This window comes from Arachis hypogaea, chromosome 15 (assembly GCF_003086295.3).
Source record: "Arachis hypogaea cultivar Tifrunner chromosome 15, arahy.Tifrunner.gnm2.J5K5, whole genome shotgun sequence".
In the NCBI taxonomy this organism is placed as follows: domain Eukaryota; kingdom Viridiplantae; phylum Streptophyta; class Magnoliopsida; order Fabales; family Fabaceae; genus Arachis; species Arachis hypogaea.
Genome location: NC_092050.1, coordinates 32,945,764 through 33,017,852, shown reverse-complemented (window position 1 = coordinate 33,017,852; position 72,089 = coordinate 32,945,764). Strand labels below are relative to the sequence as shown.

Here is a 72,089-nt window from a genome sequence, read left to right as displayed (position 1 = left end):
AAGATATAGGGAGAAGACTCACAGTGAGTGGGGAGGAGTTGAAGCATTATGATCAACCTCTACCTTAGCAAGGATCACCCGTCAAGCTAGTGACGTTAAAGAATCACTTGTTGGGAGGCAACCTAACCGTCGGTAACCATTTATTTTATTTAATTTTGTTTTGTTTTAATTTTTTTTTGTTTTATTTGAATAAGATTTTACATCACTTAATTGCTTTCTCTAAATAATCATGATTATTCATAATTTGATCACCACTGTTTTTCTTTATTACTTGAGGACAAGCAACCACTCTAAGTTTGGTGTTGGAGGCTATGCTTTACATAGCTTAAAAGATGATGAAAAGGGAAGTAACTCTATCTTTGAGCTTTTATTTCTTATATCTTGCTTCTATTTTTGATAATCATGATTCAATCTTCCTCATTTTACCTCACTTTTGAAATTGCTTGCACCCAATATCTTTAAGCATGCAACAAAGAGCTTTTGAATGGAAAAGTTGAGGAAAAGTTTTAAAATTTAGGGTAAGTAAAGATTAAGAGAAGTTAAGGTTATGATAGTATACTACAAGAAAATGAAATATTTGTAACAAAAATTTTGTATCAAATTTAAAATTGTTACAAAAAAATAATTTTTTGTAATAATAATTGGCGATTATTACAGAAGAATAATGTTTTGTAACAACATTATAAGTTGTTACAAATCATGTTAGTTTTTGTAACGAACGGTTGTTTTGTTACAAAATATTATAATATTTTGTGACAAAAAATAAAGAAGTTACAAAAATTTGTAATATTTTGTAACAAAATACTTTTTTGTTTCAAAAACTCCAATTGTTTTGTAACAAAATTTCTTTTTGTTTCAAAAACTCTAATTGTTTTGTAACAAAAAATAAATTTGTCACAAAATTCAATATTGTTTGTAACAAGTTATTTGTTTGTCACAAAATGTAAGTATATTTTATAACAAATTTTTTTTTTCAAAATATTAAACACTTTGAAAGTAAAAAAAAAATTTGTTTATATAATTTTTTTAAAATAATTTTATTTTTTTTCAAAAATTAAATTTTTTTTACATTTTATTTGTATTCATTAATTTTTAAAAATTGTAAATATTATTTTATATTTTTTTAAAAAAATAATATATAATTTTTATTCATAATCAGATTTTTAATATTAACTAAAAATTACTTTGTGAAAGCATAAAAAAATTTAATTAAATTATATTTATAAACTCCAATAATCAAATATAAAAGAAAAAAACTAAGTTACCAAGTTGCAAGAATATAAAAAGTAATAGGGTGAATCAGTAAGAAAACCCTAAGTGCTCAACCTCTAACTCGCGCCTCACTACTCATCTCTGCGTCGTCTACTCCACCAAGCATAATGGAGCTACTGCGGCAAGATGAAACACCAGCGTAGCCTCCGGTAGTGAACCGTCCGCTTCGTCTTCATCTCCTCTCCTCTTCTACCATCGTTTATTCCGTCGTCGTGTCGTGTGCGTTGGAGTCGTGGTCTTCGGTGGTCTTCGTCCCGTCTTGTGCGCTGTAGCTGTGTGGTGTGGTCGTCGTCGTCGTGGTCTTCGTGGTGGTGGTCGTCGGCGCCATTTGTGGTCACCATTCCGTCATCTCTGCTCCTCTGCGTCCTGCGCATCGTTCTCTGCCTCTGCTGGTCTGATTCGACTTTCCTTCCTCTGCTGCTGGTCTGGTCTGGTCTGGTTTGATTGCTTCTCTGCTGAAGGTAAGTGCAATTTATTTAAGTATTGTTAACTGTATTGTTAGTCGATAATCTACTGATGTTAGCTCAAATAAACATGATAGCATTTTTGGAATGCTTAATGCCCTGTAGTTACTTTTTCATGATAGCATTTTTAGAATGCTTAATGATAATATTCAAATATGAGAGCATTTTGGATTGGTACTGCATAGATTATGTTTTGGATGATGGATTAATTGAATAGATTATGAGGTGTTTGTGGATTTCTTTGGTTTATGGCTGAATGCTTATTTGTGTGTGTGATTATTTGCTTTTATGTTAAAGAAATGAAGATTAAGAGATTGAAGCTTCATTAGGATTCTGTAATTGTGTGCTTGACTCAATGAATGGAATATAATTTAGATAAAATAGTATAACTTTTTTATTGTTCTATTTTTGGTGTCATGCAAAAATATGTATACATTATTAAACAAGCAACAAACTGCAAGAGAAACATAATTGTAAGTAGCCTTCCCTTTGTTAATTATAGTTATATGAAAGTTGTTATCTGATTTTGAAAGTACCCTGCTAATGATTTTATGGCTTCTTCATATGGTAGTAGAATCTAGTCTTTTCACACCAAATGATATTGGCTAAGAAATTTTTAATTAGTGATTGCTATTCAAGTTACTTTTGTTGTTTCAAATCTAAATTCTAATACGAGTTTCAAATCTATTTTATTGTTTTGGAATAGTTTGATGATCATATATATTTTAGTATTGGAAAAACTACCAAAAGTACCCATGAAGTTTACGAACGCTGACAAAAGTACCCATAAACTAAGGAAATTAACGCTGTACCCATGAAAGATGGGTTCCGTATGACAAAAGTATCCAAATCTTAATTTTTTGTTGATTTTTTAATAAAATTCCTAAACTACCCTACACTCAACTTTAACTCACTTTTTCAACCTTTCATAACTCAATTTGCACCAACTCTTGCCATGGAGTCCAAAACTACTCGTACAACAAACCAGACCGAAATCAATGGTAGTGGTGGTGGTGGTAGAGGATCGAACCTCAACCGATTCACTCATAAGTTTATAATCTATACCCAAACCAAATTAATCAAACACCAAAAAATACTCAAAACATAAAAATTTTCAAATCCATTCATCCAATTTCAATTCACTTTAGCAAAACTAGAAATAGAAAAAGCCATCAACCATAAAAAATCAACAAATCCATCCATTCAATTTGAAATTTATTTCAGCAAAAATCAAAAGTAGAAGTAGCCATCAACTGGATCTTCTGTAAATCAATCTTAGTCTTCATAAAAAATAGAAGCAGATTAAAAAAAAGAACAGTATCATTTTAGTAGTAACTAAATCAATTTCTGAAAAGAAGAAAAATAAAATAAAAATATTTTAAAAAAAGAAATACCTTTTTCTTCGCTGGCCGACTGTAACATCGTCAATGGCAGAACCTCCATCCACAGTGCTGCCTCCCTTTTTCACTGATTTTTCTTTACCGAACCCGCTTTCTGCATGCAAGAGTACCACGACCCCTCTCTCTTCTCAGGTGTGCGACGACGGTGTTCTCCTCGGCTGGGTCAGACGTGCCACGACGACGTTCTCCTCGGCTGCAACAGGCGTGCCACGGCAGTATTCTCCTCAGATTGGGTCACAGGTGTGCGATGAAGGTGTTGTAGTCACCTTAATAGTGAGAGGGAGAAGCAGTGAGAGGGGAAGAGATTGGCAGTAATGGAGTAGGTGGGTGGCGGACGGCAATGAGGAGGTAGGAGGAGAGTTTCTATGACTCTGTGAGGATTTTTGAGGGATAAGTGAGGAGAGAGGAAGAAGAGAAAAGAGGGAGTGACGGTAGAATAGGGTTAGGGTGGGGTAGTTTAGGAATTTTATTAAAAAATTAACAAAAAAATTAGGATTTGGATACTTTTGTCATACGGAACCCATCTTTCATGGGTACATCGTTAATTTCCTTAGTTTATGGGTACTTTTGTCAGCGTTCGTAAACTTCATGGGTACTTTTGGTAGTTTTTCCTTTAGTATTTCAACTTATTTTGTGATGTTACTACTATTTTGGTTTAGTTAATTTCTATTTATACTTTTTTGTGTGCAAATAAATACCACTGCATGATGACCTTTGAGAATGATAAAAGTTAAGAAATAAAACTAGCTAGGAAAGGGCTAAGAAATCAAAAGCTAGTTGCAACTTTAGAAAACTTTTTTTCTTTAAACTGATTGAATGATGCTGTGTTTGATTTATTAAATGATGATGATGCTGAAAATTCTGTTTGTTAGAGTGCAGAATTTGTTGAAAGGCTAAAAGCCAAGTTTCATGATTGAATTAATTGATGATACATGCTAATGATTACTTGAGATGATGTTGGACTATTTGTTATATATGATGCAGTAAATTGATGAAAATATATGTGAATTGTTTGAGTGATTTGTGGCTGGATTGTGTTGAGTAATGCAGAAATTGTTGATTTCATATGAGTATGCTTAAATGTGAAAACGGACCAAAAATGGTGATTTATTAATCCTGAGTACTTGGGGCTAATTTAATCTTTCCAACAAGTCACAATAGGTAAAAGAAAGTTGGAATGCAAGGTTAGAGTGAGTGAAAAGCTAGGAATCAATTTTTTACCTCTCAAAACATGTTGCAGAATTATGCAGTTTCGGACAGCACTTTGTGAACAAAACTGGGAGCAATCTAGCAACTAAAAATAGATGAAATTATTTTTCTATAAAACTTTGATATGTCTAGATTGTTTCTCTAAAATTTCAGAAATTTTTGATGTGTGGTTTGGGAGATATAATTTTTAGAAAATGGTCATTTTCTGCAGAAATATTGTTGTCCGAATTCTGAAACAGCAACTTCAAAACCACATATCTCAATACTCTGAAACTCTTTGGAGGTGAAACTAAAGAGGGATGAAATATTAGAATGTCTAGTATTTTATGTCCAAATTTCAGGATAATTCGAATTTTGTAGAGAAAGTTGTGCTTTTTGGAAGCAGAGCTGTTCACTGTTGTGACAGCATCCTTTCCTTAAAATAAAATCATATTTCAAGAGGCATAACTTTTTCTAGAGAAGTGAAAATTCTCTGAGACTTGAATTGGGTGAAATATGGGTAATTCTAGTTCAATCACACCAAAATTTAGGAGAATCCAACAAAAGATGGATTTTATATGATTTTTTTAAATTGGTTACTGCTTGCTGTTTTTCTGAAGTGTACTAAATCAGTAGCCGATTTTTAAAAAATCATATAAAGGTAAATTAGGTGGCAAAAGAGATATCTGAATTAGTGTGGCTTAGTTGTTAAGAAAGTTCAAGATAGTGTGGCTTAGCTGTCAAGTTGTTATTCAGTTTTATTTTTCCATTCTTGCTATACTTCTCTATTTCCAAATTATTTCCAAAAGTCAAGTATATTTGTTATGAGAACTTTAGTGGAAATTGTGCTTTGTAGTAATTTTTAGACAATTGATACTTATGTAAATTTAATGAATTGAATTATGATTAATTAGGCCGAGTTTATATATTGAATTGTCAATTTTTGATAATTTGCATTTTTGATTAGCTAGTTTTAAACTTTGAGAATAGATTCTTAAAGAATTAGTTAATTTTAACTTGTAAGTTCTAATTTTATTTTTACTCTGATGAAGATAGTGTTATATGTGGTTTTTTAATTTTGGTTTTCATTGCTCATATTTGCAGGGGTACAAAATTGATGCCAACATGCTAGACTTTATATTGACTGAAATATGCTAGAAGAGTCAAGAATTATAAATTCGATATGATACAATTTTATGTTAGGAAAAAGTTGTGTTTAGTTGAATTTGTAGAACTTATTTTATTGTAAAAGAATCTTAATGACATGTAAGATATTCTAATTATCTATATGATTATATATTATATAAATGTTAAGTTAGCGTGTTTAGAAAATTAATTGATATATCAATTATTTAATTAAATTTTTAAAATGAATTTTCTATTTTTGTAACTAAGAATAAAAAATGTTACAAAAGTAAGTAGTATTTTGTAACAAAATATTATGACACAAGTTTAAATTGTTACGAAAAACATTTTGAAGATCAAAATTTGTTATCATTTTTGTAATGACTTTTGGTTTTTTGTATCAGAAAAATTTGTTACAAAATATTACTTTGAATTGTAACAGTTCCATTTTTTGTTACAAAAACTTTTTGTAACGGGACATACTGCAACAGCCCCTTTTTTTATTACAAAATTCTTTTGTTTCAAAATTTCGATTTTTTGTAACAATTTTTTTTGTTACAAATATTGCTTTTTCTTGTAGTGATATGATTGTGTCATGAGGTTACATGTTTGTGAAAACTTGCATGGGGAGCTCTAAGACATGAAATAAAGTTTAGAGAAGTATTATGAAGGTTCTCAAAAAATCTATAAAACCAAAAAGCTGCAAGAAAAGAAAAAAAAAAAGAAAAACAAAAAACAAGGCCTAAAGCTCTAAGCGCCAATGCCTAGGAAGGTCAAAAGGAACCAAAGCTCAAAGAGTTGTTTTCTAGGGGTGGCAATATGTACCCTACCCGCGGGTACCCAACCCGACCCCACCCGGTCAGTAGGGTTTCCAACCCGATCCGCAGCGGGTAGGGTAGGGTGCGGGTAGGGTTTTCGTGTGGGTCGGGTATGGTGCGGGTTGAGCTTCAACCCTACCCGACCAACCCGCACCCTATATATGTATATGTTATATACTTATATAAAAATATATTTTAAGTGGATATTGAACTAAAGACTTCTCACTAAATACAAAAGATCCTTAGTCATTAAAAGAAGATCATTAATTGATAATTTAATAAACTTTTTTTACATAAAAGTAAGTTCTATTTTAAATTATCATCAAGTTATATAATAACGTTGTATTTTTTTTGTAACCCGCAGGTAGGGTCGAGTACCCGCGGGTTAAGAGCGGGTAGGGTTAGGTTTGAGATATTCTCAACTCGCAGGTAGGGTAGGGTTGAGTTTATATAAAACTCTCAACCCCCGGATAGGGTTAGAGTTGACTCCAAACCCTACCCTACCCATTGCCACCCCTATTGTTTTCATAGTTAAGTGCTTGTAGTGTGACTGTGTCGAAAAAATATTGAGACAGAACATTTAGAGTCAAAGCCAAGTGCAAATAAAAGAGAAGTCAAAAATTTTTTTAGCACAACTAGTTAGGAAGAAAAAAAGAAGCACGGACTCAAAGAGTTTCCCAGTTAAGTGCTTATAGTATTTCTTTATCGAGTAAAGTTTGAGACAAAATATTTAGAGTCACGGCTAGGTTCAAGGTACAAAGCACCCAAGAAAAGAAAAGGAGAAGTTGTCTTCAAGGTGAAAATATATAAGGAGACCTCCATAGTATCATCCGAATGAAATTTCTAAACTCTAAGACTTTCAATTGTAAGCCTAGTAAGCATTGAAATCCATACATACTCACACAATTCGGTGTTCACCCACTGTCACTTGATTATTTTACTCACTAAAATGTCAAGCAATTCTTCAACCCACTCCAACTTAGAGGACTCCTTTGTGCATAGTTTTTTTCTTGCTTGGGGACAAGCAAAATTTAAGTTTGGTGTTGTGATGCATGAGCACCATTAGTTATTTTTAGTTATTATTTCTTTGAATAAAGTTAGTAATCTCCTTGTTTTTATTAAGATTCTCATGGTTGTAACCTATGTTTCTTGGAGTTTCTTTCTTTGAACAAAGTTAGTGATTTTTTATTTTAATTGAGATTTGTATGCTTTAATCAATGTTTTTGTGGAGCTTCCTTGTGTTTTGATTTGTTTAAGGAATTGTTGAAAGATTTTAGACAAGAACTATGTTACCATTGGATTCATCTAATAGTAAATCTCACGGTAAACTTGATTTTTTCATTTTTTTTTATTTTTTTTTATGAGCCTAATAGAACCTGATAGTCAACAATTAATAGTCAAATCTCAATTAGTGAAAATCAAGTAATAATTTATCTAAAAATGGTGATCTATATTTAATGTGAAATATCAAGTAGATATAATAAAAACTCAAAGAAATAAAATATTGTCAACCAAATCAAAACAAAAATGTAATGACTACGGATTCTGATAATCGTCGTTGTCGTTATCCCCCTAGTCAGAATACATCTACCGTTCGTCATGTGTACCTAAAAAAAGAATATAGTTATATCATAATCAAATTTAAAGTTTAATGAAGAAATACATAAGATAGAACTAAGCTAGCGTGCATTGTAATTATATAATCTTACTAATTAAAGTTTAAACATATAACAAGCTAGTTAAACTATACTTAGGTTAATCTTATTCGAATTTATTATCTTCTTTCTCTGGTTTATCTTCCTCTTCCGAAGTAATTTCCTGATCATCAAACTCGTCTTCTTCTTCTTCGTCTCCATCCACTCCTTCTTCTTCTTCAATATTGTCGTCCTTTACTGGTAGCATCTTGTCATCTACCCTAATTTCAATAATGTCATCATTCATATATAACAGCCGACCAAAGGGTGATCAAATCACCAGTATCAACCACACCATCTTCGAATGAGTTGGGTTATCAATTTGGTAAGATTTTTAACCCTTTGTCCCATCAAACTTGATGCGACCTCTTGACTTAATCTTAACCACAACCACTTAACTAGACTTGTATGACCCCAGATAAGACAAACAATATACTTGTCGGTTATTTTTAGGTAAAATAAAAGAATCGTAATATTTATATTTTCTGGGTACATTTGCTTCAGTGATATTGTAATCCTTGTGCTTTCGTATTTCTAGTCGCGGACTTGGATCATACCATTCACATTTAAACACACACACTATACGTAGTGTGACAAAAATACTCTAATTGAATTATATTATGCAACACATCATACCAATTAGAATGACCACTACCTTCATTCCCACGAATCCAGACTCCCATGTTATCTGTTCTCTTTTTCACTGACTATTATAGAGAATGAAACCTATATCCATTAACACTATAGTTCGGGAAGTTGTGCTCTTATTTTTGGGTCCCAACTAAGTTTTAGTTCCCATTCTATTGTGTTAGATTTACTCAGACATATTCTCTGAACCAGTGTGAAAAATTATTGAGTAATATATGAGGATTTATTTTTTGGAATAACCTAGGATGCAGTAGCAAAAATAAGAAAATTTTAGATTACTTAAGTTTTGGTTAGATGAAGAAATTATCTTACTAATTAAAATATAGATGAAAACTTAAAAAACTCAGGTTACGTAGGGTGAATCCTTGCCACAGTTAAGCAATATATACAGATGTACAGCATCGATTTTCTTCTACTCTAACTAATATTTACTATTTGCGCTCATTGAAACTCCTTCCAGAACAAATTTTGGATAGGTTGGTCCACCTGACGAGGATTCTCCTCTCTCATCGTTCTTTCCAACTCTTTTTCTCCATGACTCAACATTAGGCTCAAAATAGAAGGAGTAAAATGCGAATGTTACTCTCGATCCGAGCTCTATTCTTCATGGTTCAGCTGAATGAACCAATCAACCTCTCAAAAGGGTACATCCACCTAAATTGGATATATTCATATACTCTTACTTCATATGGCAGGTAGATTGCTAAGTGTTCCATCACATCAAAAAATCATAGAAGGAATATCCTCTCTAACTTATAAAGTATAATGAAATCGTTCTTCTCCATGATAGTGAGATCATCAATCCTAAATTTTGTAGCACATAACTTCCTAAAGAACTCACTTATTTCTGTGAGTGATGTTCAAATGTCCGTATGAATTTCTCTGATAAATACTTGACAATCATAACTCTTCAACCCAGCAAGTTTATCCTGTGATATGTTTACACACCTACCCAAGTTAAAAGTGTAACCATTAGAAAACCTCAATCTCCTAATTCACCTAAAAATATTTTGTCTTTGATCCTCCGTTAGAGCGAATACAGCCTTTGATTTAGGCCACCAGCCATTGTCAAGTCTCTTTAAGTTTAGATCTGATCACTTGCAAATATTCACCAAGTCTAACATTGCCTTATCGTTATCCTTGGTTCACTCATCGTCTATTACCGTGTGCATGACATTATCAAACATACTTTTTTCAATATGTATCACGTCGAGACAATGATGAACTAGGTTGTCTTTTTAGTAAGGCAACTCCTAAAATATACTTTGTTCTGTCGAATTATGCTCCCTACCATATGCCAAAAAAGTTGTCCATTATCGTTCTCTCTCTACTTGATACCTCGATGCATTGCAAAATTTACAAGCACTGAGATCTACGTCCCCTTGTAATACAGTATATAACCATTCAAACAATAATTAATTTTCAGCAAATTTAGACCTAATTTCTAAGCTAGCTTCTTTGCCTCATAATGGCTCCGGGAGATGCCAGTAGTCCTAGTTGGCACTAATTCATTACAAATGGTGGCCCACTTATCAAAAGACTATTGGATATGATTTGACATAGACATAATATTCATCATTTTAATACAGGCAGACAATTTTGAGTGAATGCACCCGTCAAACAACAGTTTCATGGCAGATTCTATAGATTATAAAATCTCTTTGTCTCCAGATTAGCCTTTTGTTTAACATCTTCCATATCATTTACACCGATTGCATCAAACACCATCTCATTGTATCTCTCTTGGTTGCCCTCCCAGTTCACCTCTTCTATGTTCAGTTCTTTAACCACCCGAACCCTCCTTGATTGACCCTCAGACCTATTGGAATTCAGTGCAGACTGATAGAATCGTGCTCATTAACTTCTCCGTATTCTATCCACACTCAATACCCATCCTTAAACCCATTATGGTAAAGGTGAAGGGTTATTTCCAAAGGTCCTAACCACTTAGTCAGCCAACACTTATAACACGAACACTTAGATACCCCTTGAGACCTAAACAGTTTCATCTTGAAGACATACACAACAAACTCGTTACCCCCTCAAAGAATTCAGGTTTTTACCCCCTCTCCCCGTTGCCATTATCCTTATAATATATCCACAAATGGTGACTTAGAATCATTTTGCAAAAAAGAACCTAGAATTCAACCAACAACATAACTTATTAAATTTTTCAAAAATTTTGATAGAGTTTTTTCCATAGTTAGAATTCTGAACCAAATATAATTTTTATTTTCTCACAAACCAAACATGTTTTTAAACAATTTTAACAAAAATTTGGTATAATTTTTCTTTAGTTCAGAGACATCCACTAAAAAAAATTATCAATTTTCACAAAAAAAAAAAACAATTGTAGGAATAAATAAAACAAACATACATTTAATAAAATATCAAATCCTAGCCTTTTAGTGTGTAACCCCTTATTACTCCATAATTTCCAGTAAACAAGGGTTTTAAGAAGGCACCACTAGGGAACCTTCTCTCACTTCCATCCTAAAACTCTATCTTAAAAAAAATAAGTCCAACATAAAATTTAAAGTTAGAAATTAGAAACCAACGTGTACTACACGAACAACCCACGTATATATCTCAGCACGAACAACCCACGATTAAAGCTAAATAAAGTTCAAACAAAAAAAATCCTAAAATAAAAATAAAGTTAATAAAGTGTAAAAATTATTAAATAAATAAAAATAATAAAGAAATGTACGCATATTTTCTCAAATGTAATTAAGTAAATATTAAATATTAATATTTTAATTTAATATTGAGTTCTTAATATGTAAAGTAGTTATCGTCTGCACAACATATAAGGTAATCTTAAGAAAAAAAACTCAATTTTATATTTAAAAAAAAAATTTACAAATTTTGTCATGTTCTTTCATTTCTAAATCATCCATCCAAAAGTAAAAAATTTAAAAATTAAAATCTAACAAAAAAATGCATTAATAAACTAGGTCAGCAAACAACTTAAAGTAACTAAAATTCAAAAAGTATTTTTTTGATAAAAAAAATTAAACTCTAATCCACTCATCTCTACTAAAATAGAATTTTCATCTCTTTTGCACTACCCAAAAAGAGAATTCAGTTATATATTATTATTCATAAGATTTTTAAATTTTTAAAATTAACAAGTATATATATATATATATATATATATATATATATATATATATATATATAATATAGCAAAAAATTAGAGTTTCAATACCTTCTTGGCGTGGTAGCAACTACGATGGCACAGCGATAGCGGCGGTGATACGGTATCCAAATTGAATCGGGTTCAAAAACAGGATTAGAATTTTTTTTATTAAGAAAGAAATAAAAAAGGGGAGCAACGGCAAAGAGAAACGAGGGAGTTGTGCAACCTACCTAGATGAGGGAAGAGACACGCAGTTTCAACGACAGAGGGAGCAATGGTAACAGCGATATAAACGATGGTGGAGACAGAGAAAGCAGTTTTGTTTCAGGTAATGAGACATGATCTACATGAGTTCACAAAGTTTTTGGAGAATATTGCAAATGGCCAGCGCTGGTAGAGGGTGGCCAGAGGCGCTGCTAGAAGTAGAGAGAGAAGAGAGTGGTGGAGGAAGAATAGAATTTCCGAAATAGAGGAGGAGAGCGACACGTTTTGAATTTATGGCACCGTTACTGTTGGATTTATCGGCCGGTGGTAATGTATTCGACAACATCAAAACACAGCGCTCTACTAAAGTTGATTATCAGGGAGTTTATTCGCTGGTAAATCCGCCCCTTGTTTTGGCTCTTACTATTTTATTTTTCCCACCCAAAATTACTGCCAATTTTACCATCGAAAAAATAATTAAATCCGCCAATAATCTTTTGACCTAATATATTTTATTCTTTTATCGCTGGTAAATTCGATGGTAAAAACCACCATCAATGGCAGAACCGAAAATTCAATATCAGGAACCAAAATTTTAATTTATAATTACTCTTAATTTTTTAAAATATTTACAATATTTTTAACTTTAAATTTTTGTGTGGTTTAGTTATTTTGTTTGTTTTTATAATTTTGTTAAATTTTTAATTAAATTTTTATAATTTAAAAATTTATAATTAAATATTTATATTAGATAAAAATTATAAATTAGATTTCTTCAAAGTACTTTTTGTTAAAAAATATATTTTGGTATTTGATGTAAAATATATTAAAAAAATATTCTAAAAATAAATATTCTAGTATTTTGTATTTTTTTAAAAAATAATTAATCAAAATTTAATTACAATTTTTCATTTAACATAAAAATCCAATCGTAAATTTTTAAACTATTTGAATTTTATTAAAATTTTAGTAATTTAATTTGTTGATTAAATAATTTAAATATTAATTATATTTTAATATAATTAATATAATTATAAAAATTATTGTCATATTATATATATTTTGTTTTTATTGTCAAAATTTTATGGATTTATTAGGTCTAAATTCTTTTTTTTTTTTTGGCTTATGACAATGCCATTATGTATTATTAAGGTATGGTATTTTTTTTACTAAAAATAGAAAATTTTAAATTTATAATTTTTAAATAAATATAAAAAATTATGTCATTTGAGTTACAGTTCATTCACTTAAAATATGACAGTTAACCTCTATGGCTGTTTTGATAGTTGATAACTTTTTTTTAATATAATTACAGTAAAGTGTTCTATAGTTTATAACATAGAAAATATTTCAAGTACATCGAGGAGTACCGATGCACCAGTTGTTTTAACCGTTGATTTCAATTAATATATATTATATATATTTTTTATAATTCAGATCAACGGTTAAAACAATTGGAGTACCGGTACTCCCGGTACACCTGAAATATTTCCTATAACATAAGAGCTAGTAAAAGAATGTTATATATTATTCTATTATTATTTTTAAATTCATATAAGATCCTAACGTGGTCGTGGAGGAAAAAAATTCGCTTATATAACAATACTATATAGAATGGTTTGTTCAAACATTAGAATTGCCAACTCACTGAGTGCCTAGTGGCTAGAGTCATGTATTCTATCCAAAATGGTCTCGGTTCGAAGCAAGGCAGAAGGAGGAGAAGAGAGAAGAAGAGGAAAATGAGGTATTCTAAAATACCTTTTTTATATTGAGCTTTTTGTTGTTCTCGTTCTATTTTTTCTTTTCATGGTGAAGAGCATAGCTACCTAATTATTATTAAAAATATCATTTATATATTAAAATTTATCGATAAAATTAATTATTAAATTTATTTTTATTATATATTTTATATTTTTATAATTTTAATAGTTGATTTTGATGTATACTTAATATAGTTAAATTATTATTTACTTCTTTTTTTTGGGTAGTTAATTATTATTTACTTCTTATTAACAAGATATAGATATAGAACAATTTATTTTGTTGATTTAAATATTAAAAGATGTTATTTAATATTTTTCCAACTATGCATATATCGAAAGGGTTATAAAGGCTCAATTTGGTTTTAGATTTTTCATCCAATAATCAATTTTGAAATTTTTACCTAATAATTAATTTGGGTCATTTCCTGAAATAAAGGTCAACTTAGTAAGCAAAATGCTTTCATATATATAATGGAGATAAATGGTATCGGACTTATGGGTATTCAAACTATAAGAGTTCCGATGAACAGTCACTCATATATACATAGTTACCATTATAACAATTTATTAGCTAATTTAGATAATATTAAAGATGTTGAACTCACTCATAAAAAAAAGTAAAAAAAAAAAGGGAGGATGTTGAGCTCAATTTTATAGATGTAAATGATTTAATTTAATCAATTAAAAGGCCAAAATAAATAATATATTTTTAGTAGGGCCGAAAGATACTATGAAAAATCTATTAAATTGCCACAATTAAAGCTAACTACACGCCTAGCTACTTGTTAACTAGATTGGCAATAAAAGAAAAATTGAGTTATTGTTATAAAATTCAAGGATCAAATTCAATATGTTTAAATTAAAAACTCAAAAATCTATAATTCACCGTTTTGTATTCGTTGAAAAATAAGTCTGACACTATGAAGCACAGATATTTAGTTAAATGTGTCGGATACATTTTAGATACGACACTCATCGATAGTTATCCGATATGCCTGTTTGTTATGTCCAATTGCGTCATAATAAAAATAAAAATTCTTCTTCTGGATACGATTAAACAACTTAAATACTATTACGTATCAGCGTGTTTAATTTTATTTTTAACATATATTCTTAAAATAAATTTAGATATAGTATATATTATTTATTAAAATAAAAATATTTTAAATATTTAATATAATTAAAATAAGACATTAAAAAGTATTAATAAATTAATTTATATTTTGGTATCAATAAAATATTAAAACATCATTATGATTTATCTAAAAAAATTTTATATTTTATATGTATATGTGTCCCATATCTTATAAAATTTTAAAATTCACGTATCAGCGTGTCCCGTATCAAATTGTGTCCAATGTTCATATTAGTGTTGGTATATCATAGGTAATAAATTCATTTGCTTTTAGTGGAGTTGATATTTAAATTTTCTTAAATTTATCTCATTTTAAATTAATTTTTAAATTTTAATTATCTCAAATTAAACTTTGAATTTTATTTTACAACTCACATTCATTTTTGAAATAATTTTCTTTAATATTATGTTACATAAACAGTCAATTTCACGTACTAGAACAATATTTGACCATGTAAAATAAAATAATAACGTGACTGCTAACAATATGTAGTATATTGACATAAATAATAATGTTATATATCATATTTACAATTTATTTATGTGTTATTATGTGCCACTTGTTATAATATAATTTGTTCACATATTACCAATATATATATTATTTTAAATGATTTAGATTAGCCGTTAAATTTTTATTCATGACTAATTTTAACATCTAAAATTAAAAAACATAAATCAAATTATTCCATACAATAATTTTTCTCATTTTTTAATTTTATAAATTTAAAATTATTAATATCTTTTAAATTTTTTAATTTTTTATCTATTTTTAAGTAAGTTAAACAAAATTCTTGTTACATAATAAGAAAAAGTATTTAAATAAACTTATGATACAACAAATTATTTTATAAAAACAATAAATACATAACTTCTATATTTATTGGACAATTCTCATTTCTCATATGTAAATCTAGTACTACTTCTTTAATAAAATATACTACGTAATCATCAATTAAATCCAGCAAAACTTAAAATATAAAATTAGGCGTTGATGATGAAATATGATTAAGCATTTCTTTATTTTATTTGTTTTGTTTGATGATAAATTTAAAAGAGAGAGAATAAAAAAAAGTAAAAAATTATTAATATCTATATAAAAGATCAATTTAATTTATTTACTTTATATATTTTTCAAACAAATCATTTTATGATAATTTTCATAAGAGTGGATCTTGTCAATAATTAATTAGTGTTAATTGTAATAGACATAATTTAGACCAAAATAACAAAAAAGTTGCATTTTAGTCAATCATATATTTATCTTATTGAAATAGAATAATTAAATATTATAAAATTTATTAATATTTATGATCTAAAGTTCTAAACTAAAAATTTGAAAACATTCATAAGAAGTTTTGTGTTTATGCGAAATGCAAAAACTAAAAAAAAAAATTTATGGATTCAAATAATATTAATAATTTTGAATTTTGAAATAAAATTGAAAAAATTATTTTAGAAATTAATTTGATTTATGTTTTTTAATTTTAAAGGTTAAAATGAGTTATGAGTAAAAATTCAGGAATTAATTTAAATTATTTAAAATGATAATATATTAATAACAAGTAGACAAATCATGTTGTAACATGTGACACATAACTAATACATGGACAAAAATCATGGTATATGACACATAACACTACTATTTATGTCATGTCACATGTCTCTAACAAGCGGTCATTACTTCATTTCACATGATCAAATGTTATTTTAGGGTCCAAATTAAGACAATTAAAATTTCAAAGGTCAATTTAATTAAAGTTCAAAACAAATTTCATAAACTAATTTGAGTAGTCACAAAAAAAAAAACTAATTTGAGTACTAAAATATAAATTTTTTAAATTTAAATAAAATATAAAAAAATAAAGTTCAAAGATTCAAGAACACAAAATTAAAAAAAATTTTAATTATTTTTAAAAATTCATTAAAAACGTCATTTAATTTATTAACATCTAATAAATCGTGGTTACTACACCTTTTTATTTCTAGAAAATTCCCCTATATAATCCTTTAAGGAGGCAAATAATTCTAACTTAGGATCTTTATTTTAGTAATACTCTTGAGTTATTGATGAAAATATTAGCTCATATACTTATAAATTTATAAATAAATACTTTGAAAATTTAAAAATGACAAATAATATTTTAACCAAAATAATACTTGCTCAACTCTTTTTTATACACTTAAGTGTACACTTTAGAAGAAAGCTTTCCTTTTATTTATTTCTTTCTTTTTTGTCCAATAAAATGTTGCTTATAAAAATATTAATTCTAACTTTTTTGGATCATAGCCTATAATTTGAACTAAGGTTTTAAAATTAGATGAAGTTATAGATTTAAAAAAAAATTCAATTAGATTTAAACATAATATATTTTTATTTAATCCAATTAAATTTATTAGTCCCAGAGAATTATACTTTGTACCCAACAGGCATGTTGTTTCTTGCCAAAAACGGCTAAGCTTAAATTATATTTGTTATACTCAGTTGTTGCCAGCTTCCCAACTAGCTTTATGGTAATAGTCTAGTACTCTTAATCTGAGTTATGTTGGGTCGAAACTTGGCAAAAGAAAGGGAAAAAAGAACAAATGAGGTATTTCAAAATACCTCTCCTTTTTTTTTTTTGCTATCAAGTATTCAAATTTTGTGTTGAAAATAAAACGATTTAACATGAAGAATGTTAAAAAGATTTTGTATAAAATTTATTTTACAACTTGATTTTAATAAGAAGTGAGTTGGTGTTAACATGATTAATATTTGGTAATTTGTATCAAAATGGATTATAATAAAATGAATGTTGTTTGGATTACATTATTCAAAATTACGTTTAGACAAAAATTACTAAAAAGGACATAAATTTATATCATTTAAATTTATATTATTTTAACACTTTTGACTATAATTACTTTTGAAAAGAATTTAGATTTATGTATTGAAAATTAGTACTCTTTTGTTATAATTTTTTAATACTCTTTTTTAGTACATTTTTTGTATTTAATTATATCTTTTAATAAATTTTATATTAAAAAATTAATAATAATAAATAAAATATATACTAATCTAAGAATACATAGTAAAAGATATACAAAATCAAATAAAAAAATAAAATTCAATAAAAAAATACATATTAATAAAAATAATTAAAAAAAGACATGAACAATGAATACTAAAAATTCTATTAAAAAAATACAATGATATACATAAGTGAACATAACAAAATTTTAAAAAAAAATATTCATACTATTAATAAAAAAATAAAAAATTGATAAAAATTAAAACTTAACAAAAGAGTACTAATAATAATATTAAAAATATTTGTTTGTAAAGCATAGTTATGAAAAAAATTCAAGAACTCTGATAATTATTTTTAGTATTTTTTATTGTAGATGAAATTGAATAACAAAATTGGTAGAATGTCAATTAATTTTTAAATTTATGAAGTGAACACAGAAGTTAAACGCAAAAGTTATAATTTGTTGCTTCTGGTGATTAGGAAGTTTAAATCCAGAATTATGTTTGCTTTCAGAAAAAAAAAAAAAAAAATTAGCCAAACAAAAATTACAACGTTAAAAAAAAATTAAATACACTTCTTGTACTTCCAACGTATTTACCAAACACACTGTATTGCTGCTTCACATCCACACAACAGTGTATAATAAAAACGGTATTAGGGAGCTCGAACTTTTGTTAGAATTATATTCTTAAAATAATGTGTAATGATCTTGGAGAATTAAGTTTTGGATAAATCAATTGAGAATTTAGTTAAAAATGTCTTAAGGGACAACAGTACTGGTTTTTTTTTTTTTTATTACGGGGATAACAGTATTGGTTAAGAGAATCAAAATAGAAATCTTTTTTATAATATTAAAAGATTAAATTTCACTTACAATTTTTGTTAAAGCTTTCTGCTTTTAATATCGTTAACTAGCAAGACCTATAAACTAAATCCCAGTTTCTTAAAAGAACTATTATAGTTTCAGTAAAAATAAAAATTAAAAATTTGCAAATAGCATTCATATTGTGTGTATCATTGCAATATCGAAATGGTGAATGATAAATGTAGGGTAATTTCAGTTCCGCAATAGACTGACTGATCTAATTGATAAAACAAGTAGTGGAGCTATTATGTTCTAAAAATCATTAAAAACGTATCTTATCATTTGATCTAATTGTCACATTTCACATCTAATCTAATCTAATACAGAACAAAAGTCTTATTTCTCATTACTTAGTCCTAGAGCATTCATAATTCTTCAAAATTAGTCTTTCTATATAGGCCATGGATTTTTTTCCTCATATTTTATATAGGAGTATCATTAACTTACTTAAAAATAATTATAAATTAAATTCTATTTTTTTTATTTTTTCAAAAAATTAATAATTAAAAATTGACCTCTATATTATTCTTTTTATATTTTTTCTTTTTTTCTTTTTGATCCCAAATTCAAAGTAGTGAGACATTTGTTCTGTTAAGATTTTTACCCCCATGCTATTTTCTCTTCCTCTCCCATTGCCGTCTCTCTCGTCCGCTTATTTTTGCCGCACAATGCTTCCAAGCTATCACAACCCACTTCCGTGCAGCCGTCGCGCAACCCGCTTCTCCCGCCGCCGCAACTTAATTTTCTATTAGGTGTCATTTTTACCCTATCTCTTGTATATGATATATTTTATTGTTAATTGTCCCTTTATGTGTTTTAATCTATGTTAATTACTTTCATACTCTTTGTTTAATTCAAATGTACAGCTGTCCTTTAAACTTTTGATTTTGTTTTTCAAAGTCTCGCTTATTTATCTTTCTTAAGATTATACAGTCATTTTCAATTCTCTTTGAAGTCATCTTGTTATGGATTATGAATAAACTTGTATCAATTTTATGTGAGAAATGAAAGATTCGACGGGTCTAGCATGCACACACAATTGATATTAAAGCTGCAAAGACAATTCTGATAACAATTCAAAATTTCTTACTGCTTTGAATTTAAGTAGCCATATTAAGTAGGAATCTGGTAATTAAGGATACAATCCATAACAATATGGAGCTTCTTTTCAGAGCGCCTATGAAGCCAATCACAGATCTTTAAAAACATAAAAACATTGCTTCTTAAAGGATTATAGATTAGCAAAAAAAGATTCAAATAAAGCAAAAGAAAATAAGAAAGAATGCTCAGGTGAGGCTGACATGAAGAAAATGAATGCTCCAAGGCCGATCATAGGAACAGTAAGAGACTTTCTGCATCCATTATGATGATTGCTCATCCACATCCCAAATACTATAACTGCTATTGCCAAAGAAAATGCTTGGATTCTGGATTATAGCTTAGCTATTCAATTATCAGCATAAGTCTTGAAATAGCATGTGACATTTTATATTAAGGAGCTGAAATAAATATGGAGCTTTGAATTATTAAAGGGGAACATGCAAGAACAAAGACATTAAAAACATGAGCTCGAGAAGATAAATATGCAACATAAAAAACCGGAAACAACAGATTTGACAAGACATCAAAAGGGCATCATGCTTTTGAAAATGCAGCTTAAAACTGATAAAGAACTTGAAATAGAGAATAGATAAAAGAGCATTGCATTTGCATACATACCATGGTGATAAAATTTATCCATTTGATAATAAAAGTGTTAGTTCTTATTCCCATTGGTCTTCCCTTTTCTCTTCTCTCCCCTGTTGGAAAATTCTGTTTTGTTTAAGAAGCTTTGTTGTCTTTTTTTATTGTTTAGAAAATAGAAAGAGTAAGATAAGGTTAGAAGTTAGAAGGAAGAGTTCCTTGTGAGGGCTCGAAGTGGCACTGGTACTTTGTCTTCATTCAATATCTCTTATAATATAGTTTATTCAAGCAAATGAAAATAAAAAGGAAAAGTATAGGTAGCCAATAACTTTTTCGATCAATGTGTGAATAATATGAATTAATAGGGTTAAAAGAATAAATTTAATTAATAGCATTAAATTAGGGTGTAGTGTATTTTACTATTTTTATTTGATTGGTGATTGTTCATGTTGTTCAAGATAGTCATTGTTTACCTAATATTCCCCAAACAAAAAATAAGGTGCTTGACTTCAGCGAGGAATTCACTGTAGCTTGGGGTTATATTTCCGTACATACTTTTATATTGTTGAAAATATCTAATTATCAATTCTTTCAAAAATAAAATAATTTTTCTCAACTTGTTAGTATCTTGTTAATATGTTCAACTTTGTTATTCACACATTGATATAGCCGAATTAGTACTTAACACACTCCTCACCACTTTATGTGCAAATTATTTAGTTATTTATACTCCACTCAAACTTTTTTTCATGGATTAGATTTTAAGAACTAACCAGAATATGATTTAAAAATTCTTTTTCTCTTGGAAAATTATTAAGAAACTTGAGCTATTCATGATGAAAGAAAAAAAAGTGTTAAGAGTAATGATTTTTTCCTTTAGTTTACATGGTAGTTCAAGCATAAATGTGTGCATGATATTTAAGGAATTTGATTTCTATTTTAAAAATATTTGTTCTTATCATTTTTGGTAGCTTATATATAAACTTATTTTGAATTGTGTATTAGTGTTCAGAAAGTAATGGGTCAAGAATTTTCTCATAAAGAGATTAACCGTAAGCATATATCATATGACCAGTACGAGCAGAACAAAGAAAAACAAGAGAAAGTTGACAGAGAGTATATGGATGAGGATGACACAAATGTGAAACCAATGTTTGATGATCACGGCTTTGATGAAGGATATAACATTGATTCACTCGAAGACATTGGGATGATTAAATTTTGGAACATCAGAGACAAAGACGTATGTCACTTTCAATTTTCTGATGTCGACATTGCATTTGAGTTTTATAATAGATATGCAAGGACAAGAGGCTTTAGTGCTCGGAAGAACATGACTAGGAAGAGTCGTGCGGGCGTACTTTAGTTAAAAAATTTTACTTAAGTTAAAACATTTTGTATGTCATCGTGAAGGATTTAGACCACAAAATAATTTTGGCATTGGAAACTGTAAGAAGAAACCCACGCCAAAGACAAGGTGTGGTTGCAGTGCAATGATGGAGATTCGTTTAGATGCACCTGGTGATCGTTGGTTTATTTCTTATTTTTATGATGAACACAATCATCTGCTTCTGGATCCTCAGTTGACTGGATTGCTTCGTGGGCATAGATTCATATCCGAAGCTGATATTGGCCACATGATTAACATGAAAAAGGGTGAGATTAGTGTTGGGCAGATATATCAGGCATTAGCAAATCAGGCAGGTGGCTATGAGTATCTCTCTTTCACGCAAAGGGACATGTATAATAAAATAGCAAAGCAGAGGCGTCAATTACCGGGTGATGTATATGCAGCTTTGAAGTATCTGGAAGATCAAGCAATAAATGACCCTTCTCTATACTTTAATCATCACATAGATGTTGATGGTACTTTGCGTAATTTATTTTGGTGCAATGGTCTCAGCAGGACAGATTACTCATTATTTGGCGATGTGTTGGCTTTTGATGCTACCTATAAGAGGAATAAATATATGTCCATTGGTGGTATTTTCTGGTGTCAATCATCACAACTAAACAATTATTTTTGTCGTTGCTTTAATTTGTGATGAGGAAAAAGACACATATAGGTGGTTGTTACAATAATTGAAGGTGGCAATGAATGAGAAAGCACATGTTTCGGTTATCATGGATGGTGATCCATCAATGAAGTTTGTCATTGAGAAAGAGTTTCCTAATGCACATCATAGGCTATGTGCATGGCATCTAATTCGCAATGCAATAAGTAATATTGGCAAGTCCCAATTCACCTCCATGTTTAAAAAGTGTAAGTTAGGTAACTATGAAATTGATGTATTTCATAAAAAATGGTTTGAAATGGTTGAGGAATTTGGTGTCGAAAACAAGAATTGGATTCTAGATATGTATAAGAAGAGACATTCATGGGCACTGCACATATAAGAGAGAAGTTTTTTGCTGGTTTTTGGACTACTTCTCGGTGCGAGAGATTAAAATCGATCATTGCAAAGTATGTCAATTCAAGGTACAATCTAGTTGAGTTTATTCAACACTTTAATCGATGTGTTGACCATATTCGGTGGAAAGAGGTCCAGGCTAACCTCACATCTGTGAATAGAAAATTCAGTATGCAAATGTGTTTTGAACAGTTAGAGAGGAGTGCTGCCAATGTTTACACCCTATCAATATTTTATATGTTTCAATCCTTGTACGAGCTGCATCAATGGAGGTAATAAATATGAGGCAAACTGGTTCTTATGTGATTTACTCTGTCAGTTTGAACCGAACGCCAAATGAGATGTGGCGTATATCTTTTGTAACATTGAGATGGAGTTCAATTGTTCATGCATGAAAATGGAATCATTTAGCATACCTTGTGAATATATAGTTTGCATCTTGGTGCATGAAGATATAGATGAGTTGCCAAGGTCATTAGTCTTGTCTAAGTGGACCAATACTGCCAAAGTAAGTTTGCAAAACGCGTCTGGATTTAGGTGGAATTCTTTGACGCTAAGTCAATACAGTTGTTTGATGGATTGGTTTAGACAACTAGCTAATATTGCTTGCCAAGATAATGAGATATTTATATTTATACAAAAAAAGGCTATGAATTTGTTGAAACAATTTAAGGAGAAAGATGCTACACAAAAAGAGTTGGCTAATGATGTAGATAGTGCAAGAGATTATGTGCAAGTGAATGCTTCTGGAGCTGGCCTTGGAACCAATGATATGGGACATGGCATGCCAAGGGACCCAAGAATATGTAGGACAAAAGGAAGTACTGCACAGTCCAATAAAAAAAACATCGATATAGACAGTGTGGCATGGAGGGCCACAATCGAACAACTTGTCATGTTTGCTGAGGCATTGATCGGTTAGAAGGCCGTGAAATTGACATATTTGAGGATGACTTGGATGATTAGGTGAACATTGAAGATGATCAAGTAGTAAGTATATATGTCAATGAGTTACGACAATGTTTTAATTGCTTTTTATTAGCTGGTACTAATGATATTATATTGGTTATATTGTAGGTATACGATGAGAATGCTTGAGGACTTGCGGAAATCTGTTAAGGAATGGAATGCATATGGGGCGGGTGTACCTCTGATGTTGAATGGGAGTGAATCTGTGATGCAGTATTACAATATTTCCTTGTCTACCATTCAGCTCTACATTGACCCATCAAAATCTTCTTCACGGTTAAGATTAGTGTGCCACTGCAATATAACTAGTTCTAAATGTAGAACTCAAATGATTGGCCAATTTCTGATTATTTAATATATTTTGATGTAATTTTCCTTATTTTGTTCTTTTTCAGTTTGTTATTATTCAGTTGAGGGTTGTACTTGTAATCCTATGTTACAAAAGAAGACATACAAATTAGGATTATGTATCTAAACAGCAATCGCACTAAGATGCGCTTTAGTAGCTTAGCTTGATGCTTAGCCTCCTCTTAGTAGAACTTACAATAATTAAGTGTGATAGTACATAATTTTATAAAGTTATGTTGATTAATGCATGACTGTTGCTGCTGGTGAATAGGCCAAGACCAAGATTTTTATATGTCGAACTATTATTTTAACACTTCTTATTAGGAGGGCCTCTACAAGTCTTCCCCATTTATGTTGAAACCATATAAGGCAAGATTTTAACATCTTCTCTGTCTTATTTCGAAATGAATGTAGCCTAGAACCTGGTCCTTTTATAGGAGGCCAATTTACTTTTTCAACTGAAGTTGATTAACTAACCACTTGTTTAGTGTGTCATTAACATAATGTTCTTCTCAATTTTATTTTATTTCAGAAAGCCTAGTCAAGAAAGTGATTCTGAATCAACAAGAGAGACAAGCCGTGATAATGTATTTTGTTGTAAGCATGTGATTTGTTTTTTCATTAGTGGATTTTGTTGCTGAATATTGAGAGAGAGAAAGAATAGTTCGGAGAGATAATTGGGTAAAATCTTGGCTAAGTTTTTCTTTTATTTGGGATCCCTAATTTGGATTTGGAAATTGGAACAAGTTTGGTAGCTAAGAAAGCGTGTTTAGTCTTTTACTATTATTAATCTGCTATATCCGAGGCATTGTGCTTCTCAGCTATGCTTTGAAGCTTTTGAAATATGAAATTATGCACACTTGCACAATTTGAGATAAAAAGAGACCCGTATTAACGTAGTTTTATGTTTGGGTAGATTTAAAAATATTCGTATTTGATTTTACTTGATGTAAAAAATACATAGAATTAAGCTTTGATGGAGGTTTTGTGAAGACTCTTGAGCAGAATGGAGATCGGATTGTGTGCATTTGAGCAATAAAAAAGAAGGATAATGTAACTTTTGTAGTTCTGTTCTTCACAGAATGTCAAGTCTTTTAATGAAGATTTTCTTCTTTTATGTGGCTTATTTAGATCATGGGGAGAAGAGCCAAAGTCTATGTAAAAGAATACTCATTTCACTGATTATTATTGTCTAGCATATGCAATACATGTTGATTCTCAATATACAAATCCTTGTCTTAAGATCAGATGTTACACTAACAAGTTGCTTCTTTCTAAAGATTGTCGTTTAATGTTAGATAAAAGTTTAATAAAATTTGGACTAGAGACCAGAAAGTATATAATTTATACAGATATAATAATATAAAATGTATTTTAAAATTATATTTTAAAGTAGTCTAATAAGCTATATCTTGTTATAATAATAATAATAATAATAATAATAATAATAATAATAATAATAATAATAATAATAATAAGGATCATCTAATTAGTATGATTAGTGAATGGATCATTATTATCCAAGTCCTAAGTAATTTTGTTTTTATAGTTGTAAAATATATACTATACAATTTGTTTTTTTATTTTAATAAAAAAGAGCTCATCATTAAAAAAATGGAATAAATAACATTGATAATTTTGAGGTTTAATCAAAATTATGAGTAAGTTCCTTTTAGAATAATGAAAAAAATGATTTACAATGAGAGAAATAAAAAATGCATAATAAAAATTTTTGTTTATCCTATTAAGTTTAAAAAAAAAAGACATAATTAATTGTTCCTAATCTCCGTAAAGATGCTACTGGTATATCATACAAATAATCATATAAAGTTATAAAGTACAATATTAATCATAAAATAAAGTCACACAATTATTATGGATATTATTCTAATTTTTGAGAACTAATTTTACCTTCTCCTTCTACTTCAATGCCTAGAGCATTTCGACCACTTCTAATTTTATTCGACCAATATAGTAAAAGTCATTATGTGTCAGTTAGCTTCAAGTTCATAAAACAATTATGAATAAACTTATTTCATACATATGACAAAGGTTTATAGGACAAATCCATGGACCCAACATTGTTAATTGTTTTGTGTTCCACTTTTTCAAAATCAACTCGGGCGCTCTCTTTGGTTTCCAGAGAAAAGTTCACTAGCAATACAATATCATTTGAATGGGCATTATTACTATATTGGCTGTTTATCAAAGAACGTGAATAGGCCACCACAGTGAACCCGTTGCCAGAACTTTGGTAGTTTAACTCAGACTGATTATTAACAGAAACAGACCCAGAATTATTTGACATTACTGACACCATCCTAGTTTTCTTAGAAAGCTTCATATTTGTGGTAGGGAGCTCATTACCACTGCTTTCAGGACCATGATTTACAGTGTTAGTTGTTGAGGTATCATGTGAAGGGACTACATTGCCACTATAAATCAAGCTCAAAGTGTGAGAATATTCTCCATTCACTAAACTAACAGGCTTATAACCATGTTCACTTGAGGGAGAAGAAAGAGGCAAGACTCTTTCAGAAATATTCCAATATTGCATTACTGCCCAGCAAATATCATAGTATATTAGTCTATGCTGCAAGGATCCGCAAAGCACTTAGATAAAATTAGAAATGTCACTCTGGTTGTAATATTTAAGACATAATTTATCATTGTTGACATTGGGCTTGCAATTATCCATTTTTTTTTTAAAGAAGATCATGAGTACATCTACTGTGAGTAGGATAGCAAATGTGGGAGAAGGACTAAAGCACAAATTTCAAGTCAAGGACAAGAAAATAAAACTGAGGCACCAGTAGAGATATAACAAATAAAAGTAAGAAAAATAACACAAAATGATGTTGAACATACACCAATAAGTAGTTGCAAGAACTCATGAGAAGTTGCCTGAACAAATCCATCCCAAATATTTCAGCACCTCTAAGGGTTTGTTTGGGTGAGCTTTTTAAAAAAGATCTTTTTTCGAGTTATCTTTTTTTAAAAGATCTTATAGAGAAGTAAAAGTAATTTTATGTTTGGATATCTCATGTAAAAAGGTCTTTTTATCAATCAATTATGTTTGGGTATAACAATATAAAAGTACTTTTTTGTTTATTTATTACATGAAAAACATCTTTTTTTTAAGGAAAAAAGATCTTTTAAAAAAAGATGTAAATTACAGCTTCTCAAAAAAGATCTTTTTTTGATTTTACTAGTGCTTTTACTTTTACTACTAGAAATTTGCCAAACACGTTAAAAAATAAAAAAAGATCTTTTTTCATTGAAAAAAGATCTTTTTTTAACAAAATAATGGCGCCCAAACATGCACTAAGTGGTGTTCTTTTTGCAACTGTTGGCTCAATTATATTCATCTTACATTCTGGACAATACTATGGTCCTTTTGGTATATGCATTTTCATAACACCAATACATCTGGAGTGATAACTCAGAATTGTTTTGATATATAACTATAGTTCCATTATAAGAATAAACAACACTTATGAACCAGAAAAATAGAAGAAAAATGGAATAACTGATACACAATTGGAACAAAATTTTCTCTAACATATATATATCAAGTACAAATTGAAATTAAATTTCATTCAAATTTACAAAAAAAATTGCCATAGAAAAAATAATAAAACAAAATAAAGTAAAATAGAACTTGAGTTTGGAAAGAAGTAATAAAATATATCATATATAAGGTAGCGTTTGGTGGAGAGACAGAGACATAAAGACTGATACTGAGAGACAGAGACTAAGAGACAGAGATTGAAATAAATCTCAGTATTCTGTTTGGTGCAAAATGAGAGACAAAAATTGAAACAAGAATAAAACTCTAATTTAATTTGTACAAAGGATAAAATTGGAATTAATTAATTAAAATGAGGGTATTTTAGGTATAAAATGTTATTAAAGTTTCAGTCTCCAACTCTAAAAATTTTAGTCCCATGTGTCCCCACTTTTTGAAGGTACTGAAATACTGAAATTTTGGAGACAGAGACAGAAATTTTAGTACCAGTCTCTAAACCAACAAACATGATACTGAGTCTCAGTCTCTCAGTCTCTGTCTCAGTACCTCAAAACAAACGCTACCTAAGAGATATGGTGAAAACGACACCTAATAAAAAATTAGGTTGCGGTGGCGGAGAAGCGGATTGCATGGCGAAACGGCTTGTGCGGCAACTATGAAAGCGGGCTGCGCGATAAAAATAAGCGGACAAAAGAGATGGCAGAGGGAGCGGAAGAGAGAATAACAACAGTAATTAAAAAAAGAACAAAAATTTTAACAGAATAAATATTTCAATACTTTAAATTTGAGATCAAAATAAAAAAGGAAAAAAGTGTAGAAAAAATAAACATAGAAATTAATTTTTAATTATTAATTTTAAAAAAAAAAAAAGATTCAACTTATAATTATTTTTAAATAGGTTAATGATACTCCCACATAAAATATGAAGTAAAGAATCCGTGGCCTTCTATATATATTGATTAGTAAAAGATAAAAGATATATCTTCAGGTTATTGTTTCAGTTTATATTTTGACATTTCGCTAGTATATTGAATGAATTGTTAAGGCCCTGTGTTAGCAAAAACTGGCAAGGAGCTCACCCATCTGAGTAACTTGCTTTATATTATTGAACAAGATATTGTTAATTTTTTATACACTAATTCATCTATTATTTTAAGGTGACAACTCACGTAGATATGTTTAAAATGTCTTTTACTAAGGATAAATCATAAATATTTGTTGAGCTATGATTAGGAACGGACACAAGAGGAACGAGTGGAGGCTTCGTCTCAACTTTTTTTTTAAAAAAAATTAATAATAGTAAGTTATTAAATATGATTTAATTTTTTAAAATTTATTTAATATTTAATTTAGTATAAATAAAAATTTATTTCAACCTAGATATTAATGATTTCTAATATTTAAAAACTAGGTAATAATATTAAAAAAATCTGAAAAAGTTTTATTATTAATATTTTTTAATTAAATAATAAATAATTTTTTAAAATTCCATAAAATAGGTTTTTTTTCATCTTATGACGATCTTTTTTGATTCATTTTATATTAATTCTCTTTGTTTCAACTACTACAACTAAAATTTTTTTTCAGCTATGAATAATAGGAATAATGACTCAGAAACAAAATAAAAGATGAATTTCTTGTTAATTGTCTTTTAATTATATTGAAAAGAAAACTGCTAAAAAATTTGACACAAATTCTATTATCGATGAATTTTAGATATGAAGAATGACAACTTCGTTAGTAAAAAGTACACACATATTTTTTGCACTTTAAAATATATTTTCTATCGATATATTTTTGTAAATATATTACATTATATAATTTTTTATATAATTTTTAATATTATATATGTTATTATTAGCCTCTTCATAATAATATTTCTGAATCCGTCTTGGTTATGATCAAAACTCGAGTGAGATTGTGTCAAGCTATTATATATCGTTAGTATTGATTTTACTTAGTAAAAGCCGAAAAAACTCGGTCTAATAGACAATTGAACCAAATTTTAAAAAAAAATCTTTTTTTATAATTTTTTTTGTCAATTTCTGGTCAATTGTTATGAAGTTTATTTTTGCAAATTATGAACCTAAGCCAATTTTTTTGGGCTGGGCTATATATGAACAGAAAATAAATTAATCGGTAAAACTTTATTTAATCTCAATAATTTTGGCTTAGCTATGTTATCTAATTTACATTATGATGAAGGTGCATGTGCACACAAGATTTTGGTTTAGTGGTAAGATTTTTGTGTCTCGTAATAGATGTATTCGGGTTTGAGATATGTGTGAGTATGTAATATGTGTAAATATTACGATATTGTAAGGTCTGTTAAGGGATGTCCATTTCAACCTGGCTCAAAAATAGTAAAAAAAAGAGGGTGCATCTTTTCCACCATATCCTGTAGGCTTTACCAAAATGAGTCCTAAAATAATAAATTTGTTGCCCACGCAAGGCTACCATCCAAGATGTTTAAAAAGTTTAGGCCCATTTTTCGCTTATTCCCAAGTAGTTTAAGGCTTATTAGCATTGCTTTTAACCCATAAGGTCCTTGGATCGAAACTGGCACTCAAAAGCAGGCAAAGCAGAATCTTAACACCGTAGTTGTCAGAATCCTGTACTGATTTACTAATTTATTGATTTGATTGATGAGTTATTATTTAAATCGATAAAATTAATCTTATATAAATAAAAAATAAAAAATAATTTAAAATTTAAAATTAAAATTTAAAGTATATATTTTTATTAATATTTTAAAAATAATTAAATTTTAATAAATTATAATCAATAAATTATATTATAATTAATAAATTATAATTCAATTATTATTAAGTATACGAAATTTTAATATTTTTTACATAATAAATATTTTAAATTTTATTTTTATATTAAAATATTTTTATATTTATTATATTGTTATATATGATATGTATTTATTGAAAAATAATATTAATAAATATTATATAATATAATCATAAAAAAATAATTATATTTTAATTAATAAAAATATTTGATATTTTTATTTATGCAAGTTTAACAACATTTATATTAATAATTATGAATAATAAAAATATAATTAATTTAAATATAAGTGAGTATAAAATTAAAATAATATTTAAAAAAATTATTGTGTAATTTTACTATATAATTAATAAGTAGCATATAAAATAACAAAATATAATATAGTTTAATGAGAAGGAGAAGCATGTAGTATAAAGAGAACTTAAATTCAAACTACATTTTTATTAATTTTAAAATTTTCTCTCAATCGATTCGGTTGGACTAACTTTTACTAATTTTAACCAATTTTTATTAGTTTTTATCTTTAATCGATCTTTAAATTAGACCGAACCGATTAGAGATATGAGTCACTAGTTTTTTAGTCAAATCTACCAATTCGGTCCGATTTTTATCACTACAACACCAATGAAGTATTTCAAAATACCCTACTTTTCTAATTTACTTTTTAATCATTCTAAAGAAAAAGCTACCTGTTACCGCACAATATAAAACTCTGAAGAAACTATTCATTTTGTATAATTGCTATGTTGAAATTGCCGAAAAATATGTAGTCATTTCCATCCCACAATAAATTGCATTGAGAATTTAGTTTATATTTCAACCCACAATAAATTGTTTGTAATAATAATATGCGACCTCGCTTTCTGATTTAGGGTTTACTCATTTTGAACCCATTATGTATCAAATAGTTTAATATTAATTTTACTGGCCCACTTATGCCAATAATTTGCAAACAATAGACTTCATAGAAGATTTAAAAAAAAAAAAAATCAGACACTTAATCTATATTTGATTCAGTTATATATATTAGTGTCGTGCCTATTGATCTACTTTTTATATAGAGATAAGTATTGTTTTGGTCCCTCACATTAAGGGTTGGAATCGAATTCATTCCTGGTGTATATTTTGATTTAAAATCATCCTTAAAGTTGTATTTGAATTTAAAATCGTCCTTTCTAATAAAATTTTTTAATTTATTCCTAAACTACCCCTATAATAAAAAAAATTATAAAATTAAAAAAAAAAAAAGAAAATGTGTTGGTTGGGGAAAAAAAAGGTATACGAAGGAGGAGGGGAGGAAAAGAGGGAAGGGGGAAGGGGAAGGGGGGGACGGGGGACGGCGCCGGCGGCAAAGAGAGGGAGGAGGGGAAGTGGAAGAAGCCGGAGAAGAAGAGGAAGAAAATGAAGGGGACGCGGGTTTGGGGTGGGAAGAGAGGAAAGGGGGGAGAGGGACGGCGGCGGCGAAGGGGGGAAGGGGGAAAGGACGCGGGGTGGGAGTGGGGGTGGGGGTGGGGGTGGGGGGAAGGGGAGAGGGGGACGGCGAGCCACTGCCGTTGGAGTCCGCCTCGCTTCTGCCGCCTCACGCCTCGTCGCCTCTGCGTCGCCGCCTCCGCCTTGCTTCTGCCACCTCACGCCTCGCCGCCTACGCCTCGCTTCTGCCGCCTCACGCCTTGCTTCTGCTTTCTTGTTTTTTGTTTCTGTTTGGTGTTGTTTCCTGCTTTCTTGGTGGTGGTCTTGGTGATGGTGGTGGTTGGTGGTGGTTGTGGTTGTGGTTGTGGTTGTGGTTGTGGTTGTGGTTTTGGTTGTGGTTGTGGTTGTGGTGTTGTTTTCTGCTTTCTTGGTGGTGGTCTTGGTGGTGGTTGTGGTTGTGGTTGTGGTTGTGATTGTGGTTGTGGTTGTGGTGTTGGTGTTGGTGTTGGTGTTAGTGGTGGTGCTAGTGGTGGTTGTGGTGGTGGTGTTGGTGTTGGTGCTGGTGCTGGTGGAGGAGGTAATTGTGTTGGTAATGGTGAGGGTATTTTTGTCCAAAAAAATTAAAAGGACGATTTTAATACGAAAAAAAACGTTAAGTATGATTCTAAATCGAAAATTACGTTGGGGACGGTTTCAATTCTGACCCTCAACGTGAGGGAGCAAAACAATACTTATCCCTTTTATATATTAAATATATGCCAAAAAATAATAAAAATAAAAATAATTGGTATAGCAAGCTGTTTATAACTTGTTAAAAGATTTTGAGTTTAAGTCATGAAAATAATCAAATAATTTTTTTAATAAACTATACTTAATGAAGGATATTTCGAAAAGAAAAAAAGTTAGACACTAAACTACTCTCATACATATCCTATTTATATAATAAAAATAGAAGATGCATCTATTCAGTAGCGAAACTTGAAATAAAATTTTGGGGGAGCCAGATAGAATAATTGTCAAGATATTTTTGATATGGACTCATTTAAGATAGGTTCGTCTAACCTTATCTCTCTGATTTTGGTGATATTGTCAAATTTAAAGTCGTTTTCCAGAGTCTCGTTCCAAAGAATTAAGGTCAAATTCATCATATGCAACTCTTTAAACTTTTGAAGGTTGTATCTCGATTTCTTCGTGATTCATTAAAGTAGAAGAACTATTTACATGTGTTAATATTGTAAAAGTTATATGTTCTCCTTCTTAAATATTAGCATTCCTCTTAAAAAATGCATCAATTCTTTGATTTTTTATAATTATTTTATATAAAAATTTGAATATATATCCAGTAAAATATGTAAAAAAAAAGTTAGAAGGATAAATATTAAAATTTATAATATTTATTAAATTTTTTTATCAATTTATACAAATACAATAATATCAATACTTATTGAATATTCTAATAGTTTTTATCATATAAAAAATTAAATTAAATAAATAATAAAATATAAAATAATATTAAATTACATAAATAAAAAATATCTAATTTTTTATATTTAAACTCAAAGGTAGAATGAGTGTTGCTTATTGAATAGAGAGCTGTGAAATACAAATACACTCAATTCAGTCCAAATCCAACATATTTTAAATGTTTAAAACTAAAAATTATTGTGCAATAAAAGTAAGAGATAAAGATTAAACTTTAGTATTTTAAGTCATAATAAAATATTTAAACTAACCAAACTATTTTTTATTTTTTAAAAAGTATTACTAATTTTTTTAATAAAAATTTGGGAGGCCATGGCCCTTATGTGAATTAAGCTCCGCCTCTGTATCTATTAGATGGGGTTTTTCTATTCTCCCTAAATAAAATCACACTAATGACATTATTGACAGTTTGATGCATATAATCATAGCTCAACAAACATTCGATATTTTTGTGTATGAGAGTTGCCGTTTTATTGATTGGTATAGAATCTTAAATAGAATAACTTATAAATATCTCCTTCAAAAGAAATGAACAATAAATAATTCCAAATCTAATTTACCCCACGTGAAGCATTATAATTTAGATTTTAATTAATGCCATTAATTTGACCAAACATGATTTAAAGTTCCATAATATCTTATTATCTTGATGGCAACTAGATGTTATTCTACTTACTACTTATGCATACTTTGGGTCATAAGATCTTTCTTTATCTGATTGTGTCATAATGGGTGTTATTTGACAAGTTGTAAGCATTTTGTACTCTAATAAAAAAATCACACAAAACACAACGATTCTCTAATAAAAATCTCTTAGTTCATACTCAAGATCGTTGATTATGGAATTAAGATATTTAGAGTTTGTTTACGTCTCATTATTAAATTATAAAAAAAAATTATTTTTCAGTATATTTGATAAATTTTTAATAGTAAAAATAAAAATAATTAACAAAAAAATTTAGAAATTATAATTTATATTTTTTTAAAATATTTTTTATTTAACAAATATTATTAACATAATAAATAAATAAAAAATATTTTTATATTATTATATCTAAATATAATTCATACATAAAAATATTTTTTTATATAAAATATTTAAATATAAAATTATTTTTATTTTTCTAACATATTTAAAAAAAATTTCTTAAAAACTCATCGCAAACCCTTAATATCACAAGTTCCGGCCCTTTATTAATCCCACGTTGTCTATTTTATATACGAAGAGGGTGCATCTTTCCCATCGTAATTCGTAACCTATGGTTGTTATCAAAATGAGGCCTAAAATAATGAATTTGTTGCCCATCTTTCACACTCTTGCGAGGATTTGGATCTTCTAAAGTTTGAATTTTACTTTAGAATTTTACTTTAGAGAGTAAAGTGTGATCTTCTACTCTTGAATAGTTTCTCTTTCATATTTATTATTGGTCCCACCTATAAAATTAATGATAAAAGATCACACTTTACTCTCTAAAGTGAAATTCAAACTTTAGAGGATCCAAATCCCTCTTGCGAGGTTCCCAAGTAGCATAATGGTCATTACTCATTAGCATTTGCTTTTAACCATAGCAAGCAGAAGCTAAGAAAGATAAACACAGTCACTGACAAATAAATTTAAAAATTTTATCAAGGACAAAATATATATAATATAATAATAATTTTTATAATTATATTATAATATTATAAAATATGATTATTTTTTAAATTATTTAATTAATAAATTAAAATAATAAAATAATAATTTAAAATAATAACAAATAATTTAAAATTTTATTTTTTTAAGTTTTATATTTTAAAAAGATTGAATTGTCAATACAATTAAATATCTTTTTTTATGTATGTCACTAAATAATTATTTAAAAATTCATCTTCCATACAGTACAATTACGAAGTCGATTCTTTATGATGTTCATAGTAGAAAAAGTTCTTTCAACTGATGCAGTTGTTACGGGCAAAACTAAAACTAATTTCAAAAGAAGAAACACTAATGGATAAACAATATTTTTTCGAGTCTCAATCAAGAAATAGCACAATTCCATTTAAATCTAAAAATTTATCATCAGAACGCATATTTAGTATGAAGTCACAAGTTGACTGTCAAGTGCCAAAAGTTGAGTGGAAGAAAATTCTAATGGATAGAATTAATTTAACTAGATCAACTTTTCCTTATCAATGCAAAAAATGAGTGTCTTTGATTCAAATAAGCTATGCAAAGAAGCAATTTAGTATTCACCTCTGTAAAATGATTATTGAGTTCTTGAAATTGTCTATTAACTACTTGATAGAATATCTCAACTTGAAAATGATGCAAATTTGATATTTTGAGCTTCGCGTCTTGATCTTCTTTGTGACACAAATATATCATCTATGATTGGAACAGAAATATTATGTTTGTCACAAAACAGTGAGACTTCGTCAAGTAAAAGTGACCAACCATTATCTCTTATATTTTGCAACCGTTGCTTAGACACTTTGACTAATGCCATATGATTTACAATGTCTTGATCATTCATTTGTAATGCTTGAGATAACTCATTAGTAACTCCCAAGATATTTTTCATCAAGTGCAAGTTGAAAATGAATTCAAAGAATTGAATGACATTCAATAAATGACATGATTCAGCTCTTTGTTTTGAATTATTTCCATCTTCCTCAACATATTCAAGAACATTAACCACGGAAGGAAATAAAAAATTAATCTAAGTATAGTTCCATAGTGTGAATCCCATCTAGTGTCCCAACTCTTTTTAAAGATGTTTCTTGATTCAAACCATACCCACTAAAAATTTCTCCACTTTTTAAAGCTTCAATTGTCTTAATCATCTGACTATCACGAAGCATATCTCTTAATTTACACGAAACTCCAATAACATTGCACAGATTGGTTAACAAATTAAAAAGTAAAGCAATTTCAACTTATTTCTTTGCAACCGTTACGAGAACTAACTGAAGTTGGTGGGCAAAGCAATGTACATAGAAAGCATAAGAATTTTCTTTCAATATCAAAGTTTTCAAACTATTAAATTCTCCATACATGTTACTTGCACCATCATATCCTTGTCCACGTACTCTTGATAAACTTAAATTGCATGTTTCTAATAATGACTCCAATGCTAATTTTAGAGATAAAGCATTAGTATTAGAAATATGAAAAAGACCAAGAAAATGCTCCCTAACTTGTCCTTCTTTATTCATACCTTAGCAAACTGACATTTGCTCCTTAATAGAAATGTCGTGGGCTTCATCAACCAAAACAGTAAATAATTCATCCCATGATCATCAACAATAATTTTGTTGTTTCCCTTGCAGTAGCTCTTACAATGTCATTTTGGATTGAGGGTGCTATTAGTTTAAGATTCCCACGAGCATTTTTGAAAGTACGACCAATCTCTTCATTATGTTGCGCAAGAAAGTTTAGAAGTTCCAAAAAAATTTTTTGGTTAACAAAATCATCTGTCTTATCATTACCACGAAAGGCCAATCCTTGTCGCAAAAAAAATCTAATACAATCAATTATTGCTGTCAAGTAAATTTGATAATTCTTTTTATCTTACTCAGATTTTTTTTCAATAGCAGCAGTGATGTGTTGTTTTAGTCTCATTAGTGCTTCACATTTTCTCCAAACTTGATTATGAGCGCTATCATGAATTTCAACATGAATTTGTAGTCTCTCTTTTTTCCAATTTAAAAAGTCATTAGTTACAAAAACATCACCAGCTTCAGTCTCGGGTTTCATAAGATAACAACAAAGACAAAAAACATCTTTTGATATATTATACTCTAACCAGTTGCCATAGTCATCAAACCAATTATGATTAAATCTTCAAAAAGAAGAACCACAAGCAGTTTGCGGAAAATCATGAGTCCTTGGTTGACAAGGACCTTTTTGTAAATATGCACATCTAACTTTGTCTCTGTCATTCGGGTGATAACTTGAAATCTTTGGTCGTTGTCCTGGATCTACTATAAAACTCTCTACTTCAAATTCTGAAAATCTGCTTTTATTAGAAGAGGTCGATGAATTGTTTTGGGATCCAATCTCCAATGATGAGGTTCTTTTGAAATATTTCTCTATTACTAATAGGATAAAATTATAAATCTAAGTTAATTAATTAATAAAAAAATTCACAATTCTACACAAATTAAAAATTACAGTATAAAATTAAAAATACAAAATTGATAAACATATGTCATTCAAATTAATTTCCAACAACAACAACTAATAATATCCCAAATTCTTAATTCAAAATAAGTCAATACACAAAAATAATTAACAAAAAATTAATGAAACTAAATTTGCAATTACATCATCAGAACAAATTCAATCACAATTAACAAACCAACTATATCAATTATCAAACAACAATGAAGCAAATAAGTGAATAAGCAACGAAGCAAGCAGATATCGGTTTTGGTGAATCATGATTCATGAATGTACCAAGAGTAATCCAAAACTGAATCTAAACAGTTAAACTCTAGGAGGCAGAACCCAGTAGCGGTACGGCGCCTAGTGGCAGCAGACAACAGAACGAAGGCATTTTCTGCTAAAGACCGAAGAGAGAAGAAGATCACAGCTTGTCTTTGCAGAAGAAGAAGGAAGAACCGATCGCTGATGAAGAAGGGGAATTCATTTACACTTACGCAGAAGAAGGCAAAACCACCATTCCACCAGACGCGGCGCGGCGGTGATACAAAGAGAAACCGACGGAGCCATGCGGGACGGCGGGAGAATCGCGGCGCTGCAAGGAGAAATCGACAGAGCCAAGAGCCAGTGAGCCAATGAAACTGGTGAAGACTCTGCAGTGACTCTGGAGACAGGAGGGCAGAGACGTCAGTGGAGAGAGCCATGACACTAGCTGAGACGCGGAGTGGCGGCACGCGGCAGCAAGCCAGCAATGGCTCTGGTCTTCGAAGACAGGAGGGCGGATTGCGGAGGCTGGAGTAGATGAAGAAAATTGAGGGAGAAAAAGAAGGGTTAAGGATTTGATTTAGGATGGAGTCAAAAAGAACTATTCAGTAATTTTTGAAATTTTACTGGGGACAACTACCCCCGCTCCTGAATGAATACATCCGTCTCTGAATATAGTCGACATACCACCAAATGAGATATTTCAAAATACCTCACCTTTTCTAGTTTATGATTTTACTTAGAAAAACTTTTGGAGCTAACAATTTTTAGTGTTTTTTGTCGTTATTTAATTTGTATAAATATTAAATTATTTTTAATAAATAAATTTTACTAATTTATGCGTACAAATTCTGAAAAATATGATTACAAACTGTATTAATTTATGTGTATAAAATTTTAGTAAGTATAAATATAAATTATACATTTTTATGTATAAAATATCTATAAAAATAAATACAAATTATTACTGACTAAATATTGACAAAAAATAATAATATTTACTAGTCATCCAACAATATTTTTTACTTATTCTAAACAAAGGTAAGTTACTTGTTACCACACAATCTAAAACTCAAGGTTCTGAAAATCGGATCGAACCGATCGGTTCGACCGGATTAACCGATAATCGGTCCTCTGACGGGTCCGATCATCCTCAAAAACCAGCCTGCAAAAAACCGATAAAAAAACTAGACAAACCGGTAGATAACCGGTGAACCGGATGAACCGGACCAATTTTTTTAAGGCCCGGTTCGCTGTTTAACATAAAACATCAACACTGTAGAAAAAAAATGGAAAGCCCAAAACGACGCAACACCCTCCTCACCCCTTTCCTTCCTCATAAACGAATTGAAACAAACCCTAGCAGCCACCTTCTCTAGTCACCACTCACCTCACCTCCTCAACCCTGATTTCCTCTTCTAGCTTCCTCCAACAAACTCCACTGTCACTACCACAATCGACGCCGAATCGGAGCTTCTGTCAGCGGATCGAAGCAGCTGCCAGCGGCGTCATCGTCTTGAACTCTGAACTCTGAAGCTTTTGGCATCGCGAACGTCTACTCAGCCCTGTTCTTCTCGCCGTCGCAAACGTGCTTGTTCTCCTCGCCGTCATTCTAGTGCCTCCAGAAGCTTCCTTCCTCCAACAACAAGTTCACCTACAACTGCGACAACCACACCTTCAACTTCCTTGTCCATAATGGCTTCATTCGGTTCCTTTTTTTCTTTCTAGATCTGTTTTCTCTGATTCAATTTTGTGTATATATGTATGCATTTTTGCTCATATGGTTGTTAGGTGAAATTCTCATTGTGTTTGAGTGATTTGAAATGCTGCATTGTCGTTTCCTCTTTTGAGCTCACTGTCACCATCGTTCCTCTCTCGCCGTGTCTCCAGTAAGCCGATGCTTCTTTAGTTTCGATTTCTAAGATTCTGGCTTCTGAGTTGATTTTTTGTACTAGATTCTGAATTGGGATTGTGCTCTGAGTTGGGTTGTTGCTTAATGGGATTCTGAATTTAGTTTGGATTGTTTCACCTAGTTTTTCTGTTTCTGGATTTGGAGGTTGAGTTGTCTGTATTCTGAGTTTTTGTTGTTGAAAAGCATTGAATTTGTTGAACCTAGTTAGGGTTTGGTTAGTTATAAGAGGCTTGTTGCACAATAAGAGATTTCATCAATGTGTTATTCAATTGAATTGTATATTAACAGCCCAAAAAGGGATAATTGAATTGTATAAGAGAATTGACGTTGAATAATTAGCCTTGCCTTGAGAATGTAGCCTGCAAGATCTTTAATTTTTTGCAGTTTGAGTGGAGATTCTGCCTCAGTTAGTTGTTTTAAAGTCGTCAATAAATTTAACTCAATCTGAATATTATCAATGAACTTTTCATCTTCAATTTTTATTATATCTTAAATTTTATTAAAAATTTTTTATTTAAAAATTAATGAATTTAAATATATAAAATTATATATTAAATTTTTAATAATTTTATTTAATATTTAATTAAACCGATTAAAGTCAGTTAAACTTCGATCAAACTACTGAACCAATAAACCAGTTGTCTCACCAATTTATTAATCAGTCCGGTTCTCGCAACCTTGCTAAAACCGAAGAAACTATCCATTTTGCATAATTGCTATGTTGAAATTGCCGATAGATACGTAATTATGTAATGATTTCAATCCCACAATAAATTGCATTGAAAATTTAATTTATATTTCAACCGACAATAAATTATTGTAACAATATGCGACCTCATTTTCTTTTTGTAATAATAAGTTTATGTACGCTCACTCTTTTTCTACGTCTTCTTTTTTATACCTAATTATTTATCTGCGTCGTCTTTAACTTCTTTTTTTATTGCGTCTTCTTTTTCTTCCTTTTCTTTCCTCTGTCTTCTTCCTCCTTTATCTTCTTTTGCAATATCATTATGCATCTTCCACTTCTTTGTTCTGTTTATCTTTTTTTTTTCCAGTTTCTTTCTCTAAAAAAAAAACCAATAAGAAGATTAGAAAAAAATTAAAAAAACAATTAAGAAATTTAATAAAATAAAAGATAAATAAACTACGAAAAACAAATACATACATATTTTGTCTAGATATTGTGTTATAATAAAGAAATTTGTATGTTGTTTATGAATTTTGACCACTAGAGATTTATTTTTTGCATTATGTGTCATCCTATTGTGATTCCTTTGTCACGATTAATATTTTAGTGTTATTTTTGTTTCTAATAATTTTTAGTTGGTTAAAAAAATTTTCGAGTAACGATTAATAAATTTTCTATGTTATGGTTAAAAGATTTCTGTGCTATTATTCTATTTTAAGTTTTTTCAAACTCTCGTCCTCTTTTCTCTCCTTCTCCTTTTTTTATTCTCTCATAATTTTTTTTATTTCATCCTCTTAAAACAAAATTAAACAAAAAAAAATATATATTATAATAACACTAGAAAAAGGAGAAATAATAAAAACAAAAATACAACAACAACCTCAACAATAGAAAGAAGAGAAAAAAACACACACAGAAAAACAAACACGAAGAAAAAAAATACGCGATTGGTGTGCGTGATTTTTATTTAATTTAGACTAAACTTTTTTTATTATTCATGATATTTTTCAAGGACTAATTCGTATTTCGTACCATATGTTTGGTAAATTTAGGCCTAATTGTCGCCAGTTTCCCAAGTAACTTGAGGGTTATTAGCATTGCTCTTAACCATAAGGTCCTTGGATCGAAACTGGCACACAGAGGAAGCAAAGAAAGCAAAATCACCAAATGAGGTATTTCAAAATACCTCTCCTTTTCTAGTTTACGTTTTTATTTACTTATTCTAAAGAGAAAGCTACTTGTTAGTTGTTACCACACAATATAAAATTCTAAAAAAAGTAAGAAACTATTCATTTTGTTTAATTGCTTTGTTGAAATTGTTCATAAATATGTAGTCATTTCAATCCCACAATAAATTGTTGGTAATAATATTTCAACCCACAATAAATTGTTAATAATATGTGACCTCATTTTCTGATTTAGGGTTCACTCATCTTGAACCCATAATGTATCAAATAGTTTTAATATTAATTTTAGTGGTCCACTTAAACATCCAAATTGGAATTGTGATATATAATAAATAATGGTACATTATTAGAATTGCAACTAAGAATCTTAAATTTGGTACTCAAATAGAGGCTAGTAACAATTACCAAGACAGTTGTCACAACCACCAACTTAAATACATGAAAACAACAGAATAAATTAAATAAATAAATAATAGGCAAAATTCTTAGACCATCCATGATGGAGAAAAATTCCTAGATCCTCCATATAAATCTTGTGATTTGAATGCTTTCGGTTGATGAAACAAATAATGGAACTAATAGAGATTGATGGTGAACCAGGAATTGTTGAGAGGGTAGAAAAATAAACATGATTTCCACCATAGAAAGAAGCAAGAAATTATCCTAAAATGAAGTTAGTAATAGAAAATTAATTTTATTTTCTTCCGTACCTTTTTTTTCTCTACATCCCAAATTTACAAGCCAACTACTATTGTGAGATCCAACTTTATAGTATTATGTACGTAACTCATCTATTCTTTTTAGGTTTTGGGGGGTGCATCAAAAAGGGGACAATAACATCAAAGGATCCCCAAAAAGTGCATATTTACATCACAGGTACTTGCCTCCCTTTGTATTTTCTTCTCCATTACCTTTGTCATCTCATGTTGCAGCAGAGTGGTTTTCCTTGCTGTTGCAACTTATCCCACATACAAGTCATTTGCCGCGGTGATTGGTAGTGTGCCGTGTAGTAGTCGTCGATGCAGCCGAACTGGCAGAACTTCAAGCTGTGTATGTACTCTACCGGCCTTGTGCTGTTGAATTGCTCTACCCACGTTCCCATGCTCACGTCCTCCATTTTAAATAACTGTAACGTATCAATGAACATGAATATGTGTGTAAACTAGGGCACAGTAATACTAACATGCACAAAAGATTATTTGTTGATTGGGGTGGGGGGAATAAATAAAAATGTTTTTATACATAATACATTTTATCCCTATACTAAGCCGACAAACGTATACATCCTATCTAATGGTACAAGAATGTACGTTATGTCGACTTGTATACCCGGATAGAGTAAAAACAAATAACATATCTCTCGGGGATAAAGGTGGGAACATACTTTTAGCCTACGCTTCTCGAAGTCGGAAACAATGAAGTGGGCAATGTCAGATGAGACTATGTAACCGGGTCCATTAGCATACGTAGGATACTCTTCCTCTAGCCATTCCTGCAAGATATGTAAAAACAAAAAAATAAGAGTTAGTAATGCTTCTATATAGAGAAGATGAGAATGCAGAGCCAGAAACACAAAAGAAATCAAGAGTATAAAATTTTATAATGTCATTGCATAAGATCTCCAAAACAGGGAACTTCAGCTTATTCATATTCAGACAAATCAAATTCAGGAACAGCTTATGAACTATAAACCCAAATGTTTCAATTGTATGAAAAAATGTCGCACAAGCATTACTCAGCAAGTCCATAATGAAGGTGGTATCTATTTCATTTCTCCAAATTCTCAAACAGAAATAATAAAACCTAAAAAGTAAAAACTGTGACAGTAAAGCAAAGATAATGGAAACGGTGAAGTCATAGGGATTTAACAACCGCCAATACAGAATCAAATAATGATTTATAACCGTACACTACTATATAATAAGTAAAAACTAAAAAACAGAGAAATCAAAAGAAAAGTTAAATGCCATAGTTTTGCAAAAATAGGAAAGTTATACCTCATACGTTACAGCCCATTTGCCATGGCGAAGAGGCCTGTGGTGGTAATTCATATTTCCCATGTAGAGACTTCTATCACTTTGAACTTTTCTTGCTTCGCTTATAACAGAATCTACTCTAACAAATGTGTCATCATCACACTTCATGATATACTTAGCAGCCACTGTACGAATCTGCAAAGAAGTATGTTCAATAACGACCAACAATGTAGCAAGCAAAATGACTGGGTACAAATAACGGGAAAAAAAATGTATATATACAGCAACACTTTGTTCTGCTCCCATCACTCACCCCGTATTCACAGATAGCTATAGTCTTCAACACAACAAGGTCATAATGATCCATGTAGGGAACTATAATAATATCGCCAAAATACTCTGCTTCTTTCTTTATATCCAGATTTGTATCCTTCCTTCCGTGCTATCAAACGAGAAATGGAAAATTTGTAACATCAAAAATTTACACACATGTTGACATTTTATCATTATTTGGGCGCAGAGGGTTCCATTTACTCTTACCAATGCGACAAAAAACCGAGCCACAACATGCGAAGATTTGATTAGTTTGTGTTGCATCCAGGACTTCCTCACGGCCATCCGTTCGGCAAAATGGTTGCCAGCAGAAAGGATGCCAATGAAGAGCTCCACATTCGTATTGAGAAGAGGAGGAGCTTTCCACTGAGGAATAACTTCAAGATGCATCTGTGGAGCAAAGCTAGGATGCGACGTAGGCAAAGAAGCGGCAAATATGGAGTGCACATCAATGTCCCCATTTATGGATAGTCCAGTAGCATCCTCGAGAGCAAAGCCCTGCAAAATGTGAATATCACATTATACTACTTAAGACAACACCAAAAACACATAGTAGAAAGATATAAGATTAATGTACTTACTGTGCGATAGGGAAAGGACGTCACATGCCTCCCATCGACACTAATATGATAACCTTCCAAGCCGGCACTTATGGTAAGAACAAACAGTTTCCCCTCTGCAAAAGGATATGGCCAGTCAACAGTCACCTCCTTCTTTCGCCCTATGAGTCTGTTCAACCACCATGTTGCCTTCCACTCTTCCGAGTGGCTGTCATCATCCCGAATCCACTTTTCACACTTCACTAGTCCATCAACTTCACATAATCCAGAAAAATCAGTTAAAAAAAGGAAAAAATGAAAATGACACCCCCCCCCCCCCCCAAAAAAAAAAAAAATTGAAGGTTTGAATTAACTTAGACTTTCTAGTCAGGATCTAGGACAATCAAAACTACTGAAATGATTCAGCATATCACGATTCATGATTGAGTAGATTCTTTTTTTTTTTTTTTCCCTTCTTTGTTCTAAACTTCTAACTCACACCACAGACCATAAATAAAGTGAATTTGGAAATATACAAACCATCTCCATTTACCAAAACTACTAGATTCATCACATATCTTCAAATTTAGTCCACAAAAATTCAGTCACATTTCAAACAACCCAAAAAAAAAAGGGACTCACTGCCCACCCAAATCAAACTAAACCAAACGAAACACAAATTTACCATTTTGGCAAACATTCGATCCAAAAAAGAAATAAAAAACACCCTAACTACCAGCCATTCTCAAAAACCACATGAAAACCAAACCGCCAACAAGAACAAAACAAAAACACGCACTCACCAGTTTCCTCATCGGCACGTGACTTCCATCCCTCGCACCTCTGAGCATTCCCCCATTGCATTCTATAGCACGTGTTCATCTCGATCACAGGCTTGCCGCTCCAGTCCCCCTTGACCCTCGGATTGAAATGCAAGATCCTCGGCGGTTCCTCGTTCTCAACGGCCTTCAAACCCTGAAGCTCCATCATGAACTGCGAAACCATAACCGCTTCATCCCCTTCCTTCACCACCGCTATCTTCGGGTCCCTCTCCGCATGTGCCCACCTCGGCGTCCCAACCACCGTCACGTGCGACCACAGCGTCATCCCGCACGGCAATACCATCACACCCTTCTTGAATTCCGGCCCAGAAACCGAAACCGAATTCGGGCACTTGTCCGACCCGTTTTCGACCCGGAACCTACGAGCAGCGGATTCCACTTTCCCCGATTCAAGATCCTCCCACAACCTCCTGCCGGCGACCCAGGCTTGCTTTGCGACCTTGTGAAGCTCAGAGAACTCGCCGTTGAAGCTGTCATTGAAGCTCAATGTGGACACTTTGGGGGAAGGGAAGAAAGTTCTGTTTTTGGGTTGGAATTCGGGTCGAGTCGGCTGGTATTCGGGTTCTGCGAGTGGGACTGGGAATGCGTCGCTGAGGAAGACGAAGGTGGTGGCTCTTTCGGTGGAGGAGACGGTGGCGGCTCTGAATGCGAGTGGGATTTCGAAGGTCATGAAGAGGAGGTAGATGAGCATCACCGCCATGAAAACTTGGAGCAAGGTGAGCCTGTTGGGAAGAAGGAGCGGTGGCAGTGGGTCCAGTAGCTTCCCCCTATTCATGGTGGTTAAAGTTTGAAACTTTTCTGTGTTGGGGTTTTGATTTTGGTTTTTTCTTTTTTAATAATTGGGGTTCTATTTGTCTTTTTTTTTCCGGGTGTTTGTTCAGCGGTTTTGGAAGATTGTTAACCCTAGAGAAAAGAATGCACTTTTGGAGCGGACAAAGGAATTCGAAGAAGAAGTTGGGGAAAAAAATAGAAAAGAAAGCTCGTTTGCTGCTTCTTCTCCTTGTTCTAATCACATGAAAGTTATTGCAGCAAACAGAGAGAAAGCGAATGAAAGCTTTGTTTGTTGTGCTGTGCGATCTTTATATAAAGTTTGAGATTTGTTTACTGCTTTGAAAATTCTTTTTAAATTGTTTACTATATAAAATATAACTTTGAAGAATTTAATTTGGATGCATGACTTAAAAATTCCATTGCGGTTTGATGCTATTTAAGTATTTATTTATTCTTGATTCAATTTTTGGGACATGAAAACGACGCCGTCAGAAGTAGTGGGGACCACATGAACTAAATGTTATGCGCCACACATAGATATCATAGCCACAACCCACGATTCAGAAACTCGGAATCTTTAATCTAAATTAAAATAAAAATAATCAGAATCTTTTACACTTGAATTTAACTAAATTTATGCTTTGTTTGGGTGGAAGATGGAAAATAAAAGAAAAAAAAATAAGAAGAAAGAAAACAAGAGAAAAAGTTTATTTTTTGAAAAAGTATATAAAACTAAAAGGTTATCGGCCAAAAACTAAACAAAACTACATTAATTTATATTAATAATTGATTTTAAATTTTTAAAATTTAAAATTTAAAAAATTTAAAATTGATTAACTAAACTTAATTAAAACCTATAAAAACATTCTTCTTCTTTCTCACATTAATCTACTCACCTCTAACAATCACACACAGACCTCTCTCTCTTTCACCGTTTGTCTCTCTCCGCCTCCCCACCGCGACCCACTCCTCCGATCGCTTCTGTTTTCAGTCAGAATTGTCTTTACCAGATCGAGAGCTCGTGAACCTTATGTTCAGACTCTCACCCTCGGACCCGTCAATCATCCTAACAATCACACACATAAACCTCTCTTTCTCTCACCGTCAGCCCCTCTCCGCCTCCCCACCGCGACCCACTCCTCCGATCGCTTCTGCTTCCAGTCGGAACTGTCTTTACCAGATCGGGAGCTCGTGAACCTTATGTTCGAACTCTCATCCTCGGACCCGTCAACCATCCCTATCGCAATTCGTCCTCAAGTCCATGGCTCGCACAGGCTGATCGTATGTCTCCAGCTCGTCGTTCTCGTGTGACCAGGGAAGAAGCAGCGCCGCGAGCTCCATGGATCCTTGCTATTGGCGTTGTGCGAAGAACCGGGCTGCAGACCCTTAGGGTGCTCCGCTTGCAGCAACCTGAGTTCTTCTGACCCGATTCACCTTTGCTGGCAGCCCCATCGCTCCTTGTTGCTGTCTCCCAAAAAAGTCTTGGCCCAGCAGCATTTCTTGGCCCAGAACGGTTACAATTCTTGTTGGCCCAAGTTTGCTTTATGCCAGGGAAGAAGCTTGGAGTAACTCGGTGAGGGTAGTGTGGAGGTCAAAGGCAATTATTAAAGGAGTCATTCAACAATTACAGAAATATAAAAAAATATTCATTTAATATGAAAAAAAAAACATCCTAATACTTAACAAAAGAAACATTCAGTTATATTTTAACAAAAATAATTAAATATCTATAAAATTTAAAAAAATTATGAAATTCTTAAAAAAATAGAGACATTCACATTTGCAATACAAAAAAAATTCGAAAAATATATAAAAGAACATCCATTTAGTATGAAAAAGAAACATTTTGATACTTAACAAAAGAAACATCCATATATATTAACTCGTAGAAATTTCGGATTCACCAAAAGTATTTTGGCTGGTTTTTTGCTAATACCCTTTTGGTTCCCTAGCATTGCTTTTATTTTTTTTATATTGTTTGGATGAAGAGAAAATGAGTGGAAAGAAGGATAGAAAAAAAATTATTACCAAATAAAATTACATTAATACTTTTCATTTTTCTTTTACTTTTTTTAATACTATGGATATATTAGTAATTTGACTTTCATTTTAAAATCATCATCTATTTTCATCGCAAGTTTGAGAGAAAAATTTGGAGTGAGTCCCACGCCAGTATTTTTTCTTTCTTTCCAATTTCTATTGTCATCCAATCAAAGAAAAATGAAGTTTTCCATCAATTTTCCTTCCTTGCATTTTTCTTCCTTGCATTTTCCATTGATCCAAACAGTGCGTTAAAGGAATTAAGTATGGAATGTAAATTCTTTTCTGAAAATACTAATAATAATAATAACAAGGAAAGAAGGAAGGAATGTAACTAAATTAAATTATGGCCCAAATTCTTTTTCAGTTGTATGGTAAGGGTTAGACAAGATTCGGTCCAACCAGATCTAAAATATAGTTTAATGAATTTGTGTTTTTTTATATTTCGTATTGTTATTTATTTTTTAATCTAATTTGAACAGTGTCTGATTTTTTTATTTTTCATCTTTTATTTGTATAAAAAGTTATTTTTAATTTAAAAAAAAGAAAAACAAGAAAAAAATAAATTTTTCGATTCTTTCTTGCCTTATACCATTAACTGCATGACACTTTTTCTCTTTTTCTCTCATTTTCGCTATGTTATTCTTACTCTTAAACCCTAATCCTTCAACTCCGATTTCTTTCCTTTAGTTTGTGTTTCTCTTTAAGTTTGGCTATTCTTCCAATATTGGTCTGCTCTCTTTCTTTCTCCAAACTAGATTTTATCTCTCATTGGTTTGCGCTCTTCTTCTTTGGGTTACATTCTCGGTCTTGCTGGCTTGGTCTCTATTTCGGTAAATATAACGAGTTTATCTAAATTTTAAGATGTTGGATATTTGGGTTTAGGTGTTCTGTGCTTTAATACGTGATTTTTATGTAGTGTTGTCAGACTTGCCGTGAATAAGAAAAGAATGACGGTCGCCAAAGGCAACAAGAAAACCGACAAGAAAAAAGGTGTCAAAGACTCTAAGAAATTATAGAGGCCACTGAGTACTTTCTTCGTTTTCATTTAATTGTCAATGTGCTATTCTCTTTCCACTTAATGTTGTTCACCTCAAAACTTGTTGTCCATACATTAAGGTAATTAAATAATTTTTTGTAGTTATTTCTTAAATTATTTTTTCTACTATATATTTTTCTTAAATTAAATCATCTTAAATTATGCATTGTTACAAATGACTATCCCTTCTATGATTGAATTACTGTTCTGAAAATAAGTATTAAAATGTCAAATAATAATTTATAATTTATGTCTCTTTTTCTTATTTGGTGATTTAAGAAAATTAGTCTTTTTTATTTGTATTTTTTAATTTGATATAGTTTAAGTGCTGCTATTTTTCATGTGAATGAGGCTAAGTTATATATGCTTCTTGACTTCTTGCGGATTTTTATGCTTGCTTTCTGTTCTGTAAAGCATTAATGTTTACTTTGACAGAAAAATAAAGAAGCCTAGGAAATAGTTCAAGAATTTTATCTTTAAAAAAATTATCATCAAAGTCTAATTTCTCAAAGAAAAATGATATTTTTGTAAGTATGTTTGATTTTAGATACTATATTTTTTTTTTTATGATTTGCAATATTTAGTTTTGTTTGTTAGAAAAGAGAGTAGGAAAGAAACAGTTTCTCGATATGGTGCATGTTGTAGGTCCTTATATTTTGAGAATGCATTTATCAGAGTTCTAATGGTTTGTTTCAATTCCTTTTAGAGAAACTAAGTAACAATGTGATGTGTGAGCATCATTAGTGTCTTTTCTATATGATTTATGGAGTATTTCGTTGATTTGTTAGAGGATTTCAGTGAACTTTATCCCAACAGATGCTACTTTGAGTTGTTGTGGTATTATATTGATTACAGGTAGCATTCAAGTGAGATTTGGCAGAGTTTAGAAAGAAGAGGAACAAGAGAAGACGATACTGCCACTTTGGCACTAAACACTACCTCACCAATGTCTAGCGCCGGAACCTTAGAACTTCAATTTCAATTCTGGAAAAGTGGCGTTAAATGCCACGACTCGGCATTTAGCACCGAGAGCCTCGTAAATGTGCAAAGTTTTCTGGACAGTTTGGCGCTAAACGCCGCCTCACCGGTGTTTAGCGCCGGAGCCATTGACACGCGTGCAAGGGTTGCTGTATGGGTGGCGCTAAACGCCCACTCACCGGTGTTTAGTGCCGAGAGCGTGAATTAGAATGGGGACCACACGCGTGCAACAAATCAACGGAAGGCTTGGAGATTGGATTTTTTTATCAAAACACAATTAAAAAAGATATATTTAGGTTTTTATTTAAGTTTTAAATCAACTACAATTAGGACTATAAATAGGATAGATATCTGACCTCGCGGGGACTTCTCATCGGCTATTCTTCATTCCGCAATTTACACTTTTCACTCCTAGGTTTTTCTCTGCACTATAAGCCACTAAACGTCCATTGTTAAGGTTAGGAGCTCTGTTACTTTAATGGATTGATAATTATTTGTTCTTCTACACTTGGTTAATGCATTGATTTATGTTTAAGAAGTGGTTTTGTTCTTCATCCTATGGATTAATGTGCATTGGAAAATAACTCTAATCTAAATTGAATTCTTTTGAATAATGAAAAAGTTGTATCACTAGAATTACAACTTGAAATCATCTTCTCACAACTCCTTAACTATCTGGATTTAATATGATACGTGACATATAATTGCATCATTTTTAGGTTCTTAGGATTTGTGTGGCTTATAAATCAGAATTTGAATTTAACCCTCTAATACAATTGATTGATCAAGGTATTCACGGTTGGTTGGATTAGAGGATATTGAATTGCCTAGGAATAGGAATCCAATCACTTACAATTTTCCATAAATTCAATCTTTGCATGATCAAGGTAGTTGACATTGAATGTTAATCTAGAAATTTAAATATCTCCAAAGCCTTAACTCCACTCTCATAGTATTTTCTCAACCATTCACTATTTACTTTTTTTAATTTACTCTCTTTTATGCTATTTGACATTCAAAACTCTCATTTTAACCTATCTAACTAGAACAATTAATTAATTATTACTTGCTTAGTCCATTAATCCTCGTGGAATCGATACTCACTCACAGTGAGTTTATTACTTAGTACGACCTGGTGCACTTGCCGATAAGTTGTGGTTTGAAATTCTGCACCAAAATTTTTGGCCCCATTGCCGAGGATTAACTGTGATTAACAACTACCAGTTGATTAATTGCATATATTAGACTTTTTTCTTGTTTTATTTTTGTTTTTGTTTTTATTTTTCCCCCTTTATTTTCGCCACTTAGTTCTTATTTACTTTAGTCCTTTTCTTTAATTTTCGAGTGCTTTATAGGGATTCTCTTCACTTTGACTTTGAGAATCCTAATTTTTCTTGTTTCTAGTTGTTTATACAGAGAAATAGAAATCAAGAACCTCTTTTGTACGATCCTGAGATTAAGAGAACTCTTTAAAGACAAAGGAAACAAGCTAGAGCTCAGGAAGTTCAAGAAATCTTTGGAGATGAGTCTGAAGAGGAAGCTGAATTTAGTACGACTGATAATACTGAAAATCTTGTGGTCAATAACTCCAACAATGTCCCGCCAGTTAGAAGAACTCTGGGATTGTATACTAACCCCAATCCCAAAAATTGTGTTGGAAGTATAGTACCACCGGTTGTGCATGCTAACAACTTCGAGTTGAAGTCTCAACTCATCACTTTGGTCCAGTAAAATTGTCAGTTTAATAAAAGTCCATAGGAGGACCCCAACTTATTCATCTCTAATTTTTTGAGAATTTATGATACAGTCAAGACCAATGGGGTTCTGGTGATGTCTATAGGTTGCTGTTATTCCCTTTTGCTGTGAGGGACCGAGCTAGTTAGTGACTTGAGACACAACCCAAAGAAAGTATATCAACCTGGAAAGATTTGGTTAGTAAGTTCTTAACTAAATTCTTTCTGCCTCAGAGGTTGACTAAGCTGAGGACTGACCTTCAGACATTCAGAAAGCTTGAAGGAGACTCTTTCTACGAAGTTTGGGAGAGATACAAGGCTATGGTAAGAAAGTGCCCTCCGGACATGTTTGCAGACTAGGTACAATTACATATTTTCTATGATGGTATCACTCCGACTTCGAGACTTTCTTTGGATAATTCTACAGGAGGTTCTTTGGACATGAAGACGACTGATGAGGCCTTGGATCTGATAGAGATGGTAGCCAATAATCAGTACTCGTATTCTTTAGAAAAAATCATGAGAAAAGGTGTCATGGTGTTGGATACCCTAGATGCTATTCTTGCTCAGAACAAAGCTATGTCTCAGTAGATTAATGCCATCACTCAACACTTGGGAGGTATGCAAGTCTCATCTGTTGCTACCCAAGATACTTCTTATGACATGAGTGGTAGAGTATCTCAATTTAGAAGCTATGGCTATGAGCAACCTCCGGATGAACAGGTTAAATATATGGATAATTCTTTAAGATCACCTAATAACGATCCATTTTCTATGACATACAATTTGAGATGGAGAAATCACCCAAAATTTGGTTGGGGAAAACAGAATCAGAGGCAACCAAATTTCAACAACAATAACTCCCACCAAAATAATTTCAACCAGCAACATCAGCCTTCTCAATTAGACAATCCACCCCTAGCTTCTCAGAATACCTCAGCATTGGAAGCAGCCCTGGCAGAACTCTCTAAAAATAATAATAGTTTCATGTAGGAAACTAAAGCTGCACTTAAAAACTTAGAGGTCCAGATAGGGCAGTTGAGCAAGCAAGTTGCTGAGAGGCTTCCTAATACCTTTCCCAGTGATACAGTTCCAAATTCGAGGGAGGAATGTAAGACCATATGTGTGATAAGTAGAAGAATGGTGGATACTCAATCCTCTGGTGATGAGGGGCAAGCTGAAAAAGCTATGACGGAAGCCATGGACCTTGAGGGGCACGATCTCTCTCATTCTGCAGATGCCAAGATCGAGCCACCTAAGGTGAAGACTTCGGTGTCTGAGTACAAGCAAGCCTATAAACTCTTGGAGGTATTCAAGACACTACACATCAACAAGTCATTCATAGAAGTTCCTGAATAAATGTCGATGTATGTTAACTTTGTGAAGGAATTATTGTCTGAGAAAAGATCTTTAAAGGGAGGCCAAACAGTGGTGCTAACAAAAGAGTGTAGTGTGATCATTCAAAGAAATATGCCAAGTAAGAAGTCAGATCCTGGAAGTTTCCAAATCCCATGTACCATTAGAAACACCACCTTTACAGGAGCGCTATGTGATTTAGGGGCAAGTATCAATTTGATGCCGCTCTCTGTGATGACAAAGCTACAAATTCAAGAGGTGCACCCCACAAGAATAGCTCTTCAATTGGCGGACAAATCTATAAGACAGGCACATGGGGTGGTTGAGAATGTTTTGGTCAAGGTGGAAAAGTTCTTCCTCCCAACAGATTTTGTGATTCTTGATATGGAGAAAGATGAAAATTTTTCCATTATTCTAGGAAGATCGTTCTTAGCCACTGGGAGATCTCTCATTGATTTGGAAAAAGGTGAATTGATATTAAGAGTACATGATGAGCACTTAGTCTTTCATGTCTTCAAAGCCACATATCCCTCAAGTGAAGAGGAGTATTGTATGGATATTGAGCCCACTGATCAAATCCTCCAAGCATCACCTGATGGTATAAAACAGAAGTTGTAGTCCAAGCCTTCTATAGTGGAAACCAATACAATTTCCCCTAACATCAAACCTAAGTTTGGTGTTGTATATGCTACATCAATTCAAGAGGAAGCTCACAGAAAAAAAGTGCCAAAGGATTGGAGGAACAAGAAAATCTCCACTGAAGATTTCTCACCAGGATTGAAAGTGGTGTTAACTCACCATCTAACATTGCCTTATACAGTGAAGAGAATCCTCTCTCTTGAACATGTTGAGTTACTCCATGAGGATATACGGAGAAGATTCACAGTAAGAGGGGAGGAATTGAAGCAATATGAACAACCTCCTCCTTAACAACAATGAACCGTCAAGCTAGTGACGTGAAAGAAGAACTTGTTGGGAGGCAACCTAATGTTCTTAGTATCCTTTATTTACATTCTATTTCTTTTTTTTAAGCTCATAGTTTTCCTTATTTTTCACTTCAATTGAGTCATGCATTTTTAGTAACACAGGAACAGGTGCGCTTGGAGTGGTCTAGAGAACTCTTAAGAGGAGGAATTTGCTTCTGGTGCCCTGGAGCTAAACGCTGCGACCTGGGCATTTGGCGCCAGGAGGCACGCAACACGAGAAGGACCCACTGGCACCCTGGCGTCTAGCGCCATTGCTGGGTGTCTAGCACTAGGGGTAGAATTTTGAAGAATTTGATTCTGGACCCCTAAAATTTGGCGCGATCCTGGGCATTTAGCGCCCAGGTCGACGCAAAAACAAAAAAAAAGAAAGAAAGGGTTGGCGCTAAACGCCACTATACAGATATTTAATGCTGAGTGCATTACAAAGCATAAATTTGTTTCGGGAGGGTTGGTGCTAAACACCACCAACCCGGTGTTTAACGCCGAGTGCGATGAACCTCCCTCTCTTATTTTGAATTCAAATCTTTTGGGACCCACTCCCTTTTTCCTCTGCACAATCCCTCTTTTCCATGATCTTCTCACAATCCCATCACCCTCCTTCCCCAATATTCTCTCCCCTTTCCCATAACAAGCACCAACCCCCGACAATAACCCCACCACCCGTAACTCCCTTCCCCTCTTCCTTATTTCTTTCCCTCCCTTCCCTATAAATACCTTTTACCCTTTACCCAACTCCACCCACAATAACACTACATCCTCCTTTATCTTCTCATTCTTCTTCTTCCCCCCAAACTGCCCCTCACTCTTTCTCTCCTTTTCTTCCTTATTTCATCTCTTTCCCCCCACCACAACCACCCCCTCTTCTACTATACCCAACCTCCATTCCATCTTCTTCTTCGTCTTAAATCTTTTTCTTTTCCCTCTTTTTACACGCCCCAACCGTACCTTTCTCTCTCCCTCGTTGCTCTCTTTTATTTTGTTTGGGGACACGTAAACCTTGAAGTTTGGTGTTGCCGTGCCACTTTTTATCTAATTTTTGTTTCAATGGCAGCAAAGGGAGGAGAATCTTCTTCACAGGAGAGAAAAGAGAAGGAACCTCAAATGGCAATTTTGACTCAAATAGGTTCTCCTCTAAGTTGCATGAGAAACACCTTATTGAGATCACGAGCAAAAAAAAGGTAATCCCGAAAGTTAAGTTTGACCTCAAGCTGGATGAATATCCAGAGATTCGACAACAAATAGAAAGAAGAGGTTGACAACTGTTGAGAAATCTGCATACCGATGTGGGCCAGTTGAAGGTCCAAGAATTTTACGGTAATGCATGGATTACTTACAAAGACATTGCTCGTGGGGTGAATGAGAAGAACTACCAAACTTTTGTGCGGGGAAAAGTCTTGGACTTTAATCCAAGGATGGTTAGGGGGGCTCTTTGACTGCCTCCTCTGAGTCATGGTTTGGACACTTACAGTGAGAGGATGAGCTGGGAATGGAGATATGATCAGGTATTTGCAGACATTTGTCTTCCGAGAGCTCAGTAGAGAAGGAGTGCAGATGGGCAGCCAAACCAATTTGGGCGGCATGACCTCAAGCCGGTTGCTACGGGATGGTTGAAATTCATCAAACGATCCGTTATTCCAACTAGCAACTGCTCTGAGTGCACTATGAATAGAGCCATCATGATCCACTGTATCATGATTGGGTATGAGGTGAAGATGGATGACATCATTCCACAATAAATATATAGCATCGCCTCCAACTCCTCTATGCATGCGAAATTAGCCTTCCCTCATCTTATTTATCGCCTTTGTGAGGCCGCAGGGGTGAATTTGGAAAACGATTTTTTCATTCCTATTGAGTAGCCGATCTCTAAGAAGACAATGGAGCATGCAAGGGAGTATGCAAAGGTCCTAAGGGAAGGCCAGGTCAAAGAAGAAGCACAGCAAGCTCTTCCACCGCCTCTCATCCCTCAAGGGCACTACTTTTTACCTCAGGAGTATTGGCAGCAGCTGACCTCCTTCATTGAGAGTGACCTAAGATAGCCACGACATCCTCATCCATCAGATTATGGCAGAGTGACGTTAGGATTTTTGCCAGTAAAGAATTTTATAAAAACAGTCGCGTTGTAGATATAGTCTCTAAACCAACAGAAATACCTTCGTACAAACGTTTTGGTTGTCACAAGTAACAAACCCCTAAATAAATTGATAACCGAAGTATTTAAACCTCGGGTCGTCTTCTCAAGGAATTGCAGGGAGGTATGTTCTTATTATTGGTTATGAGTTGTAAATTGGGGTTTTGGATCAAGGTAAAAAATATGTTGAATGACAAGTAAAATAAAATAATAATAACTGTAAAATAAACTCTTGGCAAGGTATAAGGACTGGAAGTTCTATCCTGGTTATCCTTATCAATTGTAATGAGAATTGGATTTTTCTCCCACTTTGTTAACCTCTAACTATGAAGGTAAGTTAAGTGGATGAATTAATTTTTATTCCTCAGGTCCTAGTCTTTCCTTGGGAAAGGCTAGAGTTATTGAAACTCGAATTAATTCTTGAAAAATTCCAATTTTTAGTCAACAATGAGTTTGATAACTCAAGTGTCTCTAATGACTCAACCAAAGTCAAAAGAGAAGAGAATCTACTTGAATGAAAATAATTTGAATACATAAATTAAAGAGAGCAATCGTAATTCTGAAATACTTCAATTAGCACTAATAAAGATATCAAATGTAACATGAAAGAGTTCATAAATTAAATTAAGAAAATAAATAAAAAGAACATTGAACCTGGGATTGAGTGTCACTCCTAAAACTAAGAGGAATCCTAAATCCTAATCCTAAGAGAGAGGAGAGAACCTCTCTCTCTAAAAACTACATCTAAATCCTAAAATTGTGAATATGAAACCATATGTTTATGAATGGATGTATTCCCCCACTTTATAGCCTCTAATCTGTGTTTTTCAGGACGCAAACTGGGTCAAAAATAGTCCAGAATTCGCTGGTTGCGAATTCAAATATGCTGAATTTTTGTCACTGCGATGCGTCCGCATGAATGACGCAATCGCATTACCTAGCGTCAGGGAAACTATGACATATTATATATCGAATCGAAGCCCCGGACGTTAGCTTTCCAACGCAACTGGAACTGCATCGTTTGAACCTTTGTAGCTCAAGTTATAGCCGTTTGAGTGCGAAGAGGTCAGGCTGACAGCTTAGCAATTTCTCCAACTTCTTGTATTCCTTCCACTTTTTCATGCTTCTTTTCCATCCTCTGAGCCATTCCTGCCCTGTAATCCCTGAAAACACTTAACACACATATCTAGGCATCTAATGGTGATAAGGGGAAATTAATTTTTGGTAATTAAAAGGCTCGGGAAGCAAGTTTCCAATTATAGAATAAAATTAGGGTAAAAAACCCAAATGAGCCAAGGAGAGCTCATTTTTACTCAAATCCGCCAAAACAAATTTTGATACATCAATCCACCAGAACACATTTTTATATAATTCGAATCAATAGGATTCGAATTAGCTTTGCACATAATTCGAATTGAATCAATTCGAATTATCACCAAATACTCTTTCCACGTAGTTCGAATAAATTAGATTCGAATTAAGCATGCAAGGTTCGAATTATATCAATTCGAATTACATAGAGCACGTGGTTTAGGGGAGTTCGAATCGAGTTTATTCGAATTACTTTCATATTGCAATTCAAAATAATTCGAAATGTATCAAAGTCTTTAAAAAATATTTTTATAAAAAAATTTTAAAAATATAAATTAAAAAAATAAGTATTTTTTATTAAAAAATTTAAAATGCAGAATGTAATTACTAAAACATAGTTACGTAAGTCATTATTATTATTTTATATAATAATATAAATATTAAATATGTTAATATTAAAAAATAAATGATTTTTAAAAAATAGATATAGTGGTAATTATATAAAATCTAATTTAAAAAATACAAAGACTCGAGAGTATAATATTAAATTGGTTTAGTAAAAAATATTAGTAAGCTAAATAATTAATACATAAATTTATTACATAATAAAAAATAGGTGAATTTTACTCTACCATTTCTAAAATAAAGGGTAAATTACCCCTTGTGACATATACCGTGATTATTCATAAATTATCATAAATTATTCTTCTACCAGAGTTCCAAGATTTACATTATCTTCTCTTTTTTTTCAATTGATGCGATGTTTCTCTTGAAACTTGATAGTAGTGTCATTTTCATAATCTGCACCAAATACACCTCTTCTTCTCCAATTTTAAAACCATAATTCCTCTCAAATCCAATCACCATTTCCAATAAATTAGGTTAGAATTTTGAATTTGTTCGTATGCTTTCAATCTCTCATTTCAACGAGCACATCTATTAATTTTTCAGCTCTCTTCTTCTTAAGATTTTCTTCCTAGTATTTTTCTTAAAATTCAGTCAGATCAACAATGATATTCCTCTTCAGATAACCAACCCTCGTACCCTTTTATAACTATATAACAAAAACAAACCAAAATATTAGTTAATCATAAAAACAATGAGTCAATAATTATCATCTTAGAATTTTTATTATCTGAATAATAATTGAAAAATAATTTAAGAGCAATTAAAGATAAAAAATAAAATAAAGTACCTTGGTGTCTCTTTTCACACACCAATTACTATCATTTTTAACTAATATATCACAAATTTCTATCAGTTTTTGAGCTCTCTCGTTTTTAGGATTTTCTAGCGACCGTATTAGAGATATCAATTAAATTTGACGATCTCATTCGAACTTTGAAACTCTGGTTGAAAGATAATTTATCAATAATCACTGTATATGCCACAAAGGATAATTACTTTGAATTACAATATGAAAGTAATTCGAATCAACTCGACTCGAACTCCCCTAAGCCACGTGCTCTATGTAATTCGAATTGATATAATTCGAACCTTGCATGCCTAATTCGAATCTAATTGATTCGAACTACGTGGGAAGAGTATTTGGTCATAATTCGAATTATGTGCAAAGCTAATTCGAATCCTATTGATTCGAATTATATAAAAATGTGTTCTGGTGGATTGATGTATTAAAATTTGTTTTGGCGGATTTGGGTAAAAATGAGCTCCCCTTGGCTCATTTGGGTTTTTTACCCATAAAATTAGGAAGGAAATATAAAACCATGCAAATATTATGAATAAGTGGGTAAAGAGTTGATAAAATCAACTCAATTGAGCACAATATAAACCATAAAATAGTGGTTTATCAACCTCTCCACACTTAAACATTAGCATGTCCTCATGCTAAGTTCAAGAGAAGCTATAAAGATGAAGAAGAATGGTAGAATGTATGAAATGTAACCTATCTATATGAATGCAACTACATGCAAAATGTTTCTACCTACTTTGTTAAAAGTAAACAAATCTTTTAAGAACAAACATGAACTGAATTTCACTAATTCAAATCATAAAAATGAAGTACAAATAGACTTGTAAGAAGAAGATAGCTCATGAAAGCCGGGAACAAAGAATCGAGCATCGAACCCTCACTGGAAGTATATACACTCTAATCATTCAAGTGTTTTAGGTTCGATTCTCTCAATTCTCTACTAACCTTGCTTTCTAAGGCTTGCTCTTCATCTAACAATCAACAAAAATTTAATGTACAGATACACATATCAAGAGGTCTTTTAATGGTTGTAATGGGGTTATGGTCAAGGTAGGATTGTATTTGGCCAAGTGGACTAAAATCTGAATCCTTAATTAACTTAAACTTTCCACCTAACTTTAGACAATCCAGGTAATCACAATACAAAAGCTAACTATCCATCAACCATATTTTCCACATATTCATGCATTCTAATTTCAAGTACAGTACATATGCATTATTTTCACCACTTACTTTGGGGCATTTTGTCCCGTTTTACTTATTTGCTCATTTTCTCTTCTTTTTCTTCTTTTTTTTTCTCCTTTCTCTTTTTTTTTTTATATTATATTATTTTTTTCTTTTCTTTTTATTTTTCTCAATGCATATGATTAGATTATTGGATGCATGAATCATGTCCTAAACATTTTTTTTTCACATTTTCAGAAAATTCTAACATACTCAATTCTCAAACCAAATGTTTCCAAATTCAACTTTTTTCATACTTAATTCATGAGCACTCTCACTAGTCTAAGCTAACTAAGAATTCAAATTAAGGACATTATTGTTTTCCGCTTAGAGTTAATGATGTGCTAAAGTAAAGAACAAAGGGGTATAATAGGCTCAACATTGATTTGCAAAGAATAATGAAAGGGTAAGGCCATATGGGTATGTAAGCTCATTGAAACAAAGGCCTCAATCATGTAAGTGTATGCATACATCAAACCATGGAAATATAGAATTAAGCAAGACAAAGATCACAATTTTAGAGAGAAAAATACACACTAAAAAAAATAAAATATTGGTTGATAAAATGCAACCAATTCAAATAGGCTCAAAAATCTCACAGGTTTTGTGTGTTCGAGCTCTAAACCATGTTTCAAAATAATATCTCTTCAAACAAGTGTAACAAAAATTTTATTCAAATTAGTGAAATGCTATAAAAAATTTATTGAAAAAGAAAATATTTCTTCAACTAAGTGGTAAAATATGCACAAAATTAAACAAATATGCAATCAAACATGCAAATGCAACAATGAACAAACAAATAAAATAAAAAATTTGGTATTGAGTCAGGAAATAACTACCCCATGGAGATCGGTATCGACCTCCCCACACTTAAAGATTGCACCGTCCTCAGTGCATGCTGAGATGTGCAGGTGGACGGGTTGCTCCAACTGACGCTTGTAGATGGAGGTGCCTTAGTTGGAGATCTCTTGGTTCCTTTCCTTGCTGGTGTCTTGTCAGTGGCCTTCTCTTTTTTCCTTTCTTGGTACCCATGCCTAAGGAAGAAGAAAAAGGAAGAGTGTGAAATATAGAAAACTAAGACCGGAAGGGAGGAAATTCCAAGTGATAAGGAATGCCAAAGGAAAGATGATAGTCCATCTACATGGTAGCTACAACATGTAGGGAAGACAACAATAAAGATTAAAAAGGGCAATTCAAAATAATTAGATGCAAGAGGGTAAAAACATGCAAATAATAGACATGAGAAGCATAGCTCAAGCATCAAGTAATAAATGTGCCAAATTAAAGAGCATGTGTAATGATGACAATTGTGAATGATAATCCCAAATACATTGGGTGTGCAAATTAAAATAGGGATGAAAATAATGTAATCCAAATGTATATGAGAGCCATAAGTAAATGTCAATTGTCAAATTTCTCCTCAGAATAGCCTCATGCTCAAATGAAATAAGGTACTATTTAAATAAAACTCCAACACCAACATAAAAATGCATGAAAAAGAATTGAAAAAGAAATCAAAAGGAAGGAACAAAAAAATGCATTAATCTAAAGGGATAGAAGAGTAGAGGGGGAGAAGAAGAGAAAGAAAGATGAAAGAAGAAGAAAGAAATTAGAAAAGATAGAAAAATTAGGATTAGAGAAGAAAAGATAAGGAAATTGGCTGATCTGGTTATTCTGTGCGCCGCTTGTGATACTCCAGCTCATCTTTCGGCCATGCACCCTGTTGACGTCGATTTTCAGGTCACGCGGCCGCGTGGGGCACGTGGTCGCGTGGGAGGCCAATATTCCCATATGACATGGTCGCGTTAGCAACGCGGTCGCGTGGGACAATTTGTGTCATTGGCACGCCTCCAGCCACGCTCTCGCGTGACTTTCTGTTTGTTTTCTTTCCTTCCCATTGCACTGGTGACGCGGACGCGTCAGCGACGCTGTCGCGTCGCGTGCATGCTTCTTTTTTTTTTAATTTGAAAAAAATGCAGAATGCAGTGTTAATATGAATGTGATGCAAAACTCCAGGTTCAATATAATAAAATAAAATAAAACTCGAAAACAAATAAAACTAAATAAGAATGAAAAAGGAATGATCATACCATGGTGGGTTGTCTCCCACCTATCACTTTTAGTTAAAGTCCTTAAGTTGGACATTTGGTGAGATTCCTGTTATGGTGGCTTGTGCTTGAACTCATTCAGGAATCTTCACCAATGTTTGTGATTCCAATATCCTTCGAGATCCCAAACTAGGCGCAGAAAGCCTTCAAGTAAGTTAAAGCAAGTGACAAGGCCCCAAGAGTGCTGATTTCTAGATTGAATTCCGGGGTCCCAAATCTTGCTTTTGCACCCGTCTTCTTGTTGATCATTATTATTCCATCCGGGTAGCAAGCAATCTGAATTCTCACTAAAGCGGCCAAACAACTTCCTAGACCCATGCAGTTGAGCTCTACACCAACCTTTGCGTTTAAACTTAAAGCTTCCAACCATAATGAACCTTGCAGAACAATTCTTACCACTGACCATCTTCCTCTTACTCTTTATGCCACAAAGAGCTCTAAGTTGACCATCCGTCTCCGGTAGCCCATATTCAAGTGGGATTAGAAAGCTAAGGGATATGAATTTTACCCACTTGAATGTTGTGAAGGATGATGGCAACTTAGGGGGAGGGGTCTCTAATAACTTTGGCAAGGTGATTTCAAGCTCCACTCCCTTCTGCTCTTTGACAACTTCCACCTCTTTGCAAATTTCTTCAATATTAACCTCTTCCTCTTGGTAGCTTTCTTCCAATTCAATCTCTTTTTCATTGCTCACCAAGGGCATGGAAGGAGGCTCTGTGACTGGACTTTCCAATGGAGGTACAACATCTCTTAAGTCTGCAACCACTTCTTCCTTTTTAATAATTGCTGCTTTGTCCAGTTGTTTAAGTATAAAATCGTACTCATTCTCGATGATTTTCTTTTCATGACAACTCCTTTCAACTATTCTTTCATCTTCAAGGATCTCTCCTACCTTTACCCGTAGGGCCTCCTCTAGCTCTTTATGAAGTATGGATTCGCGAAGATGATTTCTTCTTTCCTGTTCCATATCAATAGCATAATTGGGATCATCTTGCTCTTGGATTGATGGATGTGGGTGCTCTTCCATGGATGGTGGTGATGGGATGGAGAGATCATTCTGTGGGTGAAAAGGAAGTGCATTAGAGCTTGAGGATTGAATATTGGAGGTAGAGGGTTGGTTCATGCGGGATATAAGATTTTGGAGTGTAGAGGTGAGACCAATGATGTTAGAGAGCAGTGTATTGTTATCCAATGGAGGTTGGGGTGGATCTATGTACAGCTCATTCGGTTCATAGGGTGGTTGGTATGGTGGATGTGGGTTAGGGTCGTATGGAGGTGAATGGCAGAAAGGGGCTTGTGAGTATGGTGGTCCAAAGTCATGTTGAGGAAAGGGTTCATAGGCATATGGTGGTGGTTGTTGATAGTCCATTGGAGGTGGTTGTTGCCATGAGGGTTTATCAAATCCTTGTGGCTCCTCCCATCTTTGATTGTTCCAACCTTGATGCCTGTTCTCGTTGTAATTTCTTCTTCCTGCAACATAATTGTAACCAGACTCATAGCCAAAGGGGTGAGAGTTCATAGTAGTAAATAAAAATTAAAAACAAAAGTAAAAACAAATTTAAATTAAAAGGTTATTTAAATTTTGAATTTGAAAATTAAATTATGAAATTTAAAATTTGAATTTTGAAATTTGATTTTTGAAATAAGATAAGATAAGATTTTTGAAAAAGATATGATTTTTTGAAAAAAATTTGAATTTTGAAATTTTTTAAATTTGAATTTTGAAAATTAAAATTTGAAATTTTGAAATTTGAATTTGAATTTTTTTTTTAAAATTTTGGATTTTTGAATTTAATGAGGAAAGAGAAAAACAATAAAATGACACCAAACTTAAAATTTTTAGATCAAAACGAAGAAAACAACTAAGAACAACTTGAAGGTCAAGATGAACATGAAGAATAAATTTTTGAAAAATTTTTAATAACTAAATAAAAAACCAATAACCTCTTAATTTATGAAAAAGTAAAAATAAAAATAAAAATAAAAATAAAAAAACAAGTAAAAGGAAAAATATTTACAATAACCAATAATAAGGCATACGTTTGCAATTCCCCGGCAACGGCGCCATTTTGACGTCAGGATTTTTGCCAGTAAAGAATTTTATAAAAACAGTCGCGTTGTAGATATAGTCTCTAAACCAACAGAAATCCCTTCGTACAAATGTTTTGGTTGTCACAAGTAACAAACCCCTAAATAAAATGATAACCGAAGTATTTAAACATCGGGTCGTCTTCTCAAGGAATTGCAGGGAGGTATGTTCTTATTATTGGTTATGAGTTGTAAATTGGGGTTTTGGATCAAGGTAAAAAGTATGTTGAATGACAAGTAAAATAAAATAATAATAACTGTAAAATAAACTCTTGGCAAGGTATAAGGACCGGAAGTTCTATCCTGGTTATCCTTATCAATTGTAATGAGAATTGGATTTTTCTCCCACTTTGTTAACCTCTAACTATGAAGGTAAGTTAAGTGGATGAATTAATTTTTATTCCTCAGGTCCTAGTCTTTCCTTGGGAAAGGCTAGAGTTATTGGAACTCGAATTAATTCTTGAAAAATTCCAATTTTCAATCAACAATGAGTTTGATAACTCAAGTGTCTCCAATGACTCAACCAAAGTCAAAAGAGAAGAGAATCTACTTGAATGAAAATAATTTGAATACATAAATTAAAGAGAGCAATCGTAATTCTGAAATACTTCAATTAGCACTAATAAAGATATCAAATGTAACATGGAAGAGTTCATAAATTAAATTGAGAAAATAAATAAAAAGAATATTGAACCTGGGATTGAGAGTCACTCCTAAAACTAAGAGGAATCCTAAATCCTAATCCTAAGAGAGAGGAGAGAACCTCTCTCTCTAAAAACTACATCTAAATCCTAAAATTGTGAATATGAAAGCGTATGTTTATGAATGGATGTATTCCCCCATTTTATAGCCTCTAATCTGTGTTTTCCGGGCCGCAAACTGGGTAAGAAACAGCACAGAATTCGTTGGTTGCGAATTCAAACATGCTGAATTTTCGTCACTGCGATGCGTCTGCATGAATGACGTGATCGTGTCACCTAGCGTCAGGGAAACTATGGCATATTATATATCAAATCGAAGCTCCGGACGTTAGCTTTCCAACGCAACTGAAACCGCGTCGTTTGGACCTCTATAGCTCAAGTTATAGTTATTTGAGTGCGAAGAGGTCAGGCTGACAGCTTAGCAATTTCTCCAACTTCTTGTATTCCTTCCACTTTTACATGCTTCCTTTCCATCCTCTGAGCCATTCCTGCCCTGTAATCCCTGAAAACACTTAACACACATATCAAAGCATCTAATGGTGATAAGGGAAAATTAATTTTTGGTAATTAAAAGGCTCGGGAAGCAAGTTTCCAATTATAGAATAAAATTAGGAAGGAAATATAAAACCATGCAAATATTATGAATAAGTGGGTAAAGAGTTGATAAAATCCACTTAATTGAGCACAAGATAAACCATAAAATAATGGTTTATCACAGAGCAAGAGACTCAGCACCATGAGCTCCTCAAAGTGAGGCAAGATATAGGGCGGCTGAGAGGACCACGTGGAGCACAGTCTGAGAAAGGAGATGGCCACTATGATGACTGAGGTGGTTGAGTTTTCTTTCATCCTATTTTTCTTTTTGCATTGCTTATGTTATTTTCCTATTTCCAATTTTTTTATCTTTACTGTTTAGTGCATGACATCTAGTTTCCTGTTTTCTTTGGTTTTTAGTCTGTTTTTAGTTTGCTATTTTTCTTTTCACTGATGCCTAGTTTGCTATTTTTCTTTTCACTGATGCCTCATGTAAGGTTCTCAAAAAGTGTTCAAAAAAAAAAAAGAAAAAAGTGGTGTTTTATGTTATAAGTTGAGTTTATTTTACAATTATTTTATCACATTGCATGTGGTGGTATATATTTGTGATTGTGATTGAATTAAGAGAATGATGTGTAAAATTCCTTGAACAAAAAGAATGTTGAATCTTGAGGAATAGAAACTTAGAAAAGTGTTATAAACCTCCGAAAATAAGCAGAAGGTTGACCCTTAAATCAAAAGAATTGACAAGAAAAATAAGAAAAAGAGAGAAGAAGAAATAGTATGAAAAACAAAAATAATGATAAAAATATCAAAAAGAAAGAATGGTTGTAAAGCTCTGAGCATCAATGGCAGAGACCCAAATATGTGCTTGTGGTGTCTATTGTCCAAGGACGGCTTGGGTGATTAGATCCGAGGGGTGCTTCATCACTCGACAACTTGGATCAACTGATCCGGGATTATTGATTGAAAACCCGTTACACAAGCCACCTTAAGACAAGACACTTAGCTGTCCAAAGTGGCTCTGGACATCGATGTTTGGGATCAAAACCTCAGCTATATGCTTGTGGTGCAACCGTGTCAAGGAGAAGTTTGAGTAACTAGATATGCGGGGTGCCTTATCACCCAGTAACTTGGACCAACTAGATTGGGATTACCGATGAAACGCTCACTATTAAGAGCCGCCTTGAGACAGAACATTTAGAGTTGTCAACAGAAGAGTTCACTCTAGGTTCAAAGAAAGGGATTCAAGGATCAATCATAACTTAATGAGAGTGAGATTTCATAACGTCATCCAGGTTTTAGTTCTTTTAAGGTTTGACTTTCCCAGGTTTTCAAGGAACAATGAGAAGAAAGGAAACATTCATGACCAAGCCCCACTCATAAGACAAGCATGAGCTTCAATAGAACTCCAACTTTTAATCAAACCCACTTTAGTTTTTAGTGTTTAAGTTGCTTGAGGACAAACAACACTTTAAGTTTGGTATTGTGATGTGTGAGAATCATTAGTATCTTTTCTATATGATTTATGGAGTATTCCGTTGATTTGTTAGAGGATTTCAGTGAACTTTACCCTAGTAGATGCTACTTTGAGTTGTTGTTGCATTCTATTGATTACAGGTAGCCTTCAAGTGAGATTTGACAGAGTTCAGAAAGAAGAGGAACAAGAGAAGACGTTGCTGCCACTTTGGTGCTAAACGCCACCTTAATGGCGTCTAGCGCCGGAACCTTAAAACTTCAATTTCAATTCTGGAAAGGTGGCGCTAAATGCCACGACTCAACGTTTAGTGCCGAGGGCTTCGTAAAATGTGCAAAACTTTCTGGACAGTTGGCGCTAAATGCCACCTCACTGGTGTTTAGCGCCAGGGCCTTTGACATGCGTGTAAGGTTGCTGTATGGGTGGTGGTAAACGCCCACTCACCGGCGTTTAGCGCCGAGAGCGTGAATTAGAATGGGGACCACACACATGAAACAAATCAACGGAAGGCTTGAAGATTTGATTTTTTTTTCATCAAAACACAATTAGAAAAGATATATTTAGGTTTTTATTTAAGTTTTAAGTCAACTACAATTAGGACCATAAATAGGATAGAGATTTGCCCACGCGGGGACTTCTCGTCGGCTATTCCCCATTTCGCAATTTACACTTTTCACTCCTAGGTTTTTCTCTGCACTATGAGCCACTAAACCTCCATTGTTAAGGTTAAAAGCTCTGTTACTTTGATGGATTGATAAGTATTTGTTCTTCTACTCTTGGTTAATGCATTGATTTATGTTTAAGAATTGGTTTCGTTCTTCATCCTATGGATTAGTGTGTATTGGAAAATAACTCTACTCTAAATTGAATTCTTTTGAATCTTGAAAAAGTTATGTAACTGGAATTACAACTTGAAACCATCTTCTCACAACTCCTTAATTATCTGGATTTAATGTGATATGTGACATATAATTACACTATTTTTGAGTTATTAGGGTTTGTGTGGCTTATAAATCAGAATTTGAACTTAACCCTCTAATACAATTGATTGATCAAGGAATTGACGGTTGGTTGGGTTAGAGGAGATTGAATTGCATAGGAATAGGATCCAATCACTTAGAATTTGTTATAAACTCAATCTTTGCATGATCAAGGTAGTTGACATTGAATGTTAATTTAGAAATTTAAACATCTTTAAAGCCTTAACTTCACTCTCATACTATTTTTTCAACCATTTACTGTTTGCTTTTCTTAATTTACTGTCTTTTATACTATTTGACATTCAAAACTCTCAATTCAACCTGTCTAACTAGAACAATTAATCAATTATTGCTTGCTTAGTCCATTAATTATCGTGGGATCGACATTCACTCACCGCGAGTTTATTATTTGGTACGACCTAATGTACTTATCGGTAAGTTGTGGTTTAAAATTTCGCACCACAATGCATGCCCAATGATTTTCTTATTCTTTTTAATGTTCTTTTGTTTTGTTTTTGTCTTTTTTATTTCTTTATTTATTTTTTAACTTATTTCCAGTGAATAATTATTTATTTCTATCATATCTTTGCACACAGTGTCAAATTAGACATGACTCTTCATGCAAATTTTATTAACAGGTAAGCAGTTTAATAATTTTTAATTATTGAGATCCACATGTCATTCATTTCAAACAAGTCATGCATTTATAGGTGCAATTTCAATTGTTGATGTCTGTAATTTATATTTTGAAAAGTTTTGATGTGTTTTTTTATAATTCTTTATTTTGTTCTTTCTCTCACTTTCTGCTTTGGTAATTTTTATTTTCTTGAGTATTTATTTTATAAAAACATATTTTGTTTCTTTTTTTTTTCTAAAATGTTTGATCTTTTTATTTTTTATTTTTTAAAATTTTATCACTTTTTTATTCTACATTATAGGGTCACGCATCTTCATCTTTTATCTCTTTCTTTTTTTTTTCGTCGGTGCCGAAAGGGTGATTTCTTTTCAAGCCCACTCTTCCCCTTTATGCGGGTAGGTACAAATTTTTATTGAAGTTCGAAACTTGTTTCATATCTTCTAGATCAAACCATATATTTGTCTATTTCACAAGTATTCTATTATCCAGATTCTTACCCATATCTGTAAATCATATTTCTCTTTACTTCACAGCATCTTCTTTCCTGTTTTGGAGTAGAGTTTTTTTCGATTACTGGAGTAGAAACTAGTTCTTTCTCCATACATCTATAAATCCTATTTTTTCCTATTTCCCAATATCTTTTGTGTTTGAATTTTTTTTTGCTCCATATACCCTAAATCCTATATTCAGCTATGCGTAGAAAAAAGGTGATGTCAACCTACTGCTTGAGTGTTCTTTGTTGATATAGTGGTGCATGATGACTTACAATGAAGTTTTATAGCTTTTTATATTTTTCTTCTAATTAAAATGATTTATGTTGTAACTTATTAACACGATTTTATTTGAGTAGTACAATTGATTAAGCCATTTCTCTAAGTTATACTGATGTATATATTTTGATGATTTTTTTTTTGCTGGTGGTGATTGAGTTGTCTTCTGGATGAAGAGATGTGCTACACAACCTACAAACTCATTGACTTCCTAATAAAATTTCCCTTCTTCTATGTTGAAGCAGCTCCTGGTTTGGGATAAGAAGTTTTACGAGAAAGTTAAGGTAAATAATTTTTCTTCTTGCTTATTTAGCAATCCAAAGTTTTTTGTGTTTTCAATTGATTTGATAAACTATTTGTATAGGTGGGGATTCTTGGAGTCTTTGATGAGTGTTGGGAGTTGGATAAATAGAATTGTAGATATGAAATGAGTCCTAATCTTACTTCTATTCCAAGATCAAATAATATGCACTACTATAATCAAGGTTACTAGATTAACATAGATATTTACTCTTTAGAAAGTTAATATTGATACTAAAATCGATAAGTCCTGAATCAAGTTTACTTCTTTAGAGGAGTCGTATCTATTTCCTAAATTGAGATTATTGATACAAGCTTGATCGACACTTGTACCGAAGTCGAACAAAAATAAAGCAAAACAATAAATATATTTAAAATCCTAATAATTCAATACAATGAACTTAAAGATTCCATATTTCTAATATATCTACTTTACACCAATAAAATTTCAAATTCAACACAATTAACTATATTTAGAATCTTATAATACTCTTTAACCTAAAAAAAAATATCATAAATCCTAATCTATTCACTGAGTTGTGCCACCCTCTCACTTTTTCTTGCCACTCTCCTTTTTCTTCTTCCCAAATCACTTTATCTTTCCTTTTCTTTCGTTATTCTCTTCTTCCTCTATTTGCTTCAGCATGCCTCATATTAGTCTCTTTTACGTCAAACCACCAACAATGACAAACAAATACGTCGACAAAGAAATAGCTAAAGATGTCAGTGACTTAGTGGAGATCAAAGGAGTGAGCAGAGATAGAGTAACAAGTAGCAATTTTGACAAAATAAAGACATATTGAAGTAGGCAAGTAGTAATAGCAATCAAAACAGGAGAAAGAATGGAGTAGTACGAAGGCAAAAAAAGCATTGGTGATAACGATGCTGGTGGGGTTGGCTGATAAACCACTATTTTATGGTTTATCTTGTGTTTAATTGAGTGGTTTCATCAATTCTTTACCCACTTATTCATATGATTTGCATGATTTTACGTTTTCCTTCCTGATTTTGTGCTATGATTGAAAACATGCTTCTTTGGCCTTAATTTTCCTATGTTTAATCCCTCTTATTACCATTCGATGCCTTAATTTGTGTGTTAAGTGATTTCAGGGATTATAGGGTAGGAATAGCTTAGAGGATGGAAAGGAAGCATGCAAAAGTGGAAGGAATACAAGAAGTTGAAGAAATTGCTAAGCTGTCCACCCTGACCTCTTCGCACTCAAATGGTCATAACTTGAGCTACAGAGATCCAAATGATGCGGTTTTAGTTGCGTTGGAAAGCTAACATCCGGAGCTTTGCAACGATATATAATTTTTTATAGCTGTTCTGAAGATAGGTGACACGCACGCGTGAATCACGCGGACGCGTGACCTAGAAAAAATGTAATCCGCGCGAATGCGTGGACGATGCTGACGCGTGACTTTGCAGCGACCTGTACGTACCAGAAATCGCTGGGGGCGATTTCTGGGCTGTTTTTGACCCAATTTTCAGCCCAGAAAACATAGATTAGAGGCTATAAAGTGGGGGAATCAATTAATCCATTCAGACAACATATACAACTTTCATATTCACTATTTTAGGATTTAGATGTAGTTTTAGAGAGAGAGAGAGGCTCTCTCCTCTCTCTTAGGATTTAGGATTTAGGATTTCTTTTAATTTTAGGATTGCTTCTTCATTCCAGGTTCAATGTTCCTTTACTTTATGTTTCTCTCCTACTTTTATTTACTCTAATGCTTTTACTTGTTAATTACTTGTGTTGCCAAATTGGCTTATGAACTCTTCATGTTAAGATTTGAATATTCTATTTAATATAATTTAAGGTATTTTAGATATAAGATTGCTTTCTTTTATTTATGTTATTGATGCTTCCAATTTAAGGCATTTTTATTTGAGTAGATTTTCTTCCCCTTTTAGATTTGGTTGAGTAATTGATGACACTTGAGTTGTCAAACTCAGCTGTTGATTGAAAATTGGAATTCTTGCTGGTTGATTTGGATCCCTCTAAAGCTAGTCTTTCCATAGAAGTTGATTAGGACTTGAGGAATCAAGTTAATTAGTCCACTTGACTTTCCTTTATTTAGTAAGGGTTAACTAAGTGGGAGCAATAAACAATTCTCATCACACCTGATAAAGATAACTAGGATGGGATTTCTTGTTCTCATACCTTGCCAAGAGTTTTTCTAATCATTAATTTATTTTTCTTGCCATTTAAATTCTTGTTCTCTATATCAAAAAACCCAAACGATACCCTTTTCCATAACCAATAATAAATCATACTTCCCTGCAATTCCTTGAGAATACGACCCGAGGTTTAAATACTCGGTTATCAATTTTATTAGGGGTTTGTTACTTGTGACAACCAAACTTTTGTATGAAAGGATTCTCGGTTGGTTTAGAAACTATACTTACAACGCGATTATTTTTATAAAATTCTTTACCGACAGAAATCAGTTCGTCAAAATGGCG

The 72,089-nt window shown here is 32.1% G+C and overlaps 1 protein-coding gene and 1 long non-coding RNA gene across 2 annotated transcripts; both read right to left on the bottom strand.

Moving 5' to 3' along the window:
- Positions 1–19,774: 19,774 nt before the first annotated feature.
- LOC114925274 (uncharacterized) lies at positions 19,775–20,589 on the bottom strand. Its single transcript, XR_003813940.2, has 2 exons — positions 20,449–20,589; positions 19,775–20,228 (listed from the first exon to the last, which is right to left on the bottom strand). It is a non-coding gene; the product is annotated as an uncharacterized lncRNA (long non-coding RNA).
- Positions 20,590–42,233: 21,644 nt separating this feature from the next.
- LOC112750150 (hydroxyproline O-galactosyltransferase GALT6) lies at positions 42,234–46,356 on the bottom strand. The gene is made up of 7 exons (XM_025798722.3): positions 45,207–46,356; positions 44,446–44,678; positions 44,072–44,362; positions 43,845–43,973; positions 43,553–43,726; positions 42,940–43,047; positions 42,234–42,681 (listed from the first exon to the last, which is right to left on the bottom strand). The coding sequence occupies exons 1-7, from the start codon at positions 46,018–46,020 to the stop codon at positions 42,472–42,474; spliced, it is 1,959 nt and encodes a 652-aa protein (XP_025654507.1). The 5' UTR covers positions 46,021–46,356; the 3' UTR covers positions 42,234–42,471.
- Positions 46,357–72,089: the final 25,733 nt, after the last annotated feature.

Bases quoted from the DNA above. Each gene is read 5' to 3' on its own strand.
- LOC112750150 (XM_025798722.3), bottom strand. From the start codon at position 46,020: ATGAATAGGGGGAAGCTACTGGACCCACTGCCACCGCTCCTTCTTCCC. The intron at 43,048-43,552 runs GTATAACTTTCC...CATATCTTGCAG, and splicing joins AATGGGCTGTAACGTATGAG to GAATGGCTAGAGGAAGAGTA. The intron at 42,682-42,939 runs GTATGTTCCCAC...GATACGTTACAG, and splicing joins TCGAGAAGCGTAGGCTAAAA to TTATTTAAAATGGAGGACGT.